This window comes from Amia ocellicauda, chromosome 17 (genome assembly GCF_036373705.1).
Source record: "Amia ocellicauda isolate fAmiCal2 chromosome 17, fAmiCal2.hap1, whole genome shotgun sequence".
Classification (NCBI taxonomy): Eukaryota; Metazoa; Chordata; class Actinopteri; order Amiiformes; family Amiidae; genus Amia; species Amia ocellicauda.
Genome location: NC_089866.1, coordinates 18,994,784 through 19,065,404, shown reverse-complemented (window position 1 = coordinate 19,065,404; position 70,621 = coordinate 18,994,784). Strand labels below are relative to the sequence as shown.

The 70,621-nt window shown below is 40.9% G+C and overlaps 5 protein-coding genes and 1 long non-coding RNA gene across 11 annotated transcripts in view; 2 read left to right on the top strand and 4 right to left on the bottom strand.

Annotated features, from left to right (window-relative positions):
- Positions 1-9,149, bottom strand: part of trpv4 (transient receptor potential cation channel, subfamily V, member 4) — a 19,984-nt gene extending 10,835 nt beyond the window's left edge. The window contains exons 1-4 of the mRNA XM_066689409.1: positions 9,077-9,149; positions 3,397-3,789; positions 1,404-1,564; positions 413-565 (exon numbers count right to left, since the gene is read on the bottom strand). Coding sequence (XP_066545506.1) covers positions 413-565; positions 1,404-1,564; positions 3,397-3,758 — 676 coding nt within the window. The 5' untranslated portion in view covers positions 3,759-3,789; positions 9,077-9,149. The remainder of the gene's footprint in view (positions 1-412; positions 566-1,403; positions 1,565-3,396; positions 3,790-9,076) is intronic.
- Positions 9,150-12,144: 2,995 nt separating this feature from the next.
- Positions 12,145-21,345, bottom strand: gltpa (glycolipid transfer protein a). Its single transcript, XM_066689321.1, has 5 exons — positions 21,158-21,345; positions 15,970-16,028; positions 15,674-15,807; positions 15,429-15,579; positions 12,145-15,067 (listed from the first exon to the last, which is right to left on the bottom strand). Exons 1-5 carry the CDS (start codon positions 21,258-21,260, stop codon positions 14,885-14,887), a joined length of 630 nt encoding a protein of 209 aa, XP_066545418.1. The 5' UTR covers positions 21,261-21,345; the 3' UTR covers positions 12,145-14,884.
- Positions 21,346-22,333: 988 nt separating this feature from the next.
- On the top strand, positions 22,334-28,172 carry tchp (trichoplein, keratin filament binding). The gene is made up of 13 exons (XM_066689301.1): positions 22,334-22,636; positions 22,991-23,189; positions 23,421-23,631; positions 24,162-24,218; positions 24,765-24,833; positions 25,603-25,776; positions 25,873-25,985; positions 26,106-26,172; positions 26,393-26,565; positions 26,722-26,803; positions 27,043-27,228; positions 27,339-27,482; positions 27,619-28,172. Exons 2-13 carry the CDS (start codon positions 22,999-23,001, stop codon positions 27,649-27,651), a joined length of 1,500 nt encoding a protein of 499 aa, XP_066545398.1. The 5' UTR covers positions 22,334-22,636; positions 22,991-22,998; the 3' UTR covers positions 27,652-28,172.
- A 63-nt stretch (positions 28,173-28,235) lies between these two features.
- git2a (G protein-coupled receptor kinase interacting ArfGAP 2a) lies at positions 28,236-51,522 on the bottom strand. 6 transcript variants are annotated; one of them, XR_010804862.1, is made up of 21 exons: positions 51,286-51,522; positions 45,598-45,731; positions 44,729-44,841; positions 44,456-44,561; positions 44,223-44,309; positions 43,568-43,698; positions 43,209-43,303; positions 43,067-43,112; positions 42,197-42,248; positions 42,010-42,082; positions 41,522-41,619; positions 41,126-41,237; positions 40,819-40,961; positions 40,055-40,204; positions 37,193-37,441; positions 35,791-35,880; positions 32,881-32,963; positions 32,456-32,644; positions 30,724-31,940; positions 30,571-30,634; positions 30,221-30,238 (listed from the first exon to the last, which is right to left on the bottom strand). XR_010804862.1 is itself a non-coding variant. In XM_066689296.1 (20 exons), the coding sequence occupies exons 1-20, from the start codon at positions 51,335-51,337 to the stop codon at positions 30,026-30,028; spliced, it is 2,280 nt and encodes a 759-aa protein (XP_066545393.1). In that variant the 5' UTR covers positions 51,338-51,520; the 3' UTR covers positions 28,236-30,025. The 6 variants fall into 6 exon arrangements, 4 of the variants coding, with proteins under 4 accessions (XP_066545393.1, XP_066545394.1, XP_066545395.1 ...); XM_066689296.1 differs by lacking the exon at positions 30,724-31,940 and having other exon boundaries at positions 28,236-30,238; positions 51,286-51,520; XR_010804863.1 differs by lacking the exon at positions 35,791-35,880 and having other exon boundaries at positions 51,286-51,521.
- A 196-nt stretch (positions 51,523-51,718) lies between these two features.
- ankrd13a (ankyrin repeat domain 13A) lies at positions 51,719-60,351 on the top strand. The gene is made up of 16 exons (XM_066689300.1): positions 51,719-51,837; positions 52,403-52,559; positions 53,394-53,529; positions 53,710-53,834; positions 54,310-54,355; positions 54,530-54,673; positions 54,859-55,048; positions 55,499-55,565; positions 55,792-55,873; positions 56,504-56,565; positions 56,771-56,901; positions 57,246-57,403; positions 57,619-57,753; positions 57,950-58,119; positions 58,327-58,391; positions 58,484-60,351. The coding sequence occupies exons 2-16, from the start codon at positions 52,464-52,466 to the stop codon at positions 58,680-58,682; spliced, it is 1,806 nt and encodes a 601-aa protein (XP_066545397.1). The 5' UTR covers positions 51,719-51,837; positions 52,403-52,463; the 3' UTR covers positions 58,683-60,351.
- Positions 60,352-65,866: 5,515 nt separating this feature from the next.
- On the bottom strand, positions 65,867-69,587 carry LOC136712626 (uncharacterized). The gene is made up of 2 exons (XR_010804864.1): positions 69,411-69,587; positions 65,867-67,072 (listed from the first exon to the last, which is right to left on the bottom strand). It is a non-coding gene; the product is annotated as an uncharacterized LOC136712626 (long non-coding RNA).
- Positions 69,588-70,621: the final 1,034 nt, after the last annotated feature.

Here is a 70,621-nt window from a genome sequence, read left to right as displayed (position 1 = left end):
GATGTTTAAAGTCCTATACAATAAGTGCAGGCAGACCCTCTCCGACGTAGCTGTGGCCGACGCAAGACTTCCTTGTTTGAACTGTTCAGATGAGAAGTCCCCTTTCCCTCGAAGTGTAGAATCTCACAGACAGGTGAGAGAGTGCACTTTACTATGTGGATTTTAAAATCGATGGCACAGAGGAGAAAAGCATTGCCCCACCTCTTGTATCAAAGCCATTCGGCACTTCAAATGCTTGCTCTTTCCCTTTAACATACTGAACCAGTATTTCAAACAGACAGAAACCGTGCATCCCCACCCTCCTTTGTTCACCAGTGATATCCACCTGCTGGCTGGCGATTGGAATACCCTGTCCTGCAGTGGCAAAGTACGCATCTCTACAGAGCTGTGCCAACAGAGCCCAGAGCCTCACCCCGGTAGTAGACGTCTCTGAAGGGCGTGTTGATAAACTCCCGCAGGTTGCCCGTCCTCTCAGCGATATCCACCAGCAGCGGGATGCAGTCATTGCAGCCATTGTAGAGGTTGAGCAGAGCTTTGGGGAGGCATGTTTTCCCTGTCGAAGGCTCTGGAGAGGGAGAGAGAGGGGGGGGATGGAGTCAGAACCTGCCAGCAAATAAAACAGCATTCTAGAAAAACATGTTTTATTTAAGTTTGACACTTCAAGGGCATCACATTATTTTATAGCCAAGGCTTCACCACATTAAAAACAGTAAAAGACTCTTGGTTGTCACCTCAGGAGATTCTGCGATGCCTCTCTTCTGGAATGCACTATGTACTGTCCATGACACAGCTTTAAGTTCATTACTTTTGCGCTTCACATCAAGAGATCTTTCCTAAGAAACAGTTTGCTGTGATTTCTCTCTAACACACACTATCAGCCCTCAGCACACAGAGCCACATTCTCTCATCAACCCAGTAATACTCTCACATTCCCGAAACGTAACTCACTGGTCACAGTGGCCTCTTGATGTGAACGTAAGCCCTGAGCTTCAAGGCATTATTAAAAATAAATCACTAACAATGAGTTTTCCTTGACCTCAGTTTCAGGTGAAAGTATTAGCCTACTGTTCTATAAAAAATAAATCTGATGTCAATGTGGGGGACTATTCTGAAATAAGCTTAGATTACTCAATGACATTTGTAACGTACTCAAAAACGATCAAATTCACATGCCTTATACGGATCCATAAACACTGAACAAGTTAGCACAACTCCTATTTCAAGGTTAGGCTTTCATTCAAATGGGACCAAATCTACTAGTTCTGTACAGACTGAGTGAGCAAGGGTTTGGATAAGCTAGGAATGTAAAACCCTTTCCACTCATACCTATCTTGCACCTTATTCCCCTGTGCTCCCTCCCTGCCTCCCTCCATGTCTGTCTATCTGTCTGCCCACAGCCTGACCTCTGAACTCCTCGTCCGTCAGCCTCTTCTTCTGTCCCAGCAGGAAGGGTAGCAGCCCTTGTAAAGCCTCGCTGTCGGCCCGGGAGACGGCGTCGAAGAGCATCGCGCGGTTGAACACCTTGAGCACAGGCGGGGGGGCGGGGGCAGGGCCCTTCACACTACTGCGCAAACACAGGGATGGGGACGGGGACAGGTAAGGACACTGGAGTAAACGCCTGGACTGGGTTTGACTGTGGTGGGGGACAACATCTAAACTCATGTCGAGGAAGAAAGACTGCGGTTGAAAGTTAGGTTCAGAAATACAGGGAGAGAAATCAGAAGGCAGTGTGACAGAGCTTCTGCTGGCAGTTCAAGATCTCAAGCAGTTTATATAGACAGTAACTCACAAAAGCATGAATCAAAGACATTCCTTATCCCTGCGTGAACAGGGACCTACAGCTGCAAGCCGAAGGACACATTTACTGCAATTAGGCAGATATATTTCCCCAAACTGTCTCACTCCCTTATCCATTCCTCCCCTGTCTGTCTGTACACTCTTATCTTGACTAGAAACATCTGAGGCCTGCTCACTTTGCTTCAACACTCGTATTTCACCAATATGCACATTTGCTATGCTGGGCACCTCAGCCTTTCATACCATTGATCCCCAAATAGAGTACCTTTCAATCCCATCCATTGACTAAAGTATATGTACAAAGGCATCTGCTTCCCAAGCACAGTTGTGTGCGAACGATAAGGATGCGAGAACGAACAATGACCATATGGGGTATGCAATACTGATTTTATTTAAAAAAAAAAAAAAAAAAAAAAAAAAAAAAAGGATAAATGGGTGTAAGGTTTTTCGATGGAGGAAATGTGCCAGGATTGTAAAGCTGTCTGACACACCTGATTAAGGAGTTGTTCATAGCAGAATTCTAGATTTATGACCCTAGATTTCATTTTTTTCCCTAGAAATGAGGAGTCAATAGATTAATATAGACTCCTGCAGAAGAATAGAAAACCATTCTTCAAGTAAAAAGATCGAGCTGCCTAAAGGAAATCGGTGAACATGCATTTCAAATACTACTTTCTCCCTACTGTAGAACTGGAGAGTCGATATAGGTTTTACTGCAGCTGAGCATTGAATACTCTGAAGTGATGCTGCTATTTCAGAGAAAGAAATGCATTTTGAAACCGCTATAATTATTTAAAATTGCCCATTTTATCAAACGCCAAGACATTAGATGACCGTTTGGTTTAAAATAGCTCCATTATACTGTCGAAATTGACTGCAACCAATTAGGCCCATGCTCACATCCACACAAGGATGGATGAAGCGTTTGAAAGCCTCCACTATGCCCACACCCCTCCTTTCTCTAAACGTCTGGCAATCGAGAAGTCACCGTCTGGGCTCTCTTAAGAAGTACTGTTTAAAGGCAACACACCCCAGGCCACAGTCCCAAACTGAGTTCCCCCAACCCCCAGCCCACCAATAAAGAGCCCTCACATAACACAAGCTCCCTCCATCCGCAAACCCAGCTATTTGCAAACCACAACCAAAACATTACCTCACACTGCAACAACACGCACTCTGTGCTTTTCAGAACCCACCAAAAACATTACCATAGCCCTCAGTGGCCCCTCTCTCTCTCACAGTGGATGTGGTACATGTTCAAAGGTCTGAATAGTGCATTATGGGTAGGAAATGCCCAACGTTATTAAAATCCATCATCTTCTCAGAGTCAAAATGAAAAGGAACTCAGTATCATGAACAGACATCCAACAGTGCACAAAACCTGTAACTTTTTACGTAAAATAGATGCTGAAGAATAATACTAGTGATTTGATTACCTTTCATTGTCCTCTTTCTATGACATTTTCTAAGCAATACACTAAAAGAGGGACATCCTTCTGCTTTAAGAAAGGCTTTTAGAATTAATTAATGCACATGTTGTCTAAAGCTCTTATCACAGAAAAGGGAGAAGAGAAGTGTGGAGTGAGAGGGCTCATTCACCCGGTGTTAATCTTTTTCCTACGGCGTTTCTGGTTGCTGGGTTGATGGTAGGTGCCGTAGTCGAACAGGGAGTCCATGGGCGCTTTCTTGGGTGCTGGAACCACCGTTGACTCGTAGATGGTAGACTCCAGCAGGTCCATGGGGTTGGAGATGCCCTTCTTGAAGGCGCCCTGGAACTTCATACGCAGGTTTGGGCGGCTCTCGCCAGACCGGGGGGGCGCTGGCTCCGGCGCTGGGGAGCTCTCCTCGCCCTCAAACAGGTTGGCCAGTGAGGACAAAGGGAAAGACTCATCCTGTTGGCTGTCTCCACTGTCCCCTGAGCCACCGCTGGACACGGAGGGGGGCTCTTCTGGCTCAGCCATGCGATAGAAGCCCAAAATCGTGGAGGTGGACCTGCAGAGATCAAGACAGATGCTACTGGTGTGAACTCAGACAGCAGCCGGAACAATGAACAGACCTGTTCACACAGCGCCAGTAAGACTCTTAATTGACTGCAAATCATTCTAGCTATTGGTAATTATTCCTGCTCCAAAAACTAGTACAAGCTCCCAAACCCATGAACCTACTCTCAGGTGTTTGGGGCCAATTGACACCTCTCGTGGGCAGACTTGTGGTCTGGCAGGCCATCCATTTGTACAGTACAGGGAGGTCAGACAGCCTGTAATTTGCCCAGCAAACACTCTGGCGGCAATAAACTATCATTTTCTACAGCACACTCTTAGCAATGGGCTTGTGCAGAGGAAATTGTTTGGCCACAGACTCTGTGTGCTCATCACAGAGAGACACATCTGTACTTCCTAATTGTGTGTTGATGACCTCAAGACTGCAAACCATTTACATAATATTTTTAACCTCCTCTTGCAGCTAAATTATGGGTTAAGAACTTACAATATTACATTCTCTCTTTTTCACCATCATTGTTTTACATGAATATCATGCACCCTGTAATTTATAATGATTTTTGCATTAAAAAAAAATATTTAATATTGATACACCTTCCCAACTTTCAAATATAACAAGTTGGTAAAAGAAACAAATAAAACATTTGTCTTCTGTCTTGGTCATAAAGCTGACAACATAGCATTTCCTACATTCATTTATGGTTTAAAGACAACGTATTCAGATAGATTTCATTGACACTGAAAAACCACACAGACTTTGTATGTGTCAGACAAAAGACCTCCCATTCCCTTTGTGTAGCATTCTTAAAGTTTCCTTTAGATTATCTACTCAGTTTCCGAGCAAAAACTACTCTCAAGGGGCCTTCAAAAGCATGGAAAAAACACCAATTAATAAAGAAAGAAGCCTCTAGCGACACTGTCCAAGACCAGCCAGTCATGGCCAAACTCTCTCTCAGATACTGCCTCATGTATCGGTCATATCTGGTAAAAAAAATTATTGATATTTGCAAAACAATATCAATTTAAACAATCTAGCTAGCTGTACAGTACATTCCCTATGTAAATTTAGCCTCTGAATGGATAGACAATGGCAAAGATGATGAACAATAGAAAGAAAAATACATTTTTCAGGGTTATTTTCTCATTAATTGTTCTTTTAATTAAGTACAACTTGCACAAATAGAAAAGATCCTGCCCGTTTCCTTCAGGGCTGCTTTTCTGTCTCTCTCGTCTCCATAAGAACCAGATTCTCCAGTGCATTGGCATGGCACGCCACGCCACCGGGTTTCCCAGGGATGTGTAATTAGTGTTTGCATTGGGTTTCAGTGCTTCATGTTCTGTGGTTTGAGCACAGCGTTCAGAGCATGTGAATGACTGGGTAACCAGAGCTCCAACTGCAGCCATCTGTCCCCATGACAACTCATCCTGGACCACACCCTCACAAAGGAGCAGGTCATTTGTTTTTACATCAAACACAATTAACCCGTAATAGAGACCACTAATGAAGTCTCATAAAAGATCCTGTTAAAATTAAATTCAGCGAAATCAAAACAGAACAGAATTTTACATTCCTAATCCATATATTCACAGTGTATCCAAAAACTACAAATATATAATTTTAGACGGGGGGGCAAAAAGTGAGTTTAAGATCTGCTTTGCAAGTATACGGGGTGTTTTTTTTTTTTAAAACACTGAAAAAACTGCTGTGCCTATTGTCCCAGATCCTGGGGAAGCAAGGCAAATCCCTGCCGTTTCTGACGTCACTACCAGCTTTTCAACAATGGGAATGTGGAAAGGAATGGCATTGCCTCATCCACATCCATGAAACACAAGTCAGCGCATGTCACAACTCAAACATTCCCACAGTACCTGGATTCATCTGCCTCTACATGTAGCTGGAAACAGTATTAGTAAAGGGGGGAAATTGACTTGGCGTTGCTATCGTGTACATGGCGGTCTGTATACGTGATCGATGTGGTTTGCCCACGCTAGCTCCTTTTCCATGTTTTCTTAATTGAAGACAGGTCTACAGGAGAGTCAGATGGGAGCTTTGAGAAATAATTTCAATGCAATGTCATAAAACCCACAATATCCTGCATATCTATTGTTGTTGTTTTTTTTTAATCGCGTCTTAATCAGATCACCTTCTAACATGTTGAGTCACGCTGACACACCAGCAATATGCTCACTTGTTGGGTTTGTTTGTAATTTGTAAATGTTTGTTATTGTGTGAAAAAATTACATATATCCATATGCTGTAAGTGGGTTGATCTCAAGAGTGCACCATGTATTCATAAATTATAAGTGGAAAAAGTTTTAAAATATTAACTTTGTGTTCATGTTTACATAATGTACAAGACTAAAATCCTTACATCAATGTACAAACTGAGTAATACAGCAACAGAAGTGGACGTCTATTCTTTGAGGAAGTTACAAAAAATAAATAAGCAAACCACATGCCGATAGTGATTTCTCCTTTGCACATTTGGAAGTCTATTGATTTTCAAAGGAACTGCCTCACACAACCTTTAACCTTTTGGAAGTGGAGTGGTTGGAGTGCTGTGGTTCAGCTCATTGGGACCATCTAGTATGGAAAGATGCCAAACAGTTAAGAAGAAGCTGTTGGTTTATGAAACCTATCTGCAGTACAAGCTTTACAGATTACAGTACTATAGCCCAGACCACTGGGGAGAGGGAGGTGTGCTGCCTAAAACAAATGCTGAGAACAAAGGAAGTTCAGGCTGAAATTGCAGAACAATCTCCGCTGTGCGCTCTGCACCAGATTTGTATCTCAATTTACAACAGAAGTCCAATTTCAGGAAGCACTTTTTCTTCCATTATAAATTGACTACATGTATTTATTATAAAGCTACCAACATTACCACAAACAAAATCAACTTAGGTTGATTACAAACTCAGTAGTTTACTTTTTGGTTTGTCTGTTTTGTATTGGCAAATGGTAACACTGCACCATTTTGTTACATTCTGATGGCAAATTATTTGTTGTAGGTGGTAGAGGAGGGTGGTGTCTATGGATTTAACAGAGCTTTATTTATCCTGAAAGAAGTGAAGTGGAATACAAATATTGTCACTGGTGAACAGCCAGGGAAAACAGAAGAGCTCATCTGCAAGCAGCATCTATGGATTCTACATATGCCGCTAGACATTTGACAAAGGATGGGGGCAAAAGACAAACAAAGGAGGTTCAATTTGCCAAGCCATCAAAACAGCAGTGTGAGTCATCCCCCAAGGTATCCAAAAGTCGGGCCACAAAAGCATCCATTTCTATTGATATAGGAACACAAGGTGACCCCTCATAAAGATCTGCTGTTTCACATCAACTTTGACACGATAGAAGAGAAACATTAAAAGATTTGGGTAGATTAATTCACTGCAGCCACAGGTTGGAAACCGACCCTGCTTAACTCCCCTCCAGAGCAGCTACACACCCTCACACCTTTCAGTCGGTTGAAGGAATCCCATTGACTAGATCTCCCCAGGAGCAGAGGTCTGGGGGAAATGTGCGCCAAGCAGATTAGAGCACCATTGCCATCATTCAGCCCTGCGCTGTTGTCTCAACAAGACTTTCAACAATGACTGCTGTAAATCCCCTTGACTCTGATTCACAGAGCGTCCTTGGAAGCCTGCTATTTCTGAGGCTGTGTGAATGCAGATATACAGTAATAGCCATCTTTGTCATCCACAGAATAACCCTTGGTGACTTTTACAGTGCAATCTGAAAAGGAGCGCAGTTCTCGTGATTGCATGCAATCTGCAAGAAAGTAGGCTACAGCTGATAGCATGAATGCTCCTGGGTATAGTTTAATTAGAGTACTCCTCTATGCTGAAATCCAGAGGGAAGTGGACTTCATATCTGATTCTGTGGATCATGGCGTGCATTGGAGTGGTTTACAATAATGTAGCTTTGTGACGGTTTGCATCTTCATATCGTTATTCATGGCTCTGGGGCTGGAGAAGGGGGCAGTAGTAATAATGTGACATTTATTAGACACACAGTAGTGCAGGGTGCTGATGATAAGGATATTCAATTAGCATGGTTTCAGGATAGTAGTAGGACTTGGAGATACCAACAAATAGGGCTGAGGTACAGCATCTCATTAAATTCATTAACTTATGAAGAATATCTTGGCAACAAATAGCTCTTCCAATTTAGTTTGAGAAGCAAACAGGGCCAACTTGGGTGTAACGCCATCTGTCGAGCTGAAAAGCATCCATCGCCACATTCCCACAGCGGGGTCTAAGAGTGCCGAGCCCCGTTTTGCTTTGCTTTCTGTTCAACCTTATTTTGTCATCTGCCTTGCATCATTCTGTTCAGCATCTATTCTAGTCACATCGTTCCACGTGGAGATGAACTCAAGGGGATCTTTCCTCCTAGTGGGCAAGCGGATTTCACTGACCTCTCTCTCACTTGCCTCTCTTCCAACAAACTTGGGGGGCGTCTGGCTGGAGACCGCCAGGCGACTGCAGTTATTGATTTATAACAAGACAAATTGTAGGCAATCATCTTTTTTCATTTTCCATTATGTATGAACCTGTTGCTTTTATGTTGGTGTAGCAAAAGGACTGAACTTAAGAACACATACAGTAGCCACTCTTCAGTTGGTCAATTAAACCAATTAAATTCTCCATATGTGGAAGAAAAATTTATTTCTTGTTCATTTAAGCAGCATTGACCCTAACCAAAAAAAAAGTTAGTATAGACTGTAGCACTTTCAAAGCACTGGAGTACGAGTCCTTATTATTATGATTACTTCGGCGGTTTAGTTTTTTTAAGAGAGAGAGAGAGAAAGGTTCAAAATCTAAAGTAAATGTCGCCTGTCGGTGGGTCATAACAGATCAATTGAAAGGAAAATAAGTATAAAATAACAAGCCATTGAACGAAAATGTTTACAATGATAGGAGGTATTAGGAGGAATTTATACATTCACGGGAAAAAAATAAAATAAAAACGATTTTCCAAAGTCCATAAAACAAAACAAAGTAAAAAAAATAAAATATCGAAACTGTGTATTATCAATACGATTTCTTCATGCAAGGCACGTACACCACGGATCTCACCTTATGCCGTCAATGGCTCCTTTCTAACGAGCGCTCCTGCAGGATATTCAAATATCAAATATCCAAATATTCGCCTATTCCCTTCATTTAAAGACAGCTTTTGAAAGAAAACGATTTCAATTCGACACGGGTTCTAATTGGCGGCGTTCTGGAACGGCTGCGTTCTCTTCAATGAATGACAGACAAACACACGTTTTCACCTCTTTTCAATGTCCCACTCCAGCGCTTGATGCTCCCCTCCTGTGATACACGTACCTCGGCTTCCTGGCTCGGCTCGCTTATTCCCAGTGAACAGCAGACGCCTGTTTTCTGCCTATTCGTGCTCACACACGCCCCCTAACCATGCACATAAACTGGGGGGGGGGGGGGAAGAAAGGACCAGGATTGAAGACAGACCAGTTCATGTAACAGGAAGGTGGCAGCAGACGTTTTTAATTATGAGTTGCCATTCAGGGGGCGGCAATCATGGCCTTCATATTGGCTTAATGGCATATGTATTGGATTGGTGACATGCATATTGGGTTGCTGGCGCATGTATTGGGTTTATTGACACATTTGTATTGGTTCATTTTAGGCATCTGTTGGTGTTGATATGTGTATTGGTTTGCCGGCTTATATGGTGCGCCTGGTCGTACACAATTTAGTAGCACAATGTCTGCATGACTTTATTTAAATGTGTCAAGTAAGATAAGAACAAGTTACAATTAGTTAAACTTGATTATTGGTTTGTTTTCTCAGGCAAATATAATGGATACCTACGCCTCCTGATGTTTTGCTTACTTATGTAATGCCCCCAGGACCTCTGTCCTCCAGTGTGGGGGGAATGGCAGCAGTTAGGCCTGGGGAGGAAAACCACAATGCACTGTGTGTTATTATTCAAGATCAAAGTGTGTTACGGGCTTTACGGGCAAATGCAGTCAGTCGAAGTCAAAGGAGGATCACGGAAGAACAGTTTCGGGAACCGATTCTGTTGGCTGTCATTGATCATACTGGCTCTGTGTGGTTGAATCATGTGGGAAACATCGCAATCATCACGCTTTTCAGTCTGACTTGTTATTGAATAATAGCAGAAATGAAACAGGGCCGCAAGCCAGGAGGCCGAAATCATTGCACTGAAGTAGGGGCATTGTGCGAAAGACTGCACACACATTTGATTGGTAACAATGGTTTATTGGTGCCTAATTGTGTATTTTCATTCATTCTTTGTGGTTTGTTTATGTGTGTATTGTTGTTATGTTTACCAACATGTAAAGCGAGAAGGGTGCTATATAAAATACAAATTGATTGACTGATTGATTTTGCTCATTAGTAACCGCTGTACAAGCGCGCAATTTTGCTGTTACAGATTTCATGACGTCATTGGCTACTTCTGCCTGTGCCTAACTAAGTATGTGAAATACAGCTTTCCCACTTTGGAAGAACATCAGACAAATCTTCACACGCTTAACTTTTAAGAGGTAAGTACCTAGCTATCTAAAATATTTATTTATAATTTAAACTGCAAATCATTCTTCCAAATGGCGGGCTGGGGACATGCGTGGGCGCGGGAAAAAGGAGAATGACTGAGGATAAGAGCAGCAGTTGCCCATCACATCATGACTTTGAACAATTCCTTGTACTGGCTGGGAATACACACTTTTTCACAGGTTTTATTTAATGTACCAATTTTTTTACAAGCATACACATTTTCTGTAAATACATGCATACATATCATGGAAAATATAACTAATGGTATTTAGAAAAAAAAAAACTGCAGAAGTTCTCATTAAGATTCTCGTTTCAGAAACCAAAAATATGCAACAACAGACCCTCGTCTCTCCACACATCCTGTCCAGACCACGCCAGAAGACTGACCCTGCCTCCTCTCCACTCCCCTTCCTCCAGAGCCGATCCTTCTCATCCCTGGCCCGAGTGGTGGAACGACCTTCCCACCGAAGTCAAAACAGCGGAGTCCTTGACCTCCTTCCGCCGCTTACTCAAGACACATATTTTCAAACAGTACTTGTAATTTAGTCATTTATTCTCCTGTAAGATTGCACTTTACGTTTTATCATACTACTTGCCTTGTGTTACTAGTACTCGTATTATTTTGATTTCCCCTATGCTCCCTGTGACCTAAAATCTTGTCTGCACTCAGCTTTTACAATCCAGGATGCAAGACCTCATATATTGTATACACTGTAAATTGGAATTTGTAAAATGTATTCTGCTTTGAATTGCACTGTAATATGTAAATTGGAATTTGTAATGTTTTATGCCTTGAACTGCACTGTATTTTTGCACTTTGTATTGCACTTATATTTTGGCTAAGGCCATCTGCTAAGAAATAAATAATAATTATAATATTCCTAAATTGAATGAGACTGACTGAAGTGTGCAATATGAGATAGAGGTAACATAGCACCACATCCCCTGTGATCTAAGCAACCAGTAGTGGACAGTGTGCACTATTATAATTTCCTTGCAGGATTAACTGCAAATCCAATCGAGTCCTCGTATCATGCGTGCTTCCCCATTCAAACAAGTCGCCTGAATACCAATTGGACAGCTCTCTCTTCCTCTGAGCTGCTGGCTCCCTCCAGTGGGTGCATGAAGCCATGATTTTGAGGCAGATGTATGGCAGTGAATAATCCCAAAGGCGTTCAGTACACAAATCTCAAAGTACCCACTGGAGGGCACTCCAAAATGGTCAATAGCATCTTGAAAACACTATATATAAAAGATTATATGTTGCATATCATATAGAAAATAAATCTTCTAGCAAAGCAGACCTCTAGAAAAGAATGGAGCAGACCAAATCAAAGCTTCGATCCACTCACCCTCCACAGGTAATGAGGCATAGACTGAGGTGGGCCAGGTGTTCCATTACTTGGGTAAATGTGCTTGCGATTCCCTGACCGGTGAATGGTCTCACTTACATTGCAAAGACCTACTTTGTCTGTGCTTCTTGCCGCCAATGGGAGAGCAAAGCTACTGGAAACACTGCACTCATGTTCACCTGTTAGACTGTGGTCAATCCAAGTAAGAGCATACTTCTTATAGTCAATGCTTGTGTACATCAAAAAGGAACAGTGTCAGAGAAGACGGACCATTAGGCCAAAACAAAGAGCTCTCATTCACAGCTGTACTGTGCTGTCAGCCTGTACACCCAAGAAGAGGAACACACACCCGCTCTCTACAGGATGAGAGATTAAAATCCAAAGTATAAATACACCACTTTGATCTTTAAAAGATATGTAAAAAAGTTGAGACATTCACAAAAACATGATCACAATGTAACAGCTCAGTTTATTTCCATAAATATTAGAATACATCAGTGTAGAATGATATACTTGTGCTTGTTCTGTACAATAAATAGTCACATTTCTAAATTTCAAACACTTGTACAATTGTAACTAAAGCAGGAACATCAACCAATTATTTAGTCTTCACTGTTACAAGGTTAAGCCAATTCATGTTTCAGTTTTGGAATTAGATAATCTACAAGTCAAGTAAAAACACATACAGTACTTAAGACAACCCTGGCCTCTTTAGTGCAGTGAGTGGTAAATAGCAAAGTGCAGTATAAAACCATACAGCCGGTCAGTTAATATTGCACTAAGTAGAGGCATGCCGGTGACTAACAGATTAATTGTAGCTAGCTCACTAAGAGAGAAGGCAGAGCAAGGTCTCAGTTTGGTCCAGCAAGAAAATTAATAGAAAGAAAAACATATTAATGGGTATGATTTTGTTGCATTTTCAATACGCACATTTTCAAATCACTATCGGATATATGTAGCAGGAAGACAACATGGTAAAAGCAATATTATCCCCAAACCCCTATGTATTTCCAGTATCATCCAAGTAAAGTGAATATATATCAATATGTACTTAATAATACACCTTCTAATTTCTATGTTAAGGAGTAGCTGATATAATTGTTGATTTCCTGCCATTTTTCATACATTGTTTCCTGTCATGTGATCTGTACCAGCCTGTTATAATAAACCTATGCTAATTTACCATCCAGTTGTAAAGCACAGAAAATGTAACAAAGTAAAAATAAAAGGTATAGCAAAAGTTGAATAGACTATGCAGCATGCACTATGACAATGCACATGGCACCACCTCCTCATTTAAATGCAATGGACATTAGCTTACAGAGCATCTAAATAAATTACTTTGAAGGCCTAGGTACGCTTATGAAATGGACACTTTGACTTTAATAATTAAAATCAAAAACGACAACCACTGCTCTCATGACTTCCACATTTGAGGTGGGTGGATACAAGGTTGATCTTTGCTACATATTTCTCGTCATTAGACCTTTAGTTGTTAACTTCCCCTCCCCATCTTGGATTCATTATCTTTAAACAAGCATTTGTTTTTTATGAAGAGCATTTGGACAGATGTGCTAATTAATACTCCTATATTATTTTTGGTGTACTTTTTTGGACTCTTTTTTTGTATCACCAAATAGGAACAGGAATGAACAAGCAAACATGCAGAGATCGTAATGCGACAGTTTATTAAAGCTCTGATCAGGATTGTCCTGTCTAACTGTACAGTAAAATGCATCTTTCCTCTCATGGCGAGACAAAGACAAAATTATACTTTGTTGTTGTCCCTTTAAGACGACACTGTAAAACCTTCACATCTTATGAAAAAGCTGTAAAATATTGACAAGCTCCTTAGAACTCAGAAGTTAATGAAGCCTTTGGGAACTGCCATTTTCAAAATATTCATTTTCAAAATACTTTAGTGAGAGCTGCACAGTCCCAAGAGAAAGGGGATGGAGGATTTCTGATTCTGTGAAGATGCCTCTTTACAAACATTTCACATTAGAGTTCTTTATCATCAGAAATGTTCACATTAAGAACAATAATTTACAAGTTAATATCAAACAAATGCATGACAAGCCCCCAGAATGAATGTTAAAAAAGCAAGCTTGCAGTTTTTTGTGATCTTGTCTACATTTTACCATTTACATGTTATGACCTAAGAAATGGAGCTCAAAGAATCCTAAAGCATGGAAGAACAGAAAATATTTGTCTGGTACGGTGTCTGCCTGGCTCATTTCATGCCAATTTCCCCCCACATTCAAAACCTAATCTTATGGAGCAGAGCTGTACAGCGCATTCTTGTCATAGTTACATTTGTGAGAAAAGAAGGGCTAAGGTCCATGAACATTTCCCACAAGTAGAGACTGAGGGGAATAAAGTAACAGCCCCACAAAATCATCAGCAGGGATGTATGTGGAAGTGAAAGGAATGTGGTTAAAAATATAACCAAAACTTCCAGCATTTCAACTATTAGTATGTAATAAAGGAAAATCCTCAACAACAACTTCAAAACACATACGAGTAAATCTGGGTTTCACTCCTTTAACAGCCAAACAAACATCCATTCATGACTATCATTCTCCAAATCACTGAGACACCAAATCCCTGGAAAATCCGGATTAACCTTAGGCCACACACTGTAATATTCCTAATACAGTATGTTGGACTCAATTTTGTGTGAGAAAATGAACAAAAAGTGTCCCTGCTTAAAAACTACAGTAGACCGTATTACTGTAGATGAACGGCGATGACATTTTCAAGTTGCCGGTGACTGACTGAGTTAAGGTAGACTTGAATGACAATAAATTCAGATAAAAATGAAATTCTTTCCATGTTTTTGGAAATGGGCTTCTGAAGGACGACCCGCTTTTTCAAAGGCAAGGCAAATGATTAAAAAGTGCACTTACTACATTCAGTTGACAGTATTATTCCCTGGTGTGTCAGTTATAAAAGTAAGGCACACTATATTGCATACATTTAAAACACCCTCCTCTATCCCAGGTTAACAAGCCATGTGAGCTGAGAAAGCACCACTTATGTCCCCAGAGTGGTGATCAAGAAGTAGAACAGGGTCTCCATATTGCTCTTGAAAATGGCATCCTTGGCAGGATGGAAAGTAAAAAATAGTAATAAAAAGATAGTGACTGCATTGTGTAAGTCTGGCAAGGAGGGTGGGGTGGGTAGGGGTCAGACAGTGTAGTCCAGTTCGGCGTTCATTTTGGTATACATCTCATAGAGGACGTCCACAGTGGCAGTGTAATTGACCAGGAACTGGCGGATCTTCTCCACACAGTCTTCCTCCTTCACCTCACGACCTTTGGACAGGGCCTTCAGGAAGTCCGACTTGTACGGAGCCGCATACATGGCGCCCTGCAGCGAGAGCCATGGGGAGCCTGGTTAGAGTCCTTGTACTCAATGGATAATTTCACTCCTACTATTGTAGTTTCTTGCTCAGCGAAAAAGACCCAATAACATTTTCCATACATGTATACATGTAAAGGCTTTATTGTCTTTATTGATTTGTTTAGTTTAGTTTTTGTTGTTGGTTTGGATTAGTTTTTTTAATTCCAGAGCCAGTCTACAGTCTAAAATCATGAATTATTCATTTGTAAGCTTGACTTAAAACTAAACCAACAGCTTTTGTGAATCCATTAGTTTTGATGTTACCACAAATAACTAAAAAGAAAAACCTATGCACAGTCACTCTCCCCTTCATGATTGCGGTGCCTACCGTGAAAAGTTTCTGGACCAGCCAGCCATGGTATTTCTTCAACGCCAGCTCGTAGGCCTTCGTGGCGTTGACCCGGATGAGGTTGGGATTGGCGTCATCCTTCTCTCCATCTGCAATGCTCTGAAGCAGGACCTGAATGAACTTCAGACCCCTGCAGGGGATCGGACATCAGTAAGTCCACTGCTTCTGTATATACGTGTGAGATTATTGTAAAATCAAACCCAGAACTTAACTTGAAGTCTCACCTTTTCAGCCACATCAGTGCTAAGGTAGCTCCCACTTTAGGCCACTCTGCTCCGTACATCTCCTTCTCAGCCTCCAGGATCTGCTGAAGAGTCTTAAACCTGATGGGGTTCGTGTCATAAACAGCCTTGATTTTCTGCAAAATACAATACAAGGAAATAGTGAGAGAGAGAGAGAGAGAGAGAGAGAGAGAGAGAGAGAGAGAGATGGTGATAGAGACACAGAAACCCTCAAATACAATCTTTCATTCAACTTCTGAAATTCTAATGACATTACAAAACGCTAACTACATACTCACTGTTATGTTTCCGCTAACGTCCGCTTTGATAGGAGAAAACACTTTGGAGCCCAGGCAGTCTGAAGAGAGAAGAACACAGCACACACACAAAATGTAAGGTATTAACTAAGTACAAAAATGAGGGGGATATATTAAAGTAAAAATAATTTTACAAATATTAAACCTTTGATCTTTTAAAACCTGAATTCTATAAATACACTGGATTAGAAAATATAATTTGCAAAGAAAGATGTATGAAAGAACCTCCACTCAATACTTCTGCCAGTGGAAATGTCTTCACCTTTTCACCCTTTTGAATCAACTCCCTTTCCACCCATACATAATTCAGGCTGCAGAAAAGCAAAACAGATTTGTCAAGGTAACGGCGTCTCATGCATCTTTCAGCACCATTTCTGGGCTCATTGCTTGGCAAAGGTCCGGCCCTTTCAAACATCTATCGCGCTGCATGGACAAACACAGGCATGGTGCCACAAACACGGCTCTCTACAATTACCTCCTGCCACCAGGGGAGCACCCAGCGTGTTTATTTATTTAACTAATCTGTGGTTAATATACTGCAGTGACCTTTCCCCTTCTGCAAGGTCAAAATAAAGGTATTGCAGTAACCATCAGGCTTTATCAGTAGGTGAGGTTAACACAGAAAACCAGCTAATCATAAAAATGTCACTACCTCCTAAAATAGATTTTCGGAATGCTACTAATATAATGTATACTATCTATTAATCTACCTACCTACCCACCCACTTTGCTTTAATTATTTTTGCATTTATTTCATAGTTGCACTCTCAGATATTTTGGCCACTCACTGTACAGTACCCTCAGTACAAACAGTACAGTTTGGGAAGCAAGATTCCCAGCTGGTCTCGGAGGCACTGAGGGGTATGGATCTTGCCAGGCCTCAGCTCCTGTATTGTATAGCTGTTCCCCAATTCCAGCCTGCTGTGTATTGTATTCTGAACACAGCACAGCTCTCGTTACAGAACGATCCACCCACCCGCCCCCTGGATCGTAAGTGAGTTTTTCTGAATGCTCTTATTATTCCTGACCTCATTTTTTCCACTCTTGCTTCCATACATAATAAGGCTTCCTCCCCCCTGTGTTTTGTATTTATTTTACAGTGAGCTTTTGTAACTGGATTGTTGCCTAGAGGCATTGATACCTCCACAGCAAAGGCAAAAGACACCCACTCTGTGACTAGGAGCTTCCATCTAAAGAAAAAAAGATACCACACAGACAAACAATCAAAAAAGTATTAGATGTTTATGCATCAGGCGCTTTAAGTATCAGGTATAATTGTGGAGGCTCAGTGAATGCATTTCAATATAGCAGTAAGAAATTAAAGACCTGAAAGCAGGATAATTGAAACTACTATAGGTGTTTCAGATGGCAAATTCAATTCAAAGCTTTAATAGTGGTATATTAAAGCACAAAAAACACAGTACAAAGAACATACTGGTGTTCTGGGCTGCCAGTGAATGGGTACAGCAACCCAACACCACACTAATCAATTTTCTAAAAGTAAATCCAGAGCAGGAAATTAAATTATGTATGCAATCGGTTTGTTTCTGCTTGGCACAGAAATCTGATACAAAAAGATTATCCTTCATGAAACATAATTGCTTCTGCTAAATGGAAGGGTGATAATAGATCACATATCAGATGTTATGTTTTCATACTACATTTAATCAGGAATGGAAAATCCCAAACACCAGAGCTCAAAGCACATCAGACGAGATTAGAGAGCTATGACCCCCAACGGCTTCCTTTACGGATGGAATTGGAAAATGGCTTGATTTTTATGAACGGTTGAGTCTAATGCAAACCAGTGTGGAGTGAATATTGAGACATGTTGGCAAATTTCAGGAATGACAGATTTGGTTGGTGACTGCAGTTGGGGTATTTTAGAACCGAATGAAGAAGCGGCAATCACTGCATCTCTTGGTCTTTTCAGCAGCCTGACCCATAACTGTTTGTTTAGCAACCAAGGCTCTGCTTTGCCATGTTAGAGTCTTCATTTGAACCTCAACATAGCTCTGACAAGAGACATAGGCCTGACTGCTAGGATATGCCATGATGCAATGAACTGGCAGACTGGTCTCCAGGGTAGTCAATTAGAAACAAGATGTTAGTCACACTGCAGACCTAAGATGGTGTCCCCATGCTGAGCTTGCGATATACATGTAAATCACTTGATTCCTACAAATTTAGACTGCCTCCATCAGCCCCCATTGCCAGACAAACACACAGTGCACACAGCCAATCTGTCCCCAAAACTAATTCTAAGCTGACCTACCTATACGGGGGGGAAATAATTAATAGCCATTTGACTAGGTATGAAACTTTCATGATTTGATTCCCCAGATAAAGAGAATGCAATTAGTGTTCAATAAACACACTGATATGATTTAAAACACTTTCGATAATGGGAGTAGTAAGTGGCACTTGGTATGCTCGGGATTGTCAAATCAAATGTTATAGGATACTTATTTGTAACAACAGTAAGAATAAGACAAATTTTCTGAGCAATGATTGTGCTGCAAACTACAAATAAATATACACACCGTTTCATCAAGGCACACGATACCACTTCCATCTATCATCAGGATCTAAAACTGCAGCCCTCGTTGATTTATCCGAGTAAAGACAACAAAAAAAGCCTGGAAATCTAAACCACGGTGGGGGAATTCAATCCTCACATAGGTTGGACATTCTACAGCACCTTCTTAAAGCCTGCACAAATGCGCCTCTGTTACCATCATAAAAGATAACAGAAAACAAGATCTGCAACACCCTTTGATTAGGAATTACCCTTCATTATACCTTGTGCAGGGTGAAAAACTTATATGGAAGTTTCACTTAACATTAGGGGGAATCGAGGCAGGGAAAAGTGGATTTTTTTATTTATTTTTTATTGTATTGGGCCACCATGTCTCACAACTATTTCTTAAATGTGAACACTGAAGGAATCCAGCGACATTTGAGGGGGCAAAAATTAGCAACATAATTTTTGCCCCTCAGGTGTTCTAGCTATATCCTACCACCTCAAACTTTCGTCAAACTAAATGTATAAATATGAATGTGCCACACACCACAAGAAAAACACTTCCTTCGAGAACCAGCCAAGCTAATTTGAAGCTTATTCCTTTACACACCTAAAACTAGCCTGTACTCTCCAACTGCAAATATGGACATTTCAAACAAAGAAACAGTCCATTCATTGTTAGATCTTCTACCCTGGTGGAAAGGGTATTGTAGAAGTATGCTCTTCCTGGGCTGTTCACTGTCACTGTATTTGAACCATCGCCAGAACAGAGGCTGAATCTACCCCTATTGGTTTCAAATGTACATGTAAACTCAGCATGAGAGATAAGGCGCTGAGTAGCTGTTGTGGAAAAGAACCTGTCTGAAATGCAGCCTGTGGCATTGATGATATTCTGCATACAGTAGTATGCAATACAGCATCAATGCTTAATAGGGGCTTTTGCCAATCTCACATTTCAATTCCAGTATGCGGCATCTGCAAAGAGTAAGGGGATTTCACGATGATTTCCTTTTCTGGCAAATTCACACACACAGAAGGGCAGGGGGACAATTTAAAAGAGACAAACTGTAAGGAAGCCTGAAAAACTGGTCTTGAGTAGAGAAACTTAAGAAACAAAACACAGGAGTTAGCACAATCAATGCTTTCATCACCTGGTTGCCTTAGTTTATAATAACAGGTATGGCAATTGTTCTAAAAACTGTCATGTAAGGAACACAGGCAAGGCTGCTAGAGATGTCAGTGCTGTAAATTACAGTGTACAAAACCTCTTTGTATGCCAAAACCTCCTTTCCCCTCTCATCAACAAGCATCACAATGCTATTGTAAGTCTGACTGAAAGGATTTGTTTGTTAAGAATGTGGTCATTACATGTTTGTTAAGAAGAGTTGCTTCTTTTGATAGGCTCTCTTACCAGTGCTGGGATTGCCCATACACATTCACATAAACAGGACAAGAATTGTAATTTAGCATTACTTCAGAATAACATAGGCTAAAAGTCAAAGCAGTTCAGGCCAGAGATAAAAATCAGAGAAAGTGGAGAAAAATATGCTTGGTATATGCTATACTGGGTGAAGTGGTTATTGAATATGGAAGGATAGATGGATGGATGCACATTGTAGATAATAACATTAACACCAAAATGAAGTTTGAGGGTAGTCAATAAAAACTAGCCCAAGGGATTCAACAGCCCGCTCGCAGGAGGACTTCAGTAATTACAGCACTCAACTCACTGGGGAAGAAAGAGGTTGGCATTACTAATGAGTTGTAAATATTATCCAGTAAAAGCAGTCGGCTTCTCTTGTTTGGAGGCAAGGAGAAACTCTTATCTTAAATGCACCGCCATTGTCTCCACACACCACAAGACTCGGCTATCAGGTTTTGCAATTGGATGTCAAAGCTGGCGAAAGTAAAGAAGATTAATCCAAGATAAGAAGCAATACATTTGGAATAGGATGTAACTGGTCAACTTCTCTTAAATAAACATATAGGTTTCAGTTTCCACTCTGGTTCTTGGTAATAAAACCCTTTCTAAGTGCAATTCAGCAAGTCTTAGCCAAGTGTTGACCAGGCAATGGATGACATATTTCAGTATGAAGACTCACTGTGGCTTCAGATGCCCTACGTTTTGGATATATTTGTATATAATGGTCATGCAAGAATAGAAGAAAATATATATTCTACAATTAAATCAAATGTGTGGATGCACTCCTAATATCCTACGTGGCACATCTCGACAATGTAATTTACTGGGAGAAAAATAAGCCATTTCCCAGCACCACAGGCAGAATAAAACATAGATGTGTTAACTTTATCTACCGCCCTCTGTGTTATCACAGTTATTCCGATTTCTCTCGGTTTGATTATTGCCAGTAACTAATAAAAAAGGGAAAAAGACTTTCTTAAAGAAACATGCTCGAGTCGCAACCATTGCGCTTATTTAATTTAGTTTCTTAGAGGGGGGGGGGGGGGGGGTTAAAGTTAAGAAAGCGTATTAGACAAATTATTTGAAAACAAGTGGAAACTTTAACGACAACTCTGGATGAACACACAGCAAGCCGTCGCGAACACGGAGGTGTCATCTCCACCAAACGCCTCGTCTCCACTCCTCCCTGCTCTACAGTACTCGGGTACATCTCTGAAACTTACCAAAGAACGGCGGAAGATAGGACACCGACTCCAAAAACGACCTGGTATCCACTTGCTTGTCGGCTGGCAGCTGTTTGAACTGGTGCTCCGCTAGCAGAGCCATGTTTGCGGGCGGTGCGGGCGGTGCGGGCGGTGCGTGTGTCGGCGCGGCAGACCCGGAAGCCTGGCAGCGGCTCGAGCGGCGGAGGACGGGACTGGCAGCGCGCGGGCCGGACGGCGCGCTCAGACGCACAGGTGAATTCCCCCAGCAGCCAATCAGCGCCGAGTGGGCGGGACAAAGCCAGCCAATAGGAAAAAGCTTTACACAGCGATCATATCCTGCAATCGACTGAAATACAGTCTTTACAGCTGCGTTTCTCCGTTCAGATTATAACAAAATATAACGGCCTTGTATTCTGTATTATGCATAGTGTATGTACAGATTATTTTATACTGTTTGTTTGTTTTTTAAAGAAGGAGGAGTCATGCAGTCTTATTAACTGCAACAGGGCAACAGAATTGTCAAATGTTATTTTGCTTTAATGATTGAAAATGTATCATGCACATGTTTTGTATTATGCTGTTTGCTAAGAAAATTCAATAGTTTATTTCTACACAGCAGCCGCCAATCTGCATTGAAAGTGTATTACCGATTTAAATGGTAATGTACGTTTTTGTTACTCTTCAGAGGTTTCGCCTATATTGATTTGTTACGGGTGATATGATAGCTTCGACTTCTAATACAACATATACGTTTTTTGTATTAGTTTAGATCAGGTGGTTGTTTTTTTCCCTTTCGTTCAAGCCATATATGACACTTAAACAGGTACTAAAGCAGAACTCTGCAAATGATCAATAATTCAGAACATGCAATATGCCTCACATTATAAACTTGTGAAAGGGGTAGCTTTTCATTTATTTATACCCTCTTTACCCTTTAACTGACATTTTCGATATATAACAAGACTTCTTGGGCACAATTAGCAATGATTATCTGGTCGTCATTAAACATTTATACCTATAATCTATTATGGATGTAGCTCAGACAATGAAATTGGATGTAGCCGTTTTAATACTTATCTCATACGATCACATGACCAAGGTGCATCCCGTATTATTCTGATCTACTTTATATTTATATATATAAATGTAGCTTTATATAAATATATAAAAAAAAAAAAAATAATTTGTAAATTCGTGTATTTCGTTTAGACTATTCAATGAGTAACATATACCCAATGTTAGCTGAATGCATGCAGATCACAAATGCACAATTCATCTCCTCAACGGAGTTTCAGCAAAGCAATGAAAACGAACACGAACGAACGAAGTATTTTGACCATTGGGGGAATCCGTAGAGTAACCAGGAAGTTAAAGCAGTTGTCAGGTGAAACAGGAAGTTCCTGCAAGAAACTGTCGTCAACAGAAATTTGAAGTTTGACAACGCGTCAAAACAGCCATTAAAGCACTACGGTTCTTTTCAGTCACCACCACATTACTGTGAGTAATTTCTTAATAATATTGACAAAAAACATTTGTTGATTGTTGCACAAAAACTGTATTAAATCGTGGGCGTAACTGAAATCAGTCATTTTATTGTTTGCTCCAACTGCACAGTACTGCACAGTAATGCAAGTATGTCCTTCATAATATTTAAAAAAGATAAAAGAAAAAAATGCAAATCAAGCATGTGGGGGTGTAAACAACGTCAACATATTAAATGCACATTGATTTCTTAAATATTGTATAAACTGTTAACGCTCGATCTCAGTTGGTACGGGTAGTGTTCTGATTAATGTAGGCAAGGGCTTTTGCTTTACGTTACAGTCGCATTTGTTTTTGTTGAACGGGCAGGGACACCCATGGCTCTCCCCACGCTGTCTACGCACATGTCCAGCCGCAGTCGCTCCCTGGAGCAGCAGATAGTGCGGCAGCGGGAACAGGAGGCTCGCTGGCGGCAGCAGTGGGAGCAGCACTCGCAGTACTTCCGACAGCACAACGTCCGCAGCAGCAAGCAGGCGCAGTGGAGCTCCCGGCAGTCCTACCAGCAGAGGTTGCACCTGGCCTATCACTATTAAACTGTATAGCATGTCTTGATCAGGTGTTAAACATAAAAAGACACAGTATACTATATATCTGCAGTAGATATGACACTCCTGTTCTCCCTCAGATTTGTTGGCATGCCTGAATCATGTTTTGTATTAAGAAGTCTTTGCCTTAATTGTGTTTGTAAATTGGTGATCATCTCCAGCTAACCATCTCACGCCTCTCCTGCTCTCATCAGCATGGCCGCCTACCACCGGGAGAGGCTGAAGGAGGAGAAGCAGCGCAGTCTGGAGCAGCGCAGGGCCCGTCTCCAAGCCCTGCTGCAGAAGGAGCGGGACGGGCTCGAGGCTGAGCTCCAAGCGCTCGCCCCCGACAGAGAGACGCAGGCCAGGGAGATGACGGAGAGAACCGAGGGGCTCAAGTCAGCCAGGGAGGAACGCAGGAAGAAGGTAACGGTGCAACTGGAATTACACCAGTACCACTTGAGGTGGCATTTCAGTCTTGCCATATTTACTTGTGCAATTGTATATCTACATACGTATAAGTACACTACATGGGCAAAAGTATGTGAACACCTACTCGTTGAACATCTCATTGCAAAATCATGGGCATTAATAAGGAGTTGGTCCCCCTTTGCTGTTATAACAGCCTCCACTCTTCTGGGAAGGCTTTCCCACTAGATGTTGGCAGCTCTAGCAGGGCAGAATTTTGACAAACGGGCTTGTTGGAAAGGTGGCACGTTGAAGTCATGGAGCTCTTCAGCACGGCCCATTCTACTGCCAGTGTTGGTCTACAGAGATGTCATGGCTGTGTGCTTCATTTTATACACCTGTCGGCAATGGGTGTGGCTGAAATATTCATATCCAGTAACTAGAAGGGGTGTCCACATACTTTTGGCCATAGAGTGTACGCTAATTGTGACAGGTGCTGGTTGCATTCTGTTGGGGTCTGTGATGTGAACAGTTGTTTCCATTCCCAGGTGGCAGAAGAGCTGTTGCAGGAGCACTGGAAAACAAATAACCCCGAACTGCGTCAGGTACAGTTTGCTTTTCATCTGATGGAAGAACAGTTATGGGCAGGTGTCGTCATACAGTGTTAAAGATATAAAGATATAAAGATAGTACTCGATCTGTATGAAACATTCACCTCTAGTATATACTTCATGCTGATTCTAGATGGAGGTGATTATTTTTCTGAGACTACAGGGAGGATGCTAAGAACTTTTGGTTGTGGATTCTACAAAAAAAGTAGAATGAATATTAATCACAGGGTATGAAATTGTGAGCAGTATTGCGTCAAGGGGGGACTTGATCCCGACACCAATAGGCTGTTGATGTCATCTTTCCATGACAGAATGTAACGCCGACCCCAGGATTGAGTTCCTGTCGCTGCATGCTCCCTGCAGAGAACTGCTTCCTGTGGAGGGAGACTTTATGAAATCCACTTAACTGCAGAAGTACATAGTCAACAAAAGCTGACTAAACAAGCTACCAATAAAAAAACTATAATAATATAAATATTTGTTTAACTGACCAGTAACCAGTCACATTTAAAAACCCTGAACCCATCCGTGTGTCATCAGGTGGAATCAACTCTGCTCAAGAACCACGTAGTGGATAAGTGGCAGACGCAGATCGCCGAGAAGAAACAGGTACCTACATGATCGCCATTAATGTTCCTGTCTCTGTGTAAGATGGTCTTTCAAAACCATTACCATGCAGTATGTATAGCTGAAAGAAACCAAATATATTGACGGTATGAATTTCAGATGATAATTCTTTCAGTCAGTATCATATCATCCCTAAACTATATGCTCAGTAAAGTGTGAGCTGACCTGTGTACTATGTGTCTAAGAGAAAGCTGTGGGGCCCTTAGACTGGTGACGGTGAGGTAGTGTGACTTGGGCTCGATAACCTGTGCCAGTTGCAAGATGACGTCTCTTGAAATGTAATCTGTGAAACCCAGGATGGGTTAGAGAAGCTAAAGTCTTTTGGCCTTTTGTTCTTGCCTAAATGAAGCTTGATGCCTGGCTAATGCAGACTAGCAAAGGTATCCTCTCTCAGACAGTGTCTTCAGTCATTTTTTTTTTTTTTTCTTGCTAGTTTCATATTCTTGCATATTCCTCTTTTGTGAGGTTCCCTTATTATTTCTAGGAAAGAGTTTTTTAAATAGGAAATAAAACATTTGCCTTTATATATCAAATGGTTCTAGTGCTTTAGTACTTAAAGATATGGCAATAGTCTGTAGCACAACGTATGAAGTATTAACCCCAAAACAAATGAAGCAGGGAACACCGTTACGGGGCGTTCTACAGGTTCCGTGTCCTCTCCATTCCATTCCATTCCATTCCATGGTGTCGACTTGGTGAACTCCGTTCTTGTTCAATCTGTATTGACGCTAATGCTGCTTTTACTCTGTAGCAAGAGGAGGAGCTGCAGGAGGAGAAGCAGCGGTTTGAGAATGAGTACGAGCGCAGCCGCCGGGAGGCGCTGGAGAGAATGAAGCAGGCAGAGGAGAGGAGGAGGGCGCAGGAGAAACAGAGGGCAGAGGAACTCCGCCAACAGATGGAAGAGTTGAAGCTGCGAGAAGAGGAGGTAGGCCTTGAAAGAGAACCATTTGCAAAATCAATCCTTAAATAAGTGTGGGAAGGAAGCATCACTGTGTGCTGATGCTGCTGCTGTCCATTTCAGGCCAGCCGGCTGAAAAAGGAGCAGGAGGCCCTTCTGACAGAGCGTTGGGAGGTGGAGCAGCTGGAGGAGGAGAGGAGAAAGCTAGAGCAGCACAGGAAGAAATCGGAGCATGGGTAGGATGAACTGGCCGTGGGGAAACACGGCCTCCTTAATCCCTATATCGTGAGGAAAGGCGGGGGGGATGGTACTGAATCCGGTAATTTAAACCGCTCTTCTGTCACTCAATCTTGCAGGCGGTTTTTGACGCGGCAGTATCGTGCTCAGCTGAAGAGACGAGCCCAGCAAGTGCAGGAAGAACTGGTGAGTGGGAAGGCAGCCGCTATATCAGTCCACTGCTGGATGAAGGCCTCCACGAGATGTTTCCACTTGCTTCGATCTACAGCTTCTCCATTTTGAATGTCACACCTGTAAATCTTATCATCAGTTAATTAATCTTGTTATTCCAACCATATATATATTAAATTAAATCGATTCAATGAGACCTCTTGGTGCGACCTCCCCGTCTCTCCACTCACCTCAGGAGGCTGACCGCAGGATCCTGGCCGCTCTCCTAGAGGGGGAGAAGGAGGAGCAGCAGCTGGCCAGCGCTCGGAGGGAGCGTGCGGTGGCCGACGCCGCCTGGATGAAGCGAGTCCTGGAGGATCAGCTCCGGCTCGAGAAGCAGAGGGAGGCTGAGTTCGACATCCTCTACAGGTCAGGGCGTCTTCCCTTTCGGCCCAATCATGATTCCAGTAGTTGTAAAGTTGCATTTGGTGGTAGTTTTAGTTGATAAGGGAGGGTTTGTGTTTTGGAACATCGTCATAGATTAGTTTTAAGTTTGTGAAATGTGCCTGTGTGTGTCTCCTGTAGGGAGGAGGCCCAGCGTGTGTGGGAGAAGAGAGAGGCGGAGTGGGAGAAAGAGAGGAAGGCCAGGGAGCGGCTCATGCAGGAGGTATGTGCTGGGCCACTGGGCCACATTTCCATAGGTTTCAAAAGGGTTCTTCTTTTTACAATCAAGGTTGTATCCTAACATGTGACCCAGTTCACTCAATTGCAGTACGAGGAACTGATAAAAGGGTAATTCAAATGAAAGCGAGGGTGAAAGGTTATCGTAACTGGCCATGACAGTGGTAGAGGAAAACCAAATATTAAATCGGAGAAGGAGAATGAGCTGGCAGTCTCTGTGTGCAGGTGCTGACAGGGAGGCAGCAACAGCTGGAGGAGAAGATGCAGGAGAACCGTCTGGCGCAGGAGGAGTCTCTGCAGCGCCGCGAGGAGCTGATCCGCGAGCTGGAGCTGGAGAGAATGCGCCGGCGGCAGGAGAGAGGGGAGGAGGAGGAGCTGAGGACGGCACGCCAGCAGGAGATCTCCGCACAGGTACGCACCTTGAATAATATATACCTGCGTGTGTGTGTGTATGAGGATTACAAATGCAATGCCACTGGCTCTAGATATACATACAAGTTTTTTTCCATCGGGTGCTGCAGGTGGAGGAGCGGCGCAGGCAGCAGTGGGAGGCCCTGCGCAAGAGGAGCCAGGAGGAGGAAGAGGAGCAGGAGGCCGAGCAGCGGTACGAGCAGGAACTGCAGCTGGAGAAGGACAGGATGACCCGGCGGGGATACCAGGAGCACGTGAGTCACCATGCAGACCGTTTTGTGCTTCAGAAATAGTTTTCATATTCGGGTTTATTAGTTTAAGGCAAGAACCTACATGAATACAAGTTCCCTTGCCAGGTTTGGTGAATGCCTGATGTCTGATGTCTTTCAGGTTCGAAGTCGTCCAAGATCAGCATGGACATGAGGGGGAGGAGGCCAATATAGTCTAGAGCTAAAACCTTCATATTCTGTGTACAAGTATGCAGGATGGGTCCTTTCACTACACGCGCAGCACTGACCACCACCAGACGTTCTCTCATAGAGCAGCTGGGTTTCTTTCTTTTGTTGTTCCGGATATTCTTTAATGTGGAAGTCAGGGGAGAGAGAGAGTGATTATGAACATCTGTGTGCTGTTCTGTGCCGTGAAGACAAAAAATAATCTGAACAAACCTCTGCAGTTCTAAATCAAGCTGTGACTGATGAGTTATAATCTGTAGTACACAGGTGCGGAGTCCCTGCATACCAACTGAAACTCCCTCTAGTCTCACATTAAATGTTAAACTTGGATATGCTATTGGACCCAAAACATGTTTACTCTGCAACAGTATAACTGGCGCAAAAAAGTTATTTAAAAACTTTTTTATAAAAAAATGTATGATAGGTGTTGAATATGTAGTTTGTGTTTTTTTTTTAATCTCTTTATAAACATGTCAGGTTTGGTCTGCACTGCATTCTCTGTGTTTTCTTTGTTTTTTTTTTTTAACTTCAAATGAGTTTTACCCAATGCAGTTTATTTTGAAGCCTGATTTATTGCATAATTGGCAGGCAAAAAAATATATATAACACAAAAGGCAGATACAGTAATTTTACAATAAATTTATACATTAAACAGTCAAAAACAAATGTGTATTTAAGGTTACAGTTATAAATAAGTTTATTAAAAAATAAAAGGCAAGTTTTCCTATGCAGCGATTACTGCATCACTGACATCACCATGAAGACCTGCCAAGTTTGCATTATAGACTGACATGTAACTGACATTTTCACTTGCTGAGTTTCAAGTATAACACTGACAAAGTGAGTTAGGTTGTGAATCTGAACTGTAAAAGACCCTTCGTTTAGCAGAGTTATGAAAGGGAAGTGGCTCTACAACCTTATCCTCCATTCCATTAGTTTAACATTAATTAATATCCTAGCAGCATTAAATTAAAAAAAAAAACATTTTGAGGGGTAAACCAAAAAATCTAAAAACAAACAATCTGGCTGCACTTGATCCTAGGACACAAATAAAAATCAACGAATATATGGCACAGAGTAAAGAAAAGTCGCAGTTTCTGCAAAAGGCAACACTACAACACAAAAGTAAATAAATGTACAATAGATTGCTGGTGTGGTGAGGTTCTGTTCCGCAAATTGCTTTTGAATGCACTGCCTGGAAGAAACGTCTCCACACATCATACAGAAACCAGGGGAGGAAGCATACAGGTAAGTGCATTTGAAACCAAAAGTACAACATATGTAGCAAGGGAAGCAATAAAATGGACAAACAAAAATTACAATGTCTCAGAAAAAGGTGCAAAAGAGATGTTTTCATTAAAACCACCCATCCTATTATTCACCACTTCGATTAGTCTGTCTTTATGATTACATGTAACATAGGACTTTAAGCAATGACAGAAAGCGAGTCAGTTTCTTTTTGATTACAAACAAAAAACAAGTATCGCCAAACTTCTATCCATAGACTAGCAGACACTACTACGGTTTAAGTTTCTAGTTCTTGTTTATTTTGTTGTTGGGAAATGAGGGCGATTCATTCCTGTGACAATGTGTTGTACATGAGGTATATTAGTCTCGTAATAAAACTAAGGTATGGCTTTTAGTTTCACAAATTACGACAGTGAGCAAAACACGTGGGATTGGCATGTTGTAAGTGTCGTCAGCAAACCGTGCCGATGGATTAAAATACTGAGTCAGTATGCAGGAAAGCAGCTCGTAATCTAGCACCAGGGCTTTTCTATGGACTCTCCTATGAATTAATGAGGCCCACACTCCAGCTACCATAGCTTTTGGACCGGGAGTCTTCAGGATTGTCTAAATGGTGACGCTTGCTGTACAGTACCGTGTCCACTGATCAAAGCACTCGGAAATCCGCAATCTTCCCGTTTACAGCATTCACATTATTCCACCGCTTTCAAATGGGCTCATATTCAGTTCTTTAAACCAAGTGCATGTGTTCCCTCTGCAGCACAAGGCAGGGGGCTGGGAGGTTTGTAAGAGTGCTATAGCATATCGGTCTGAATGAACACGTTAGTTACTGAGTAATGCTTTGATGGAAGTATACTGCAGGCTTTGCCATAAGGCATTTGGCTAAATTGGCTGTGGTTTTTTTTGTATTTATTTTTTTAAATAAAAAAAAAATTACATGCAAATATTAATACTGATATAAAATAGGAAAAAAAAACAACTAAAATGTCTCCAATTCTTAATTTTCTTGTAAATATAAAATTTGAGAATAAAACAGCACTAAAGGAAACTGAGCGGACGTCTCCCACCCTTGCTGAGCGGCGCAGGTGCGGGGGTCAGTTGCTGTTCTCTTTGGTGGTGATGGTGACCAGCTGCTTGGCGGCCTTGGCGATGTCGTAGGCGCACTGGATGACCTGCTGCGTGACCAGCTGCATGTCAGGTGCCACGCTGCTCTCCCCCGGCGCCGCTTTCTTGCACTCGCACTGCAGGCGGTAGGCGCTGGATGTGAGCAGCCTGAGGGAGCCCCGCACCAGCTCCGATCGCGGTTTCTGGGGACACAAAGAGGACTCTCAGCCAAGGTGGACACCATCACAGCCATGCAATCTAATTCAGCACCCCTGCAAAAATCATTAATTCATTTAATACGCACTGGGGCAGGATCCCAAATGGACTTTCCTGGTAATGTTGCGTAAAAACAAAAAAAGCCCAAAATCCATGACTGCAGCCAGTGCATAAAGAACAGTTTTCCTGAGAATTTACCCCCAAGACATCGGTTGTAATCCCCCCTGCAGAGCTTTCACCACCCAGCTGCTTTCCTACTTACCAGCTCAGGAGCAGAGTGGATGAAATCTAAATACTGATCTCAACACCACGTTCTCACCTTGGGAAAGAGGGCAGCCATTTCAGTCACAGCAACATGTATTCTTTCTGAGCATGGTATAAAGCTATAGGGAGACAGGAACATAAAGGCATAATGAGACAATGTTATGGAAAATAAAATACAATATCAAATTGAAGGTGGAAATGGAAATACCTGAAGCGTGATCTCTGCTCAGACTAGTTTCAAACATCCAAAAAAGCACAGTGTAGCATAGTCAGTAAAAACTGTGAACCAGAACTCAATTGGTTAATTTGTACAATTTTTAGGACTATGGGAAACACTCAATCATTGCAGGACAGAGTTTGAACCCTTAGGAGAAAATAAATAAAAAGCTACATTCTCAATTAAACATTGTGCAGAATAACTGTATTCACTACCTTAATGTATTTTATTTGGGAGCCACACAATCTATCCCCTTACCCCATTTTGCAAAGCACACAACACAGCCAGGATACCATTTATTTTCTCGGTACCAAACTCGTTTGTAACATTACCTTGAAGAAAACGTGGAAGAAAAGGTTAGAAACTCTTGAATGATTATAAATGGCTTGATGTTGCCGTACTTCGAAACGAGGAGAGAGTTACTACAGTCTGGTCGTCTTGTTAGATCTCACTAAAAAATACTTCTAAACACTCACAACAAAATAAAAAGACTCTTACTTGAAATGTTAAAACCTGTGGGTTGTACTTGGTAGTTTTGAGGTGTTCAGTTTTGGACTGATTTTGTTTGAGTGAAAAGAAACAAAGACAAGAACATGTGCAGGTGCATTATGGTCTAATGTGTGATCTATGGGTGATTTGGGAATGGAAACGAAGATTGGGGTAAAGAGTTGGTAGCTCAAGAAATCAAAAAGGAGTCAAAAGGCTATACACGAACGGCAGCTGTTGTCACGCTGTGCGGTTGCATTACATTTTTATGAAAACAATATTTTACAATGAAATGACATACTGTCTGTGTTTGAATTTTTCCAGATTGGTAACATACTTGGAAAAGGCAGGCTTCAGGCCACCACACTCAAACTATCAATCATTACCCAAGTCTGAGCTTCAACAGACCATCATCATTTCAATCAATGAAGAGTGTTACAGGTTTGTAGTTTAATAATGATGGCTGCCTCCACAAAGCTCAAATCTCTGAATGGAGTGAAATCAACTGCCTTTCGTGTACAGGTCCTGCAGGGCAATGAAGTGAGAGAGGAGACACTGTGCCTGGGAGGCAGGGACAGAGGCCAGAGTACCAGGAGTCAGGGTCGGGCTGGTGAAGGCTGAGAGGCTGCAGAGAGGGAGTTTTTTCGGCCCAGGGAACCAAGGTACTGAAACAGCCCAGGCTGTGCCTGAGCCGTCGCAGGCTCTCGCGCTCAAAGGGTCTGCTAAGAATGAAGAACAGGAACCAGAAAACAACATGGGGGGGGGAAAGGGAAGCAAAGAGGGAGACAGAAAGTAGAACGAATGAAATCATAGAGATGAAGAACCAAAATTAAAACTATTCCCAATGCAAATTGTTAACTGGATTAAAAGAAAGTTAAACACAAATAAAACAAACATGCAGACGAAGTGATTAAACCAATGCATGCAGAGATGAAAATGAAGCAGCAGGGGAAATGAGAAATTAAAGGATGTGAACAGTGGTTAGCTGTTAGAAAGAGGTTGTGACGACTGTGCAAATGGGCCGGTAAAGAGGCAAATCGCTTAGCTCTGTTTGATGGTCTTCTGCAACCTTAGGTGGTTTCCCAGTTTGTCCTGAGCTCAACACACGCGAACACCATGCAATATGTAGATCGCTGAATCATTTTCGTGGGGCGGAGTGGATCAGTGAGTCTACCTATCCTGCAGGAAGATGGTTACCCTGTTCACACACCCTCCAGCCCCTCTTATCTGGGCTCACCTGTCGTGTTTGTTCTCCTGTGCGGCTCGCAGAAGCTCCTGGATGTTCTTGGTGATCTGCTCGGTCTTGCGGATGACGTCCTCGGTGCTGGGCAGGGTGGCGTCCGGCTCGGCCTCCAGGTCGTCCAGCTCCGGGATGGACCCCTCCCCCAGCCAACCACTGCTTCTCAGCTTGCCCTTGCGAGACAGGCTGTAAGGAGGGGAACTTTAGACACTGTGGCACTGCGACCGAGGGCTACAGACACTCGCAGCAGGTGCAATGCCACTGCATACCTAGTAAACAGTCTTCATATAAGACTCCTGAACATGAGAAATGGAACTACTAGAAAGATTTTCTGATAATGACTAGCTCATAAACGAATAACTCGCTGGCTGTCCTCAAACAATAACATGAAAAGGGAGAGAGAAATACAAATGGGACCCTACCCTGTATCTTCCAGTTCAGAGTCATTGGGTGTGTTGTCATAGTCACTGTCAGGCATGCTGGTCTGCTTTTCCAGCTTGGAGGCCTAAAATAACAAAACACAGTAACAGAGAGTGCCTGGCTCTGACTGCAAATATAGCAATTAGATACTAGAGATGCTGCAGACAAGGGCAAGTTTCCCTGTTTCAATGCAAAGTGTCGTGCTTCAACATATCATATCAGGTGGAGCCCTGAGCATTTTGAAACAAAAACTAGAAAAAAAGCTACACAAAACTGGTGGGTTTAGGTGTTTGGTTGTTTGGAAATCCAGATTATTTCCTCTCATTGCTGCTAATGCGCAATGCTTTTTCTGTGATCCAGGTAAGTGATCTGAGATATCTCATAATATTCATACCTTGTATACATCCACAAAAAATACCCCCTTGCTAAAACTCTCTACAAGATAAAATAGATAAATTAAGATCCTAAACCAGAGATCTAAGACAAACCCAGAAAGAAATAATCAGGTAACAATTTGATTTGATTTGATTTGTATTTCAGCATTTCCTTCAGTCATTGAACTAAAATTAAATATCCACACCCCACAGACCTCATATTCATGAATAAAAACATGAATCCTACTACTTTGCATGAAACAAGCAAACAAAACCTCCCAAGCAAGAAATATGGTTGATTATAATTAAAATGAAGCTGTTAATTTTAATTGCCTGTGTTAGTCAAAAGAGGTCATCCCAGGGTTCAAATAGTTTTTTATTTTCCATCTGAAAGGAAAGTCCTTAGTTTCTATTGTGTTCCTTACTTCACCATGAAAGACAACTAAGAATGATGTGAAACTGCATTCAAAATAAATAAAACTTGCATACAGCTTCCAAACACACACATACTTCATATTTTAAATGGACCACAACACGAACTCCTGCTGTGGAGTTATGGCTGCAGAAAGTGAATTCAAACATTTGAACTCCTGATTATAACAGATGGAATAACACAGTGCACACAGCAGGCTTAAGTGCAGAATAGCAGGAACAAAACAGGTAAAACATTAGCCCCCAAAAGCTACAAACAGTACATAAAAGGTTTGACTTTTCCTGTAAAAACATGCTTTTTAAAGAGTATTTCAGAGGAGATGAAATACTTTTGAGGTGGCTTCAACTCTGGGCTGGTTTTGCAGAACACGATTAGCATTAACCTAGGATTGCCGGAGGTTATGATAGAAAAGGCAGTCAACAATTAGTGCTAAATGGGGTCTGTAAAACCAGCTGGGAATGAAACAGCACGGGCTGGGCATTCTTCATGCTAATTGGTTTTAATTGAGTCTATTTTGACCACGTCTCAATAAATCAGCAAAATGTACATAGAACATTAACCTTCAATGAAAATGTTGGGTTTAATAAACAAATATGTTTATAAAGCTCCAGTGCTCAACATTTACACAGAAACAGATGTTCATTTTTAATTTGCCATAATTCCTGGATGTTTTATCATGGTCTTAACCAGAACACTAAAAGCCACAAGCATTTGATCTTGTAAGCCCCCAGATGTTATTGAAACTATCAAGAGAAGAGAGATTTCACACTGCACTGTGTAAACCTGTTCTGGACAGGCAACTTTTGTGCTTTTCAGTAATGCCAATCCCTTCCCCAGAGACACAGACTGCGAACTGCATTGAAAGAAGCGCAACAAGCAGTCAGAAAACCACATACGTACCCTTTCATCCTACACAAGTGCATAAAAAAAAAATCCTCTTCATATCTGATGGGCAAGTATTTTGAGTGGTCACACTACACATAGCCATTACAATTAAAAAATAAGAAAAATACGTGCTTTGTTTACTGGCAAAATGTGAATGTCCTCACTGTTTCTATGACCACTGAAAATTCCGCTTCCAAGCAGAGGAACAGAAAGCCATTCCTGGACAACCTGACTGAGACTTTGGATACCCATCACAGCGGGATCACTGGAATAGCAGCAGTGAACATGCTTGGTGAAGCTGTCAGGTTAGATCTGTGCTCTTTGGAAGCCATTGAGTTAATGATGAACAGAAAAAACATAACCCATAGCTGGTGCTGGCTTTGGAAAAAATAAACCTGATCAACATTAAAAAGTATAGCAGAAACTATTGAAAATAGTATTAATTTCCATCACAAGCTAACAGACACAGCATTTTATTAATTAATTAAAAGGAAAGGGATCCTGGATACTTAAAAAAAAAAAAAAAAAAAAAAACCTTTCTAAACCAGCAGCCAGCTCATATTTCCTATGAATGGGTTACCAGTGCTTTTAGTATAGTGGTGCGCTGTTACTGCAAGTGTTCTATCAAAATCTCATGGCTATTACACATTTTACATGTTGGTGTGTTGACATTTTTAAACATACTTACTAGTGCATCAATTATTAAAGAATAGCAGATGTTCCTGGAATGCTTGGATAAACTCTATAAAATAAGTCGCTATCTTCCCCAAGCCTAGATCAAAGTACATTTTTAATCTTTCTTGACAAAAGGCAAAAAGACTGTATATTATGTACATATGCATTTGCCATGGATAAACCAAGATTTCCAAGACGTTTTGGAGATTTTGATAGCACACCAACATGTAATTAAACCTGTGCTCTTAATTGCAGCATTCTGCAGATGTGAGGTTAAACAGACGAAATACAAAAATCTGACGGAAAAAAACAAAACAAAACTGAAGGACACGTGGGGGAAAAAAAGAATACAAAAAAAAAAAATGGATGGAGATACATATCATGTGATGAAGAGAGTTGAAGTGATGGAGAGATGGGTCATGCAGCAGGACAGGAAGAGAGGAGGTGATGGAGGAGAGAGGGAGGGGTGTGAAGGAGGAGGGGTGGGGCTTTCGCAGAGATCGCCGCTTCCTCCGTGGAACAGACCAAGTGAGAAGGTACTTAACCCTTCGCGCATTCTCGTCCCGCGACCAGGAGAGCGTGGAAGGGAAGGAAGGGAGAGATGAAGAGGAGGTCACGAAAGCACTCCTCCCGATCTGGAAGGGCAAAACAAAACAAAAAAAGAAAAAAAAAAAAATACTCGGGCAAAAATAAAAATAAAAAATAAAAAATAATGAAAAATGTAAAACCACCACAGTCAATACATATAGATATGAATTCTGAATTAATTCCTGAATTTATTAGAAAATCAAGTAGGTAATGAAAGAAAAAGAAGGAAAGAAAGGCCACCTGACCATAGTTAATAATCAGAGAATTTCACCCAGCCAGGTCAGTTCAGGTCAGCTGTAACTATGTGCTTTTACTCCAGGACCCAAGCTACTTATGCCAAAGCTGGGCAGCAACTAGAGAGGGAGTTCAACTAGAGAAGTAAGCTATGGAAGGGGTTAATCTTCTTGCATTTTTTATTTGCATTATATGTTAAAATAAAAATGTACTTGGGGAGAAAAGTGTTTAACTATTTCACAATGTAAAATCTGTCATAAAAAGAAAAGAGCTGAAAATCAAAATGCATAGAAATGGTCTTGGTTTTTGATAATGGGAAAAACAAAACAAAAAAGGACAAAAGCAATGAAATACTTGAAAGGCATTTTTAATACTATGTTCAAATGCTGTAGTACACACCTTCACAATGTTTATATATTTATATCTCAAAATGTAAGAATATTTCTCAGTTATACCATATCCCATTATATACCTATTTGCACCTAGAATTGGACGTATTGTATAATATTTAGTAACAAACACAATGAAAATGTTAAATATACAATAAACCTGAATTCCCTTATTTACACTGTACTATGGAAAAGAACAGAAAATCTAAAAAAAAAATCTGTCCAACGCTGCTGGTTCAAAATTACTGTCGAACTCAATTAGATTTTCTATGAAACAGGCATTAAAGTGTCAGATTTTCAGTCTCTTAAAATACTGTGAATATTTGGAAAATGTAAACCTTGTGAGGGTACAGGGTCCATCAGACTGATAGCATTGGACCATTCAGACATGCTGGTTTGGTTACTTTGGTTTACGTTATGACACATTCATACACATTAATTAAATCAAACCAATAATAAAAAAAAATAACTGAATTAATTTAACTGAAACATAATCCCTTACTCCCATTAGTAAAAGAAATACATGCATCTTTTAAGGAGCTGCAAGTTGGGACTAATTGTGTGACCTTAACAGCTTGGCATTGTTTTAGCTGAAATTGGCCGTGTCTACAGTCCTGCTAGAGGACTGTATTGGGAAGACTCAATTTTAGGAGTAACAGAATAATTAGAAAAGCTGCAAGGAGGAAAACAAAACCAGTTGAGAAGAATAGCAAAAGCTCATTGCAATTCTACTTACATGAGGAGGGAAGGGCTGCAGGGTGGGAATACCCTCTTCTGTGTAGGTGGCCTCTCCCTTGGGGAGATAGGGCTTCAGACCCGAGCCAGTCTCATACATAGACATGGGCCGGCTGCCTCGCGCAGACGGCCGCCGCTTCAGGGCTGAAGGGCTGGAGGGGTCAGGGTATTCTGAACCAGTCGGGACCTGATAGATATTGGTTGTAACCTGCCGCCTGAGAGTGGTGTTCTCGCTTTGCAGTGATTGCAGCTGGAAGAGACGTTTAGCAATATGCTAAAAGGTGCTTTTGCAGCAAGCTTGTCTTTCTTTTCTCTTTCTTTCTATCTGAAGAGCAGTTTCAACAGATTGCTTATATGCATGCTGTATTTGTATGTCTTTTGAACCATGTATAGGATGTAAATATGCCCATGGATTCCTACATTTGTTTCACTCAACTTATATGGTAAGGTTAACTGGTAAGTCACTGGTATCAAACCTCACGGTGTATATACTAAACTGGAATGCTCTCGCTATGGCTTCAGTAGAAACTGGCTCTTTTGAACTTATATTTAGTCTTTAAAAAAAAAAAAAAATCTGCTCTGGTGTGTTAAAACTAAACACGCTGAGCAAAAAATAAAGCACAGCAAAATTTAAAGCAAGCAGAGAGTGCAGCAGAGACAAATTTCCCCCCACTTGATGATTGAGCAGCCCCAGGAAGAGTATCTGTACAATCCTTGCAAATGGAAAGAAGCTCAGGGGAAAATAAAAACTTTTGAAAGCCATAGGGGAAAAAGCCTTGTAGCAGTGAATATTCAGAGAAGTGGAAAATGTAAGCAAAAGTTAAATACTTTTACAACTGATGCTTAGATGACAATCAGTTTTATTATTGTGGTCGCAACAGAAGACACATGTACATGTGGTAGCTGAAGGAAAAGTCGAATTCTAGAATTGGCCAATTCAGACTTTCTATCGATCAGCTGTAAGTTCACACAATGCCAGCCCACACAGCGTCACTTCACACAGCAAGATTCACATTACTGGGCTATTTGGAGTTGCTGTTGTTGTAGTTTGTGTATAACTATTTTTTTTTTTAGCCAACATTTTGTTAAAACATGATGTTTGTTTGTCGTTTACTTGACTTATTTTAGGTAGATTTGAATATCCATGAGACTTGCAGACTTTTCAAAGGGCACACATTTTCAGATCCCAGAATAGTTTGTGGCTTCAGGATAAACAACTTGCTGAAGTGTTGACTCTATAAATGTCTCCAATTTGGCAGGACTTTCATGGGTGGATTGACAAAAGGCTTCAGAAAAAGTGAAAGTATTAAAATAAACACTGTCAGCAGTACGATCACTTAAAAATTATAGTGACCAGGTCATCCTGGTTTTAACTTCTTCCCATTACATAAAAAAAAACTAAAGATTCATAAATTTATCTTGGGTGTTCACAATATAAAAAATAAACCAGTTGCCCAAATTGAATAAAAAAATCCCATAAAAATAAAACAAACCAAAAATCCCAACATGATGAAGCCCAAAAGCCTCTATCGTACCTTTAATACTAACAGTCACCACCTCCGAGCTGTGGTATCATCTCCCACTTCTGTCTGAAGGCTATTTATAATGGCTGATCGAGTTTCCCACTGCTGGCTACCTCTGAGCCATCCAGATCACAATACATGCATCAGATCCCCATGAACCTTTTCAACAGCTCTCCATTTTGTTCTTGTGCTTTGTTTTTACTAATAGAGAGCCTGTAACAATACTGTATATAAACCAATGACAGAGTAGTGGAGGAAGATGGAGTAGGTCTTTTTTTTTTTTTTTTTTTTTTTAACCCTTCACCTGGGAATGATTGAAGATGCAGAAATGATTTAGTATAAATACAACTGTGACTCAATGTCACATTCTGTGGCCCCTGACAGCAGTATGTGTGCATCTATAAATCTCTACCACCAGTCAAACCACAACCTAGAAATGAAATACTTTAGATTAATTAAAGGTCTATATTTAATGGTTCATAGGCAAGGAATAGGATGATGTTTAAAGAGTCATGCACATGACAGCTGTTTATTGGCTGCATTTTTAGGTTTTCATTTTTCTTTGATTTTGTATTAATCTTATTAATTACACAACATGGCAGATGACTCTCTTGTTTAAATAAGGTAAAGGCTCCAATCAAAGCTACAACAGGGCATTAGACAGTCTTCTGTTTCTTCCCTAACCATATTCACAGGAGAAAAGATATTGTGAGTTAAAACCTCAATATATAATTGACCCAGTTTAATGACTGTATACAGGACCACATGGCAGCTCTCAGCCTTCCTCTGTTAAAGGGTTAACCATCGTTTGGGATTTTCCTTAGTAAACTCTTTGATTTTCTATTTATGCTATATTATCACAGATCAAATTGAACAGGCTTGTTTTCTCAAGCTAAAATAATGCAACAAAGAAACAATGTCATGTGAACAACACTGGAAAATGCATTTTCAAATTATTTTTAACTGGGAAAGTACTGTTGCTTTGATATATCTGTTGGCCAGCTGTTGCCCTTGTTATGAGCAATTGATTCTACACTTTATAGTTTTAGAAAAGAGAGTGCTCTGTCCATATTATCGAGGAAAATTACATCATGTTTGTTTTTACAATGTCAGGGGCTGGAAGGTTAGGGATTTGCTTGCCTTACTAAAACTGAACAGAATATATGAATGCAATTCTTCCTCACTCCAAAGGTGGCTGAAATGTAACTGGACAACAGAGCTGTGAGGCGCTAACTCTCGTCTGGCCCCTGTGATGGAGTCTCTCGTGCCCTCGGGAATCCCCAGCCGTCCCATAGCTAAGTGTCTATGTTTGTGCTCTGGTGGCATTGTTCTGTATGTACCTTTTTCTGCATCAGCCTGAGTTCATCGCTGAGGTTGCTGTTCACTTTCATGAGCTGCTGAATCTTTGCCTCAGATGCACTCAGGGCATTTTTAACCTCCATGAATTCTTGCACCGTGATTGGTCCGTCTGACAAGTCCGAGTCCACACTCTACAAACAAAAAAAAACAAAAAAACAAAGTGAAACAAAGTGAAAACTTTAATCCTGTATGTTAATAACGAATATGACTTCTGTTTTTGATAACTTTAGAATTCAAACAAGCCTCAGTAGGGTCCTTTAATTTAAAAGGTTTATATTAAAAAACACAAAGATTGTTGTAACACGTTAACCCCTATAACACTAGACCAGTGCTTCCCAATCTATGAAGTCTAAGGTTGCTTTTCTAATTCACCTCCACTGAGTGTACACTTGTAGGGGCCAAGCTTGAAATGTTGTTGTTGGCTAGGGTTGGTGTTCAGGCTGTTGTTAGGGCTTTAAATGGGGCAGGTAAAGTACTAATATAGTACAATGGGGATTAGTATGAAAGGCCTTTTGAATTTGCAATGCCGTATCACAGTTCAGAATAAAACAGAATATTCTAATTATTTTCCATATCTATATTAACTGAAGCTTAGGAGTCACCCTGTGCTTCATTGCCTCTATAACACATTTGAGAAGAACAGTTTTGCTGTGCTCAGTGAAGTCCTCAAAAGTGAATTACATTTTTTTTTTTTTTTTTTTTTTTAGATCTCTTCCCACACTTCATGGATGAAAAATACCATTACCTTGGTCCTATCTCCTTTACCAGAAGGTGGTTCCTGGTCTGTGTCCTCATCTGAAGCCACACTGTCATAGTCGGGCTGGTCGTTGTCCTGGCTTTCACTGCCATGCCGACTGCCTATGTTCTTTAGGAACAGCTCAATGTTTTCTATAAAAGAAACTTCAGTTACTTTCAAATCACGTGAAGTTTTCAAACTCAACCAATTTCAAATTGAATCTATATATTGTATTCCAATATATACAAAAATCAATCTAATAACACTCCAAGTGTTGCTTAAACCTTGTATACAGTAGAAGTAAAGAATACTGTACCTTTTGGACTTCCGACAGAATTTCCTTGCTGTCGACGCTTTGCATCACTTAAAATATCAATAACAAGGGTTGCAAATTCATGAGCATTAAATCTCGCAAGCTTCTGTCTACCCTGTAAAATAAAAAGGTAACACACCAAGGTTAAAAATTCAACCCTTAATTACAGTACATGTACACAAAAAATATGCATATATTAATGTGTCTATTAACTTAAAATACATTTCAAAGAGTAATTAAAAATGTAGAAAAAGCTTACAAATGACCTGCGTTTGCTTCTTCTTAGTTTTATAAATACATCAGCCAGAGTCCACAGAGACAGCTAGAGCTTGCTCACTCTCTGTTATTAGTGCATTTGAATATGCATAGCAAGAATATAAATGGACTTCAAAGACTTGCCTGGTTTCTCGTCGATGAATATTCAGGGTTCACAGGAAGGAAAGGCACAACAGTTGTTTCAGTTACCAGGGTGCTATGATTCTGAGTTGTTAGCCACACTGTGAATATTTGAGAAGTGATATTATGTTACTACAAACGCTTCTTATGGTCTCATGTCTCATTTCTGGTTCTAGATGCCTGTTATTAATAGATATTCTATTGCTGCAAGTGACATTTGTGCCACATTCTTCTCCACTGTAAGTTATTGCATTCGTTTGCATTAGACTCAACTTTCTAGCTAAACCACTTTACAAGACCTCAACCTTTGCATCCACTTTTTGTAAAGTATTGAAGTTTGTGCAGTCATCTTTTAAAATCCGAGTTATATTTGACACAGGCATCAGCCTGATAAATTAATCATAAATAAATTAAATGCATATCACCATGCTTTACTAAATTGGCATAAATCATTCAGTTTCTGAAAACTACTCAATTTACTAAAATCTCACCTGCATCAGTTTCTCTTCTGTCCACTTCATCATATACATCCATTGCCAGTTCTTCAAATAAATGATTACTGAGCTGCAATTAGATAAATTGAAGAAAAATGACAATCCATTTTGAATAAGGAATGTATTTCTACCTCTGGACCTTCTTACAAAATACTCTGCGTGTGTGAAATGGAAAAACACTTACAGACTGAAGTTTTTTCTTTGCAGCTTTCGCTAATTCTGATAAATCCAGACTACTGCAAATAGAAGTGAAAAATTGTTTAATATAGTCCATTAAAAAGTGAAAAGGAATCTAAAATGCACAACTTAAATACTCACATGTGTCTAATCCATTCATACAAAGCAGCATAAAGGAAAAGATCAGATTTTAAATATGTTGAAGCCCAAACACATACCATTAAAACAAAAAAAGTATGCATGTAAATGTGATCTCCTTGTTTATAGTGACGTTTTCTGTAAAAAACATAATGGGTACTGTTCCTGGATATGTCAAGGACTTCTAGAGTCAATTAGGGTCTAACCTGAGTACACCTGCAGTAATTTTATATAGTCTTTTATTATTAGTTATTTTACTAAATGCAATATACATTTGCTAAATGTGTCTTAGATTTCTGTTCCAAGAATGGTCTCCACAAGAGACAGCTACAGGCCAACCTGGCATTTAAAAACCTGAAATGAGAGTGAGCCATTTGCACTACAGTATGTGAAGTGGCTTATCTTTCAGGCAACTTCTCAAACAGACCCAGAATGTTTCCGCACTTAAAAGGTAAAGCCCCGTCAGTCCCGGCACTTACAATGTTTATTTAGGAATGTTTCTTTCAAGGAGAAGGTAGGACAAGCAGCTGACCCGGGGGCGAGTACCGACAGGTAGCTTTGTCTACGGGGGAGCCCTGTAGCTCATCTCAAGGCCTCCCCAGCTCGTCAGGCTACCAGAAGTAAAGTTTATCCAAAGAACTTGCAAATAGATTTAGATCACTTACATTATTCTTAAACCCTAGTTGTTTATTATGTCAGATAATGTCTTTATTGTATGCATTTAAGTAAGATAGATTACCTGTCTGCCATTTGAGGGATAATAAAGTGTTGTCCACTTTTGTGATCTGAAAGACAAAGAAAGGAGAAATAAAGTGAATGCCTAGTAAAATGCAAGACTTGTTGAGGCATTATTAATGTAATTCCAGTTCTTTTCCACTAACCTGGCTTTCTCCCACACAGATAGAATGCCAACCGGTCAGTAAGTTCATACTGAATTTCCACCAACCTATCTGCTAGGTCGTGGTGTCCTGCTTGCCTAAAAAAACATTAAAACATTTTGTAGATGAGAAAACAAATAGCCCTTAGTTACTAATGCATCAGTATTGTACAGTAAAAATGTATAATTGTCACCACTTTTGTATTTGACTTAATCCAATAAGAAAGTCTGCTATAATGTCACACTATTCTCACTCAAAGAAGGCATCTTGATGCTTCACTCTCTCGGATCACGTAATGTTCGGCGTGCGTTATTTTCAACACAATCTTGATGAAAGGAGACTTTTAAGGCAGACTGCTTTACCTTGCATAGTCGATTGGCGTTTTCCCATTGGCATCAGGTGCCCCAGGATCAGCCCCGTACACTGTGAGTAACTCTGCCTGAGAAACCTGCCCTGCTTTTGCTGCCACATGAAGAGGCGTGTTCCCTTTCTCCTGCACGAGAACCAAGCAGCACACGCATGAAGAATGAAGATTGGTGTGCTCACAAAAAACTCATCATAATTTCCCAAAGCAAGATTAATAGTTACCGTCACCCGTGGGCAAAAAGAAAAATAAATACACAGAAAAATATATATTTTTAGGGGGTGGGGATTAAACCGTTTCATTTAAAAATGTATTCCAAAATTTCCAAGCGATTGATCAAAGGAAAGGGTTTGATTTGGCGGGAGCTACATAATCACGATCTCATCAGCTTTCCAAAACACTAATCCGAATTTCAACACGAATGCCAGCAGCAAATACCAAAGGCATCACTTCATGATGGCTCTCTGTTCGCCAGAGGCTTCTCACGTCGCCCAATGAAAAGCAATCATCAAGTATTCATTTCAGGATTTTCACAGACAGGCTGGCCAAAGGTTTGATTTAATCCCAGGCCTAGTTCTGAATATCAATATTAAATCACTGAACAACACATGTTGAAGTACAGTACTGCTTGTGTAAGACATTAATTAACTTACCGGGTGGAAGAAGTTAGCTTGAGCTCCTAGGGACAGCAACCTTAAACAGGTTTCCAGATTCCCAGTTCGGACACTTGAATGTAGTTGCTATAAAAAAATAAAGCAATTAATGAAAGCGGTGCATAAATTATTAAACTATTGCCCGTTAATTCAAAAACACATAGAACGTGCACAGAATATTTCCTCTGTTCTGCAAGAGGACTTCTGCTTTCAGATTCTTTCCAGTGTCTCACCTTACTAAGATCCTTGGCCGTAACACTGTCATCTTCTCGACACGGCATCCGATGGACAAACGCCAGCATCTGGTATTTGGCCTTTATAAACTCTGTCTTGTTTGGGCTATGAAAACACAAAGGTACGAAACGGAAAAGAAAGGAGAAGACATTCAGAGTTTGCAGCCTGTGTACACTTAAATATATGAACCCAAACCCAAATCCACTTGAGCTGCCTTTTAGATATATAAATATACCTAGGGCAGCAATATAATTAAAAACAGAATAACTCACTGCAGTTTATCCTGTGGGTTGGCTTTGCGCTTTCCACTCATTACAGATGCAGGATCCAACAAACAATGCTCCCATATTGAATTTGCACCATTATTGTACAATGTCTGGACCATCTGGAAACAAAACAAAGGCTTATAAGATTAATTCACTGGTACATTTATAGTCTATTCATATATAGCTAATCAATATATTCCATATCAATAAACTTAGAAAAAGAAAGTCAGGTAAATTGAGAAATCAGCCTCCAAAGGATAAGAAAAATACATCTGATGAAATCCACCCAAATAACAGGTAGCCATCAAACATCACTCTTCTTTAAAATGTTCTCCTACAACAACCATTTGAAGTTCAGCTCTTACAAGCTTAAAATCTAACATCCTTCATGACAACTTTATATATAGAGTAGCTTTAATTGGAAAGAAAGAATACCTATCACTGGCCAGGTATTTAAGTCAGGACCTCATGCAGTAAGGGGAATTATTTCCGCACTATCAGATCTGGTCACTCTGCACGTTTACCGGTGAGGGTTTCTTGTGTGACACAGTACAGAGCTAATCTGATGGATTACCTGATAATGCACCAGAGAAAAAACTGAACCGAAACCACCTACATTACAAACATTACAACACAATAAAAAGGTTAGATCATTTTACCGTATTAAAGGGCTCATTTCAGTTTATCCTGCCCTTGTCCCTTAATACAGGAAACTGGATTTTAGCCATGAACTGCATCAGAGCAATGATGGAATTATTAGAAATGAAACCACAAGAAACGTGACACAGTTGAGCTGTGAACTATTTGGCTCAAAGGGCTTGTGTGAGACAAGTCTATGGAGAAACAGAAGGACTGCTGGCTCTGAGAGACCTCACCTGTAGTTGGGTTGGAGGCCACGGTGTGTGTGTTAAATGTCGCACTTGTGAGCTGTGCCGGCCCAGACTTCTGTGTACGCTGCAGCACTCATCGCAAATCAGTACTCCTCGATTCACAGAGGCCCAGCGAGGGTCTGAAAACACAAAGGAAAAAACATAAATACAATGTTAGGAACATTATCCTCCCCCCCACCCTACTTTAATTACAGTTTCTAAATATAGCATTCTGCAGACTGATGAACAACTTTCCACCTACGTATGAGTGACTGAAACACAAAGAGCCTGTAGAGGTACCCCCCCAGACATGCCAGTTTCTACAGACGTCTTCTGGGGGGCAAAGATCAGCTATAATATGCACCCTGGACATAAGCCCCTACCTTTTCAACTAAGCTGCACACAATAGGACCAAAACTCAGATGCTGTAAATATGCATTATATTGCATAAAATAGCATGAATTAAATTATAGCTTATGCACATCCTTTAAAAGCTGGTCTCTGCCCCCACCTGCTTTACAGACACCTTGATGACTCCTATTCAGAAATGTCATTCCAAATGCCCAACCTCTTCATCTTCCTATATATAAACTGTACACCTGTTTATCTAAATAGAGCAGAGGCTTGAGAAACAGTTCAATCCATTTGCACCAGACCGTGAGATATTTTTGCCCCACGTGGGGTTCCGCTTCTCCAGTGAGGAATATCCCATTGTGATCACAACCCAAATATAGAGTACAGACATACATTTAGCCCGTAGCATAAAACGCTTTTAAAAAATTTGCTTCAGCAAGAACCTACAGACTACACCAAGATGTAAAGGAGCTACTTCTATTGTTCCGAGGTGCTCAAAACCCTTTGCGGTTCACATTTACCCATTTTGAAAGTATCCCTTTTGAACTGCCTCCGTGCAAGCTGCAGTCAAAATACCAATCTGCATCAAGGTACAAATACTGATGGTTTAACACTGTTTAAGTTGATGTTTTTGTTCACACTTTCCCCTCAACGCACACAGCTGCAAGACTTACATTCTTAAAATGTTTTTATTACAAAAAAAAAAAAAAAAAATGGCCAGGTTTTTAAAAAAATATTTATAATTTCTTGTACCCTTAAATACACTGGGAATGTGAGCCCTGACCTCAAATTGTCCAAAATGGTCCATGTTCATCCAATCCAAGACTACCTTCTGTGCCTTTATTATGCTGGTCACATGAATACTGCTTCATTACCACCATCTCTGAGAAGGTTGCAATTCTCTGTAATAGTAAATGCACTGTACAATTGGAAAACAATAAAAACAGACATTTCTAAACAGAAAAAACCCTCTCAGTAATATGAACTAACAGGGAAGTTGGACTACACATTTCCATATATGGGCACCATCACGGCTGTCTGACGGAACAGAATCTCATCCTTTTAAACACAATAATAGGCCACGCAATGGCTTCCTCTTTCTCAATCCCTGCGATTACCATCAAAGCATTGTGTTGGAATCTTCCTCCAAAGATCCCCCCCCAAAGACACACTCCCAAAAAGACAGCATGCATTGTAAATAAAACTAGAGCAACTGAAATGTATTTAGTCTTCAACAGTGTGATCTTATTAAATTAACCCCTTAGAAATAAAGTTGCAAAAGCTTGCAGTAAAATATGGGTACAAAAGTAGCAAAGCCTCTTCAAAAGAAAATCAAAAGTAGAGAGAGATTATATAATGGACTGGCACATTTTACGTTAATGAGTTCCTTTGGGATCGAGAGACATTTGTTTTCTTCTGGCGGTTCACCGGTAAAGAGTTTATATAAAATCCTTTAAAAAGGTAAAACCTACAAGCAGATCCAAATGCAATAAAATCAAAAATTCAACCAATCAAAAGCCATTTTAAAATTAGTGAAGAGTATCCCACTTAGGGAGAACATACATTCATAACAAAATGTATTACCCATGGTCAAAGGTCTCCTTATAAAATGCTGCTGGAGCAAATAACTGCAGGTTACAACAAGCACAGAACTTACAGGTTTAAACAAAATGTTAACATTGAGCACCACTGAAAGGATATGGAAAGATAGAGGGGGTCAAAAAGACTGTCAGTGTATCAAACAAATGAAGAGAGAACTGTGCTAGTAGGAGTGTGCAAATATCTGCTTCTGCTAGGTTTTGTAATACAGCACCACATGACAGAAGCGACGCCAGGAAAGTATGATACATATTTTTCTGATCAGTATCACAGCATTGAAACCTAAAGCAAGATCATCACTGGTCCTGAACTAGCCAATGTTATCTTTGGTAGGGTAATCCCAAACTAGCGGTAATCAGGGTCTGTGAAAAGAGTGTTACTCAAAATGGGCAAAATGGCACTTATTTTCATGACTTCCTCTATTTTGTCTTCTGAACACTGCAGTGTGAACAATTAGAAAGGAAAATGTGTGAATCAAAAGTCATTTTGCAGAAGAATGTCTCATGCCGAAAGTGAAATTCCCTCTCAAATGCAGGAAATGTATTTCTCTTGGTTTGAAACATTTCCATTTAGTTGACCAAAGCACAGCCATGGAAACCCTGACCAATGAGACTCTGGCCCCGGGAGTGAGTTATTAAGCATTACATTTTGTGTGCTGGTTGTTGAGAGTTGATGCTTGGCTCGACATCTTCCAATTCTGGGCAAGGTCACTTTCAGTTCCTCATTTTAATGACGAGGAGGTTCGCAACTGGGCATGTGACAATGTAAAATGAGCACCAGTGACTAGGCTAGCATAATGGTGATGAACATAATTATTAATGAGCCACAATTATTATTATTATTATTATTATTATTATTATTATTATTATTATATAATCAACGTGACAACAATCTGGTTTACAGGCTACATATCCCACTGTACTTTTTTTGTTGCCTAACTATATATTTTTAGACCACCATTTTGTACTCATAACGGTTTATAATAGACTGCTTAAAAAAGTAAATCTTGTCAGCCTAGAATGAAAGAAAACATAAATACATGCATTCTATAAAATACCTTCACCCCTTGAAGAAAATCCTTCTTAGCTTTAAGTAGAACATCTGTGCACATAAATGAAGACAAGTGAGCAAACAAACTCAAATTTCAACACAAATTTGACTGACTGCATCAGGCACCCCTCAGAGCACCAGCTCATTTCCTTAAGTTTCACATTTCCTAACAGCTGCAGTGGAAGTGCTGGTTGGTGGTGTCTGGCCCAGTGATCGGTTTCTCTATCTTCCGGCCTCTGCCCGATCCCCCTCGGCTGAAGAGTGTGCAGTGCTATAATCAACACACCCTATTGCAGCTCTGCACACAGCAACTCCTCTGTAAGGCTAGACCTCAAAAAAAAAAAAAAGCCCACGTACAAAGACATTAACTCCACCTGAGAAGCCGACCACAACTGTGATTTCTATGTAACGGACACCATACGTATTTTATGTAAATGTAAATATTAGCCTGAAAATAAGTACACTACACAATGCATTTCAGTTCTGGGCTCATAATAGAAGAGTTAAATACAGTGATCATCCTCAAACCATTTAGTTGTATTTAGTCTCTGCATTAAGGAAGATTGAAAATGGTCTATCCTAACCTTCTGGAACCCCTTACAGAATCTACATTAACCGATTAAGCCGGAGGCCGCATAATCTACACTATTTATCTTTTAATCTCAACCCAATATAGTACACAGGAGCATACCATGACCAAACAATATCAGGAAGAGGTACCGACTCAAATAAAGTAGGCCTACTACAGGATATTGAAGTAGTTAAGCCAAAACTAGTGCAGATTACCAGTCCTTAATTAGGATATTTTACTACAGTCATTTACAATCTTGAGATCAGTTTATACACAGAAGGAAGGAGAGGCGTCAAGATTAGAAACACTTCCAGAAATAAAGTAGTGCTTACAAAAACCTAAGGAATCCTGCCAACTCCGTTTTCAGTTTTGTCACACTGGCCGCTTCCTTTTGAGTGTCACGAAAAAGCTGGGCAACAAGTGTTTCTTTTTTTTTTTTTCTACAGAAGGCAATTCATTTAAAAACACGAGCCACAATAGGAGCCTTGCTCATTCACTCGGCATCCTGTTTGTGCCGCTTTTCCTGTGCTATTTAAGATGTTTGACAACAGTACAGTTACACACCATTTGCAGCTTGAATAAACACTGCAGGCTTGCGTTGATCACAATACTAACCTTTTATTGCACAGCATGTCATTAGTTGCTTCTATGACATGATAAAATACATTAAGAAGGGAAACTAGCCTATAGTGTGCCTTGGGGAAAGTTAGCTACAGTATAGCAGTAAAGACAGTCTCCCACAGTGCCTGCAGCTTAGGAACTGGAGTTCCCCATTACCTTCATTCACTTCTCTAATAAGACATCAAAATGCACATTAAAATCAACCCACTGACCACCTGCCAGCAACTTCTTCCTCTCTCACACCACTGACTTTCACATTACATAAACTAATGTAAAAGCAGAAAGCTCTCTTTCCATGGTTGCAAGTCTTATTTGCTTCAAATAAACTCCAAAAGACATTTCTGTCACATAAAAAAACAGGAAAACAGCGCGAAACAGACAAATTCTGTGCACTGTTGTCCTCCCAGAATCATACCAACACTTAAATTTGAAACCTGGTAGTTATAACTCACACATTCTTGTCACCGAGCCGCTGTAAAAGAAAGTCCTGTCAGAGCTGTCTCTTAAATCAATTAAGAGGTCACCAAGAGGACAGCCGCTCTCCAGGCCAGCCTTCCTTGTACTAATCACAGGACAGATTTGAGCCAATTCCCACTGTAAATCTGTGCGTGTCTACGTCCACACACACTCATCGTCCAGAGAAATGCAAAACCTCAAGTTGTACTAAGAAAAGGCCACATGGACATCTCAGCCAGAGACGCAAAGTGATTTGTGTGACTTACTGTAAGCCTCAGTCAACACAGAGATTACCAAATCAAACTTTGCACTGGGGATTTCATATTATTTTTCACCAGGTGTCCTACGCATCAGTGTTGTGCAATCTGTTATTTTACATTTTCAGAGATTAAAACAAAAGATGAACTATATGAGCAGAATTTAACAAACACCAACAATAATAATACAAAGGTTAATGCAATCGCAGCAGCGTTATTCATTTCCCAAAAAGTCAGCCATTTGATGTCAAAAGAGTTTGTGGGCCTGTCTTTGACAGCAACTTGTTTAAAGTGCACCTAACTCAAAATTCAAGCAAAGCAAAGTAAAACCAACAAGCATTACTCACTGCATCTTTCATTTTGTATCATAACACCCTATGTCTCTCAAGGATCGATATATTTCAGCAGTGACAATGTCTACTACATTTAGCATTACACACACACACACAATCACACACATATTTGCATGCTCGTCTGTCAAAGAACTCACATGTATTTATTTTTTTCCTACCAGTCATTTCTCCATTCATTTTTAAAATACAAAACATGAAACATTTACAAAAAGTATAAGGCGTGTATTTTAGGATTAAACACAATAACAAAAAGGATGCACCTCCCAGCTCAACAGATGCCATAGCTAACGGGATACCCTTACTTTTACGTGTTTTGCTACTACGATGGTACGCATATGGTGAAGTCAAGGCAGAGAGGCTGAAACTGGCGCTGTTCGTGCAACAAGGATGCCTGTAAGGTTTTGTATTTTGTATTAGTATTTTTGTCACTCACCCGGAACGCTGCAATCAGCGCAAACCTCACTGTTCCGCAGCCGCTTCGACATCCTTCCTTTTTTTCCAAATAAAAAGGCCTTTTAAAGGTCAATAAAAAAAACCGCTTCGATTAATTTAGACAGGCATATGATCCCGGGTGTGTGCAAGTGGGTCGCTATCAGTCCCAACGCGCACGAAAGAAAGGAAAAACCACAAAAACGGCTCGTCTTGTTTTGCGCCTGGGCTGAGTGAGCACAACAGAGACGGGAAGCCTGCAGCTGCTGCTCAGGACGGAAACGCCAAAGCAACGTGAGCGGGCGCCGGAGCGGAGGCCGATCGCATTCACGGAAGGAAAGTGCGGAACATTCGTAGCGCGGAGCCCAGCGCGGAGCCTGGCCGCTGCGCAATAGTACTATCGGGCGCTCGCCTTCAGCAGACAGGACGGGGGAAAAAACCTCCGTCTGTCAGAGTTCTGGGTCACGAACGTACAGAGCGGTATTCTTGAACCGCAGATGCGCAATCCCGTCGAGTGGCCTGCGTAACAACGGCTAGCAAAAGAAAACCCGTTTAGGTAAGTTGCGTAGTTGATAGGCTATCACAAAACGGGGAGCACTCGCATCTAAAGTGGGACGCAAACACAAGTTGAATAAAACACAAGTCCGAATGTGAAATCGCGTATAAATGCAGATCATTTGCTTTGATTACATTGACGTTAGTGGTTTAGACATCTGTAACTTGTTTTAAGTTATAGCAACTCCCCTAAGTAATACCGGAATGGTTACGTCTTTGTTTTGGAGCTAATCATTTTTATACGCACGGGCGTTTTTTTTTTTTTTTAATCTAATTTAAAAGTGTAGGTAATAATACAACTTTGGCATGAGCCGACTTTGCCAAAAATATATGAAAACATAACTTTAGAAGAAAAAAAAGACAAGACTGGTGAGGTGTAAGGAGGCGCTCATTTTGATATGAACCCCCCTACGTAAAGAATGGTCCTGAGCTGTCACTTCCTTGTTTCTCAAAAGTTTTATTTTGAAAAGTTAGCGCCGCTAGATAGATATATGTTGTATATTTAGTTGGTACGTGTAGCTTGGCTCGCCACACGTTTATTGTCGTCTCCTTCGGCATTTCTCCAGGCAGGGCATCATTACTATAGTGTTTCATGCCATTTCTGGGGGAAAGAAGTTCTTCGAGAGAATGTGTTCCGCCGCCGAAGATTTCAGGGTTAAGTTTCCACTCCATTCTCTAGTCTGGGAAAACAACTACAGGGATTTGGAGAAAGACATCCGCAAGGTATGTGATTTAGCTGTGATTTTTATGTCTCTCTCTCTATATATATATATATATATATATATACAGGTCTACATGCATTTTGATTTACAGCTTATTCTCCACAAATGAACGCAATGGCATACGTCGCCTCACAAGCGGCGTGGATGGATTGCCTAGCCCTAGCTGTGCCTGGTCTGTGAAATCAGACATGCATGTTATATGTGTATTTGTTTTTAATTTCCAGTTTAAGTGTTGAAGTTATTTTTCTTCTTCTAGCAGGCGAGAGTAGCCATGTGCAGCTTTTTTTTTTTTTTTTCCCCTGTGTGGATTAAGTGTTGAAATCATGAATCTATGGATACAGCACAGATCGAGATATGGTTACAAACATGACGTGATCAATTGTAAACGGGACTTTGTAGCATTATGACGTGTGAGATCACGGTGGAGTCATCTAAGCTACTGAGTGTTTGTTCAGGGTTGCATGTTTCGTCGCTTTTACAACTCAGTTCTTCTAAAATGCGATTTTAATATAGAGACACAGGTCAAAGTGAAAGCATGGGGGACCTGTGTTATTGTTTGCATTTCTTTAATTGTGTACACAAGTGGCCTTTCAAAGCCACCTTTGCATTTATACATTTTACTGTTTTGTATACTGTTGTTAATCAGACGGTTTACATTATCCATCTGTTTGTATGACTGTCTTCACACGTCTCCCTCAGACCTGTCCCTTAAATGCAGAAGTGAGTTCACCCTGATCATTTTTGCCAAATACATTAGTAGTTTATTGATGTGGGGTTTTCTTCCATAGTGTAGATAACTTGTTTCAATTCATGATTGTCTTTCTACTTCTCACAGCACAATATAGAGGAGGTTGACCCCCGTGGGCGCACCCCACTACACCTGGCCGTGTCTTTAGGCCATTTGGAGTCTGTGAGGGTTCTGCTGAGACACAACGCCGAAGTAACCAAAGAAAACGCCAAGGGATGGACAGGTGAGGGATTGTCTTATTGTTGCAGGTCAAAGACATCCTCTCGTTGTCATTCCAGATGTTAGTGCCGGGACATTCACCCCGACATGGGAACATACCACTCAGAAGGTATATCTGTAGGTTGATGAAGGGTGCCTAAGAGCAGCTTGTCACGGTCTTGTCCTGTGTGTGTCATGTATGCAGCACTGCAGGAAGCAGTCAGCACCGGGGATCCAGAGATGGTGCAGCTGGTTCTGCAGAGACGGGACTACCTCAAAGCCTCCACAGCCCTGGCAGGAGTGCCTGAACTACTCTGCAAGATCCGCGAGGTGCCACTCTCTCGCCGCTTCTTCCCACAGTGCGCCACTCCTACAAAAATCACCTGATTTCTTCCTTGTATAGTACACACTGAAGTCCTAATGAGAGGCATGCAAAGTCCAACTTGCCTGCAAATATGGCTTTAGCATTTTCTGTTGCAACACTTCCTCATGCTTCCACAGTATTAGTCAACACATAGTTATGGTAGTAAGTTGTCAGTTTGTTCTGTGGAAATGTTTTACATATTTATTGTAACTGCTATGATAACACCTATAAAAAATAAACCTACAGCTATAGAGGCATGTGTTCTTGTATGTTTTAATGACTATGCCTGGTATGTAATGTTTTGCAAGTATGAATGTATTTTATAAAACTAATGAAAGTTAATTGGTTAGCTCTTATTAAAGCCACACCTGTCCTCCTCCTCTGAGAACTGATATAATCCTAAACAAAGAGTGACCTTTCATTGTTTGTTTTCTTCTATAGTCTCCAGATTTCTACATGGAAATGAAGTGGGAGTTTACAAGTTGGAGTAAGTCCATTACACTGTCGTTGCTGCATTGACATTGATATTGATTTTGGGAAGGCTAATTGGTGTCTAATAGTTTGTGAGTTTGTTGACCAATCAAATCCTCCAAAAATGAAAGTTTTCTTTTCTTACTGATTTTGTTCTATCAATAACTGTGCGTTGCTCCCTGTCCCTCAGTCCCTCTGGTGTCTCGGATGTGCCCCAGCGACGTGTGTCGGATCTGGAAAAGCGGTGCTAACCTGCGTGTGGACGCCACCCTGCTGGGCTTTGAGAACATGACCTGGATCAGGGGGCGGAGGAGCTACATTTTCAAAGGAGATGGTGAGTGCCAGCGTCATCTCGCCAGTGCCAGAGTTCGCTGGATAACAAGGCGGCCTGGTGACTGTACAAAAGGAATTAAACAAAAGCTATCAAAACCAGAGAATTATATTTGTCTGCTAATTTGATAAAATAAAATATGAAATGTTCCCTGCATCCTTTTCCCCGTCTCGGTGTGTGCTGTGCAGATAGCTGTGCAGAGCTGATGGAGGTGAACCACGACGAAGAGGTTGTGGACACGGAGCGCTTCGATATCTCCCGGGAGATAGAGGATGTCACTCTGCACTCCATGCAGCCTGCAGTGCAGGAAGTGGCAAAGCGCCTGACCTCACCGATTGTCAACACCTACCTGGACACGCACAACATCGCCTTCGAGAGGCAAGGCTTCTCTGGGGGGGTGGGGGCTTCATGGATCAATTTGAGTGGCCTTTGTTGCTTCCTGGAAGTGGGCAGCAGTGCGATTTCACACTTCAAAGACAAGAAAGCAGACTTTTGCATTAGTTAGAACTGAAACTAGATTACTGCATTTTTGGAGTGGTGTATAAAACTGAGCAACTGGGAGACGGTGTGGGTTTGAGGTTTGCATTGACAAAAGTGAGTAATTTGGGTCTAGTTCAAGAACGTTTATTAGAAACTAAACCTGCTCTATTAGATGTAGCAAAGTAACAATAGAAGGTTTAGTAGATTGTGTAACAAAACTGAAATACTGTGATAAGGATCTTGTTGAAGGCAGACCGAGAGACTGTGTGGTCATGTACTTAGAGAAAAGCAACTTAGAATCCTCATTAACAAATAATAATAATAATATAAATGTTGTGTTTCCCATAGAAATAAGTCTGGAATCTGGGGTTGGAGATCTGAAAAAACAGAGGTTGTCAATGGATTTGAAGCTAAGGTGAGCGACAAAGTAACTATACAGTTATTTTAAGATAAAGGAATAACATGCATTGTCCCTTGAGTTTGCCCGAGTATTTTTAGTTATTATAGCTCTGAGCCTGGGTGGCATCTGTCACTGCCTCACTGGGTGTCGCTTCCTGCATCACACGGTTGACAAGTTTGCCTGAATTTGTTTTTCAAGATAAGGCCTCTGGTCTCTATTGGGACTGTTTTTTATGTTGCAGGTGTTCACGGTTAATAATGTCAATGTGGTGATTCGAACAAGGACAGAGCACCTTACAGATGAGGAGAAGGCCAGGAAAAAAGGTAAAACATACTGCATTGTAGGAGCTTCACCAAATAGAGTGCATTGCCTTCTACACATCCTAAATGTGACTTGAGAAGATTTGTCTGATATGTCAATACATGGCATGGCATTCCTGTTAAGACCAGCTCTCCTGCTGAAATGTGCATAAGTGCAGTACATTATGAATCCTGCTGCCTAACAAGAAGCAGCATGCCCAGTGTGACTGCTGTGCCACATATGTTGAGGTCCTGCTTCCATAGAGAACCCAGAGAACTTTCATTCCCAAGAACTCCAGAATGCTGTGAGGCTTTTGCTCGCACAGTACCAGTCAAAAGTCTTAACACACCTCCATTTTCCAGTTTTTATTTAAATTTACGCAGTTTAATGTCTCAGTGTACTAAACTTTTTTTTTTTTTACCTCTGTCAGTTTTCTGCTTACCTTGGTACCATTTCAGGTTATTCACTGGACTTGAACTGCTTATATTTCACTAAAAACTGGAAAAATGGGCGTGTTCTAAAACTTTTGACTGGTAGTATAGATGTCAACTAATGCTGCAATAAGTTTTCCTATGGGAAATAAAACAATTAAAAAAACAGTGCTCTTTAGAAAATGTTAAATTCTACATTTTATTTTTCTCCTCGTTCTGTAGATGAGAGGAACATCTTGGAGTCTCTTTTAGGAACTGTGGAGCAGCATTTCAGTGCGCAAGGGGTAAGGAATTGTATTGCTCTGAAGTACATTGAACTCAATTTTTTAGACTTGAAGGACAACTGAATTTATTTGATGACTTGATATAAATGAAGTACCTACAAATACAATATACACCCCAATCTTTAACCAGTGTCTTATACAGGCAGGCTGGCATTAGAATGCTAAACATCTCTGATTTTTTGTTTTTGTTTGTTGTTGTCTGAAGGACCTCACTTTAGAGTACGCAACCGCAACCAACCCAACTGCCATCACCCCAGAGGAGTACTTCAACCCCGACTTCGACCTCCAGGACAGAGATATAGGACGGCCCATTGAACTCACCATCCGGACCCAAAAGTAGGACTCTGTCATAATGGTCAAAGTATTGCAGTAGCACTTGTGCAACTGCCTGTTTCCTGTGCAATCTTTACAGCTCTGTGGTTATTCTGAAAACTACAGAGCACAGCTTCTGTCACCGGCACAGCAGTAAACACGTTTCTATGATGTCTTTATTTTTAGAACTTCCGAAATAATGTATGTATTTATGTATTTATTCTAACAAACAGGACTGCTAAGAGAGTGCGTACTTCCTGCGTTTTCATGTTTTGTGTTTCCAAGTCTCTAAAGTCTCATGATGACTAATAATGCTAAGGGACCTAATTCTGCTTTTTATTTCTTGTTCTCTTGCTGTGTGGCACCAGGTTTAAAGCCACCTTGTGGATGAGTGAGGAGCACCCTCTGTCACTAGTGAACGAAGTCACCCCTATCATTGACCTGATGGCCCGGACCAGCACACACTTTGCCAGGCTCAAGGACTTTGTCACGTTGAAATTCCCGCCCGGATTTCCAATCAAGATAGGTACCGGCCTCTGACCTACTGCTCCTTGGTTCATTTCTCTGTCTCGTAACTCTTCTAAAGATGCCAAACAAATCTACAGGACACCACGAAACTCTTAAATTGCAGTTATACGCTGAATCAACCCGAAACGATCTTGAGTGTGAGCTGGGTTTCTAACAAGCGAGACCGAGTTCAATTGCATCAGTTTTCTCATCTCCACGTATCCCCTCTTTCAGAGATCCCTCTGTTTCACGTGCTGAACGCTCGCATTACATTTGGCAATGTGAACAAGTGTGCTACAGGGGAGCCAATAGACTCCTCAACCTCCACAGCAGCCACGACACCCACTCAGGGAGAGGCCGCGTCCACAGGTATGAGCACAGCAACCATCAGAGCTCCGGCTTACTGACTTTCTGAAGGTGTTGGCCTGTAACCGAGAGCCTCAGCTAGACTAAGTGATATAGAAATGTTGTTACTTGTAGTTGGGTCACAAGGCTTGCTTATATTCTGGTCCAGCGAGCAGTGTCTGGTCTCAGTTTGTCTCAGTTGTGAGCTTGTGTCTCCCAGCCCCTGCCGATGCCCCATTCCAGGTGTGCCCGTCAGTGTTTGAGGTGCCCCCACAGTACCATCACCGGGGCAGCACCAGAGCAACCCCTGTCCCGAACCACGACGAAGATCTGTTGCAGTACGCCATCCACCAGAGCCTGCTGGAGTCCAGTAGCGGAGGATCAGGCCAGGTCAGGGTCTGCCCGCTGCGTATACAAAACACACAACTGGGTATTCCATAAAAAAGTCGATTCAACACTGTGTTCTTTCCTCTTACGTTGCAGTTACAAGCAAAATAGATTTATTAAATAACTTCAGAATAAAAATTATGTAAAACCTTCATAATTATACATTTGTGTGTGCCATTGCAAATTGTGCCATTGGTTTGATTTGTCCAGCATCCATCTTGGGGAGATGCCAATGGAGTGCTTCCTGAGTCCATGTTTGACAGCCAGAGTGAGAGGTAAGTGAGAGAATCCAAATCTGATGACACACACATACTGTCCTCCTCGGGGGAATCCCCATTCCCGTCACACACTGTTGCTGTGATTCTAGGGCCGTGCCAGAAGGCCTCCTCGTAGACCTGGGTGCCACAGTGGGTCCCGCCAGCTCGGCCTCCGCAGCCAGCCCAGACTCGGACCTCAAGCTGGCCATGCAGCTGTCGGCCCGGCAGCAGGAGGAAGAGCAGAGACGAAGAAAAGAGGAGGAGGAGGAGCTGGAGCGAATATTGCAGCTTTCACTCACTGAAAAATAAAAAGGGAGACCTTTTGCCATAGCTGCACCACTTTCCAAACCCAGGAACAGCAATCTTGCCCGCCACAGAGAACACCTGCACTCCACCACGCGGCAGCCAAACGAAGACAAAAGAAAAATGTAAGATGTAGCAGTGGAACCCCCCACTAAAGCACTTTTGGTTAACATGTGAAACTTTTTTTTTTTTTTTTTTTTTTTTTTACTGTTTTTATCTTTTTTTTATCCCTATCTAAGTTTGTAGAGACACATGTTTCTAAGCAGACTTTATTTGTTGCTGCTGAGCTGCTGCCATGCGTTATGTGCACATGTTGCTGGTTTTATCCACAGCTTGGGGCCAGTGATGTTCAGATTATGGAGCTGTGAACTGGGAAATTTGTGACCTCCAGAATGTCAAGGGCAGCCGAGTCTGTGTTCGTGTCCATGGCGGATGGGATGGAAGGGTGAATGTTGCTGGGCAGGGGGGGAGACTGAGAGACGGACTGTTCTGTTAGTCAGAGAGGCAGTGTGGGATTGGGGTGAGACCTAAGGATCAGGCATTACATAGTCTAAGATCATGAATACCTCGAGGGTACGTCTTGTCATTACTACGTCTGTCCTGTAAAAAAAGGAAGTTTCTTGAAAATCAGATCATATTCTCACTAATGGAATTCTCACCAGGCAACATTAAGACATCAACTGGGTGTCAAAAAGCACGGCCAGTGTTTATAGGATCAGTCATTGATGCAGTGTAGTCCGGATGTTATTCACACACCCTATCAGGATATAAACCGCACATATTATCAGTATGGGTTCAGTGTTTTTAAGTTCACCATATTGACAAAGCGTTAATGTGCCAGAACATTAATTTCAGTACTATTTAGGTTTTATTCATGATGCTCATAACCAAGATGAGACAGCAGTCAGCCTTTAATAAATCTCACTAGTGTCAACATTAACATCACATGAGAATTGACAATTTTAATATACCATTCGCCAGTGTTGTGCAATTTGTACTTACACCAAACTTTTTTTCAGACTGGTATGACAATGAAACCATTTTTGTAGTTGTTTTATCTCATGCATTTTCATGTCACAAAAAATGGATGCAATATATATTACAATACACTTTTGTCCCAAAATACAAAGATGCATAATGTGGAATATTAAAGTTGCTGGAGTATTAGGATGAAAAGTAAAGGATCTACATACAGAAATCTAATTTAATGGGGCTGGTACTCTATACTGCAGAGGTTCCTAATGCTTTGGGTTTGCGTGCATCTTTTGTAGCACAGTGGGTTTGATAAATAAAAATCAGTTTTAACAGAGTCTCTCACAAACACTTCAGGGGTTGGAATCGACGACTTATTTATCTTTTCTACACAGTATAAATGATAACCTTGTTTTTGCTTTGACGAAAGAAAATCTTGTGCGAAACTAGTGTTGTGCTAATGTTTATGAGTACAGACCCTAATTCATGATTATTTGTTGTCTTGAAAGCTTAAGTTTGCTAAGAAGATCAATTTATTATTAGTAATATCTGGTGGATATTTTATGATGCATTAAATTAGCCACAGAGTACACTTTTTTAAAATATTCTAATTTGTATAAGGATGCTCTTCAATAAAATGTTAACTGATGCCAGTTTAACCTTGAAAATGTCGTCTTGCATAAATAAAAGCACTTTATTACCATTTTCATCTTCTGCTTCAAATGTATTACAGGCAAAATGTATTGCATTGTCTAACTAAAAGAAAATGATGTATTATTATTAAGATTTGTACCACACTCTGTTTTCCTATTGTAAATCCATTCAGTTACCGGTTTCATGCTGCTGGGATTGGTATTGAACTCTCCAGATGGTGGCAGTGTGTTCTTGCGTTCCTGTTTGTCAGGTACAGTATATACTGACAGGACCATTACAGTGCATCCTTTTATAAGCTATATGCCAGTTATCTCAGGGTCCAAATTTCCAAATGCAGTAGATTGTAAATTAAATTAAAGTTGCAGTTCAGTATATTGTATCTGTATTTGACTGGAAGATAACGGACACATTCAGAGTATTGAGTAATTATCAGAAATGTGTTTGCTGCAGCAGGAAAGTATGAACACAGACCAATGAACGGACAGATGTAATTTGATTATATAATTGTAACAAATATATATATATATATTCCAAATATAACCTAATGATTGCAAAGTTTAATTTAAAAGGGGTTTGCCATTCTGAAAATGCTTCTCTTGGCTGTCTGTAATCCATGTTTTTGCGACTGTGCTCATGTTTGTTCTTGGTGCGAGTGATCCGATTGTCTTGTGCACCGCTCTGGGGTGGTACATGCATATGAAGTGTTACTTTGTATCTAGTTTTGGTTACTAAACATAGCTACCACCTACTTGTTATTTAATACATTCCAACATCTGGGACATTTAGACTGAACTGTCATTACGAGTTTCTTAACAGGTTCCGTTGATTCAATTTGTTGCCATAAGAGTATTACTGTGGATGTACACACAGGCATCTCCATGTTATGTAGGAGGAACCTTCACTGTAAATGGCATTGTAATTCAATTCCAAAAGATTACCAGCCCATGCACCATGCACAACAGATCTGAATAGGATTATTCATAGATTGTATTTGTGTATCCTGAATGAGAAATTTGTTACAATGGATAACCAATCCTGTTCCCTTCTCTTCAGTCTTACAATCTTGTGTAACTTCAAATACCCACTCATTAATAAAAAACATAAGGGAACTAAAAAAAAAATCCTGTAAGTGGTTTCAGTACAATGTTCCCTCTTACACCAAATGCCCTTAAATACCATTTTTAAGATTCAGCTAAAAACTATCCTTCATTGTGATTGTAACCAACAACAAATTCATGCATTTTGTATGCAAATCAATGATTTTAAAGAAATACTATTAGTCACCAGTAAAGGTGTTTGTGTGTTTTTTTTTTTTTATATATATATATCTCAATTTCTTAGCAGACAACATGTTATTTTTTACATTTTACCCATTTATACAGCTGAGCATTTGCTGGAGCAATCTAGGTAAAGTACACTACTATGCAAAAGTTTTATGCAGGTGTGAAAAAATGCTGTAAAGTAAGAATGCTTTCAAAAATAGACATGTTAATAGATTTATATGTATCAATTAACTAAATGCAAAATGAGTGAACAGAAGAAAAATCTACATCTAATTAATATTTGGTGTGATCACCTTTTGCCTTCAAAACATCCTCAATTCTTCTAGGTACACTTGCACACAGTTTTTGAAGGAACTCGGCTGGTAGGTTGGCCCAAACATCTTGGAGAACTAACTACAGCTCTTCTGTGGATTAAGGCAGCTTCAGTTGCTTCTCTCTCTTCATGTAATCCCAGACAGACTCGATGATGTTGAGATCAGGGCTCTGTGGGGGCCATACCATCACTTCCAGGACTCCTTGTTCTTCTTTATGCTGAAGATAGGTCTTAATGACTGTCGCTGTATGTTTGGGGTTGTTGTCATGCTGCAGAATAAATTTGGGGCCAATCAGATGCCTCCCTGATGGTATTGTATGATGGATAATTATCTGCCTGTACTTCTCAGCATTGAGGAGACCATTAATTCTGACCAAATCCCCAACTCCATTTGCAGAAATGCAGCTCCAAACTTGCAAGGAACCTCCACCATGCTTCTCTGTTGCCTGCAGACACTCATTCGTGTACTGCTCTCCCTTCGGCAAACAAACTGCCTTCTGCTACGGCCAAATATTTCAGAGCACCTGCTGCCATTTTTCTGCACCCCTGTGTTTTCATGCATAATTGGCCTTGTTACCACGTCAGAGGTATGGCTTTTTGGCCGCAAGTCTTCCTTGAAGGTCACTTCTGACCAGACTTCTCCAGACAGCAGATGGGTGTACCAGGGTCCCACTGTTTTCTACCAATTCTGAGCTGATGGCACTGCTGAACATCTTCTGATTACGAAGGGAAGTAAGCATGATGTGTCTTTCATCTGCTGCAGTAAGTTTCCTTGGCCAACCACTGAGTCTACAGTCCTCAACGTTGCCCTTAAGAGCTTGGACAGCACATCTGGAAACCCCTGTCTGCCTCGAAATGTCTGCCTGGGAGAGATCTTGCTGATGCAGTAGAACTACCTTGTGTCTTGTTGCTGTGCTCAGTCTTGCCATGGTGTATGACTTTTGACAGTAAACGGTCTTCAGCAGCCTCACCTTGTTAGCTGAGTTTGGCTGTTCCTCACCCAGGTTTATTCCTCCTACTCAGCTGTTTCTGTTTTTGTTAATGATTGTGTTTCAACCTACATATTGAATTGATGATCATTAGCACCTGTCTGGTATAATTGTTTAATCATACACCTGACTATGTGCCTACAAAATCCCTGACTGTGTGCAAGTGAACCTAGAAGAATTGATGCTGTTTTGAAGGCAAAGGGTGGTCACACCAAATATGGATTTGATGTAATTTTTCTTCTGTTCACTCACTTTGCATTTAGTTAATTGATAAATATAATCTATTAACATGTCTATTTTTGAAAGCATTCTTACTTTACAGAATTTTTTCACACCTGCCTAAAACTTTTGCACAGTACTGAACCTTGCTCAAGGGTACAACAGCAGGGCTCCCACCTAGGATTAAACCCATGACCCATTCACTACATATCTATCTCCAGATGGGTGACAAATTAAAGGAAAAACCAACATAAAGTGTCTCAGTAAGGAGCCGCCAGAACCGCTTCAATGCTCTTGGCACAGATTCTACGAGTCTCTGGACTCTACTGGAGGGATGAACACCATTCTTCCAAAAGATATTCCCTCATTTGGGGTTTTGATGATGGTGGTGGAGAGTGCTGTCTAACACGTCGGTCCAAAATCTCCCATAGGTGTTCAATTGGGTTGAAATCTGGTGACTGAAGGCCATAGCATATGATTCACATCATTTTCATTCTCATCACGCTATTCAGTGAGCCCTCGTGCCCTGTGGATGGGGGCATTGTCATCCTGGAAGAGACCACTCCCATCAGGATAGAAATGTTTCACTATAGGATAAAGGTGATCACTCAGAATAATGGGAAGATCAAATTATAAACTTTGTAGGTGTGACATGGAAAAGAAAAGCTATGGATTGAACTATGTGGAAACATTGTGGAGGCCTACATCCAGAGCAGATGGATAGGCTGATGGTAGTGATGAGATGTGTGTGTGTGTGTGTGTATATATATATATATATATATATATATATATATACACACACACACACACACACAAACATACAGTATGTAGATAAATATGTAATGTCTATTTAGATATGCGTGTGTGTTAAATTTGACATTTAAATATGTATGTAATACAATTTATACAGGGATTTCTTTGCATTTGTACTTGCAATGGTCGCGTTGGTACCGCAGGTAGGCTAATGAGTTATTGACAGGCTCTAATCTCAGCAGACATTTGAATGACATTTGGTGGCATGTTTGAAGTCCAAAGCTGCGATTCTTAATTTCTGAAGTGCGTTTCAGAAGAGCCATAACCCCGTCCAACCGATTGCCTTTATACTTTAATCAGTCTTCTGAGGTGGATACTTCAGGCTTTAGCAGACATCAGTGAGAGCTCTGTGCATTATCAGCTTATTCAAATTGGGCAGTGTGCTTGAATTAGAGGAGTCAAACTGCAAAAGTCAACATACTGAATGCATGCAAGGTGCAAACTGAATAAAAAAAATAAACAAATAGGCCTAAATAAAGAATGGCTTTCAGATTTTAAATTGTTCCTTTCAAGTACACAATTTAACTTACACAAATATGTTTGGCCAAGAATGTTAACTTTAAGTAATTAACATTACACTGTTGTGCCAACTGGCTCCTCTATACATACAAACTATACATAATGCTCCAATTAAACCACTACAAACTATACTCCTTAGCAAAATTCAGAATGGATGTTTATTTGACTATCTAGTTTTTTCTTTCCCTAAAAACTGAACAGTTATCAACAGGTCAGGAAGAGAATGATCTTCTTGTGCCAATAACCAACCTATGGTGAAAGGTCTTTTCAGTTTAAAAGCACATAGAGAAAAAAAGACATTCATTTCCAGAAAAGCCAGACAGACATTGTAAAGAAAAATAATGTGTGTGTGTTTTTTTTAAGGAGTAATCTCTATGTAATAAATAAAAACATGAATAAAACCTTTAAAGGTACTTGAGATCGCTCAGTTGAACAGCATGAGGGAAGTACAGCAGCCAGGCACTCTGTTTCCATGGCTCTGGTCTAGAGGACTTGTTTTCTCTGCTTTGTTTTTCTTTAATGAATGTGGTGCTGGTGCGAGGTTGCCCACAGACGAGGAGTGCACCACAGAATACAGTCAATTCTCAAGTGAAGGTACAACACAGGCGGCAGTGGTACCCAACTGACACTTGCTCCACAGTTTGACGGACACAGAGAAAAGGACTGGACTAACCTGAAAGGATCAGTGTGCTAAACTGCCATCTGTCCGTAAGCGTAGCGTTTACGATCAGGTCTTCTTTCCAGATCTTCGCTCCTCTTAGCTGGATTCCTCATGGACTCTCAGTATCGTCCACAACGGGAAAAATAATTCAGATTTCAGAGCGGGAAAGTTGTGAGGCTGTAACCGAGGGAGTGTGATGCTGCAGAACTACAGAAGAAAGGATTATCTGTAATGGGACGTCTGAATTTATTTAAAACAAAAACAAAAATAAATGCAATACCATCTAATCCTTTCTTTAAATGGAATTCAACTATGACAAATGTTGCGAGTCATCTGGATTTCTCCTACAGGAATGGTCATTTCTGAGAACCCACAGAACAGATCATCAGCACAACGGCTCTGACAGGTGGAATACAATTAGAAGGAAAACTATTCTTCATAAGGAGTCTGTGCTGGATTAAAGCCAACTGGAAAACAACAAAGCAACACTGACTAATTAGTTAGAGGCTTAACTGTATTTGATCCCTTGTTATACTGTTTTACAGATTTCATAAAAACTTCCAAAATACTTCTGTACATTACACCTTTACCCATTTTAGATCAATCTGTCCTTCGCTTTGATATACATAACAACCACATACATACAATCTGACATATCTGAAACTACACATTTAAATACACTTCTCATAGTAACATGTAAAAATCAGCAGTGGGAATTGTATTTACTGTTACCACACATAAAGAATAAGTTCCAAAACACAAGTGAATTCCAGCCAGCATTGAGAGGTTTTATTCCAGATTTCTACACAATGATGAAAGTGTGAAGAAACAAAAACATTAAATACTAATGATTGAAAAATCAACGTTACAATAAATAAGTATGATTAAACAAAAACCTTAAATGTTAATAAATAAGACATACAAAAATATAGAAATCATATTTTAACCAAAAACGAAAGTGCAGGTCAGTGTCATAAATAAAGCAGCAGCTGTTACATACAACTTAAGATGAAACCAACACGTCAACATTCTCTAGAACTGAAGGTCCCCATTAAATAATTATTACACAAGATTGTGCTATAAGTCAATTACAGTCCAGTGCATAACTAAACTATACAACAATGGGCAGGGGGAAAAGTAAAACAAAAACAAAATACTAGTAGTCAGAGGCCAGCTCTACACCCCCCCCGCCCCAAAACCTTTCCTTAAATACAGTCCAGTTGTCAGAAAATGGGCCTTTCCCCTGGATGACCAGCAATCCAATACTATCTCCATTACCCTCACTAATAACCGCGCAAGCATGAGTCACAGAGAGGAACGTGAGGCTCCAGTCCACTCTTTTCTGGAATGTTTATTACCCATCAGGATACTTACTTATGGTAGTGTGTGTAATTTGTTTCCAATAAGGAAGCTACTTGACTTAAGGTTATTTGGCGGTTTCTTTTTTTTACAAGATGCTTATAAGACAAAGAAATCAAAATTAAAAGAAAAAAACAAACATACAGGAACCACACAATCAGTGCAATGTCATATTCTGTAAGGAATGCATCCTCCAAGTGCATCACAAATATCGAGAGAGGTGCTTAAGAATGGCCGTTCTCTCACTCCAGGATTTGGCCGCAGTAGTTTAATACGTACAGGTACATGTTGACAGACTCGGGAGTATGGAACGAGGGTGGGGAGGGAGTGAATCTGTGACTCCTTTTGAGGGATGGGAGAGAAATGGGGCCTCAAAAGGCATAAGCAAGCAGGTGAACAGAGATTGCAGGTGTGGCACCATGACGTCGCCGGGAGAGGACACGCGGTCCTGAGGACGAGGAGGTTGGTCTGGAGATCCAGTGTCCCGGGCAGACGGCAGTGTGGCCTCAAGCCAGTCCCGGTGAGAGGCTAGCGGCGGCGTAGAGGCTTGTACACACACACCGCTATCACGATCATGACTACCAGGAGCACACTGAGCACGCTCACTAGCAGGGCTGCGGGACACAAAAAGGAACACACAATCTGTCTTAGGGAACTGATCCCAGCTTCCAACTAAATAATAACAAAAGACTAGATGAAGCTACTCTTAAGGCACTGATACACTAATACACTGCTCCAAAAAATTAAGGGAACACTAAAATCACACATCGGATCTCGATGAACAAAATATATTAAAGATCAAAATCTTTACTGTACATTGTGTAATTCGTTGAGAACAAAATGACGTAACAACGGTCAATGGAAACCAAAATCACCAACCGACTAAGAGCTGGATTCGAACTCACACCGAAAGTAAACAATTGAAATCACAGGCTGTTCCAACTTGCGTGAATTTCATCACGGCAACTCATAATGTGACTCAGTAGTGTGTATGGCCCCCACGTGCCTGTATGCACTCCCAACAACATCTGGGCATGCTCCTGATGAGACGGTGGATAGTGTCCTGGGGGATCTCCTCCCAGACCTGGATCATGGCATCAGTGAGCTCCTGGACAGTCTGTGGCGCTACTTGGCGGCGTCGCATGCACCGATACATAACGTCCCAAAGGTTCTCAATTGGATTCAGGTCTGGGGAATATGAGGGCCAGTCAATGGCATCAATGCCTTCATCATCCAGGAACTGCCTACACACTCTGGCCACATGAGGCCGGGCATTGTCCTGCACCAGGAGGAACCCAGGGCACACTGCACCAGCGTAAGGTCTGAAGATGGGTCTGAGGATTTCATCCCGGTACCTAACAGCAGTCAGGGTACCATTGGCTAGCACGTGGAGGTCTGTGCGACCCTCCAAGGATATGCCTCCTGACCCACCCCCAAACCAGTCATGTTGGATGATGGTGCAGGCAGCATAACATTCACCACGGCGTCTCCAGACTCTTTCACATCTGTCACATGTGCTCTCATCCTTGAAGAGAACGGGGCGCCAATGGCGGACCTACCAATTCTGGTGTTCTCTGGCGAATGCCAATTGAGCTGAGAGCACAGGTCCCACTAGAGGACGTCGGGCCCTCATGCCACCCTCATGGAGTCTGTTTCTGACAGTTTGGTCAGAAACATGCACACCAGTAGCCCGCTGGAGGTCATTTTGTAGGGCTCTGGCAGTGCTCCTCCTGTTCCTCCTCGCACAAAGGAGCAGATACATATGGATGTGCCATCCTGGAGGAGCTGGACTACCTGTACAACCTGAATGGGCTGCAGGTACCGCCTCATGCTACCAGTAGTGACAAGGACACTAGCAAAACGCAAAACTAGAGAAGAATCAGTCAGGAAGGATAAGGAGAGAGCAATTGCCTGCACAACGATTCCCTTTTTGGGGGTTGTCTTGCTGTTGCCTCTCCAGTGCACCTGTTGTCACTTTCATTTGCACCAAAACAGGTGACAACTAGGATTCAAGTTTAAACTAAATAAACTGCAGCATTGAATAAAGGCTTTCAAAATGTGGATGAGCGCAGCACAAACTTTGATGAAGTCACCCTACTCTTTCTTCACCTTGATAGCCACATCTCTCACCACACCACTTTTTATTTTATTTTTTTAACCGCTCTCATGAGATGTGGCCCCCTTTACTGCAGAAGGCAAAAATCTAATAACTTTCTTTCCCTTGTCTCTTTCTATTAACATTTTTCTTATATTTTCTCTCTCTACCAGATAAGCCTCCGCAAATTGACATTTTAATTCTGTCTGTCATTTCTCCTCCACCTGCGAAATATTTTGTTGGCCCTTATCTCTTAAAGTGTCACATCTTCTAGAGCTGCAAGTCTGAATGCTGAACCTGGAGGCAATCAAATCTGTTTCTTTGGGGGTTTTTTTCAGCCTTTATTTTCATAGCTCTTTGCTCTCACAGCTCAGGTAAACATGCAAAATTCATTATTAGTCAGCAATATATTTAAATAAAATGATGTGCCCTTAATTGATATCACATGAATCTCAAATCTAAAATACATCATGTTATTTTAATAATTAGTTTCACATTAGCCAACTATTCTTAGCAGGCAACTCTGCTAATTTTACTGGTACATTGTAGCAGCACACAGTCAAATGTAGCCACTATCAAAGGCAGACAAAAACATCCATTTAATAACATTAAAATAACACGCATTCGCCGTTTAAATCATGTTTTAATTGTAATTGCATAGCTCTGTTTTATGATGTGCTGAATACACAGAGACAGAAAGTGACAACATCGGTCCTTTGTTTTAATGGATTCAATGGCGCACCTCACTACTATTCGTGACCCGTAAATGCCGCACCATTTCTCGGGAGCGCTTTCACTCGACACGCCGGCTTCATAGGCCTTACGGTGGTGGGAGGATCCCCTCACTACTTTCTTACCCAAATTCTGGTGTTTCAATACCTCAAATGGACGGTCGTGTAGCCCGGGTTCTCCGTTCTGACCATTGGACAATGAGAAAAGAGAAATTAAAGATAAAAGAAAATAAGAGTGACCGAAACCCATGGCTGTAAACATCAGCTGTATCGCAGAGAGGAGGTAGAGGGGCTCCCTAATAAGTGTCGTCCCGGGTCCTAAAGCCCTCGATTTCGTGTGATTTGAATAGAGACCCTTCATCGGGCTTTGTCATTCTAATTAGATGTTGTATTTAAAAATCTGTTTGACACCTGCCTTTTAAAAAATGTGTATTATTTGCTAGTTGTGTTTTGGTTACCCAGTATATGATGTATTTTTACTAATAAACTCACACAAAACCTCAGTAAACAATTAGGGATTTTGTTTTTGTAACCTTCAATATCATTTGCAAAAGATTGTAAAAAAAAATAGTATGGCCAAATTGAAGACTGATCAAATGTAAGGGCTTTGTATTTGCCCTAGTCCAGTGTTTCCTTTGGATGGGATCCACACACAGGATTTAGCAAGAATGTGTTTTTAAATGAACTCTTTTCCTTCAGTTTGTTTCTTGACATTTCCACATTTTTGTTTCCAGGCTTACCAATTACCCCTCAGAGCACAAGAATAAAACCTAGATGTATAACAAAAATAAATATTGTTGGTGCCCAAATGTTTCTATTGGACTTCATACAAATACAGAATACATGTACAAAAAATGCATGTTTATAGAACCTTGAAGGCTATGCTTATGAGCCGAGATAAATGTTTTCTTTTTTTTTAATCGAGAAGGTCTTTGATTTCCTGTTAATCACTTTAAAAAACAAACACAAAGCCTCTGCCGGCAGGATATTGGTGGCTTTCTCATTAAGGCACTCAGCTTCTCTGTGATAATATCAGTGGTGCTGCAGATGTTGAGAAACGTGCTTTTTTATTGCGTGTGCCCATCACTGAGATAAAACAACAAAAATCATTATTTAAAATGAGGCGAGCAGGGAGCGCTTCAATAAACTGGTGATTTATTAGCAGGTGATTATGGTATCAAACTAAGGGAAAAGCAGCAAATTGAGGTCTGACTATTAAGCAGGTGAGCAAGAAGTGGCAGTGTCACGTTTGTGGGTAAAGTAGTGTTAATTGGCAGCTGTGATCTCCGACGGTACCAGTCTGGATTTCTGGCAAAGATGCTGTTGCACACGTTCTA

Bases quoted from the DNA above. Each gene is read 5' to 3' on its own strand.
- gltpa (XM_066689321.1), bottom strand. From the start codon at position 21,260: ATGGCTCTGCTAGCGGAGCACCAGTTCAAACAGCTGCCAGCCGACAAG. The intron at 15,580-15,673 runs GTGAGACTTCAA...GATCCCCTGCAG, and splicing joins GCACTGATGTGGCTGAAAAG to GGGTCTGAAGTTCATTCAGG. The intron at 15,068-15,428 runs GTAGGCACCGCA...CTCTCGCTGCAG, and splicing joins TGGTCCAGAAACTTTTCACG to GGCGCCATGTATGCGGCTCC.
- tchp (XM_066689301.1), top strand. From the start codon at position 22,999: ATGGCTCTCCCCACGCTGTCTACGCACATGTCCAGCCGCAGTCGCTCC. The intron at 23,190-23,420 runs GTTGCACCTGGC...TGCTCTCATCAG, and splicing joins CGGCAGTCCTACCAGCAGAG to CATGGCCGCCTACCACCGGG. The intron at 24,219-24,764 runs GTACAGTTTGCT...GTGTGTCATCAG, and splicing joins ATAACCCCGAACTGCGTCAG to GTGGAATCAACTCTGCTCAA.
- git2a (XM_066689296.1), bottom strand. From the start codon at position 51,337: ATGTCGAAGCGGCTGCGGAACAGTGAGGTTTGCGCTGATTGCAGCGTT. The intron at 43,699-44,222 runs GTAAGTTAATTA...GTTCTCGTGCAG, and splicing joins AAGCTAACTTCTTCCACCCG to GAGAAAGGGAACACGCCTCT. The intron at 40,962-41,125 runs GTACAGTATTCT...TTTCTTTTATAG, and splicing joins TTCTGTCGGAAGTCCAAAAG to AAAACATTGAGCTGTTCCTA.
- ankrd13a (XM_066689300.1), top strand. From the start codon at position 52,464: ATGTGTTCCGCCGCCGAAGATTTCAGGGTTAAGTTTCCACTCCATTCT. The intron at 54,674-54,858 runs GTGAGTGCCAGC...TGTGCTGTGCAG, and splicing joins CTACATTTTCAAAGGAGATG to ATAGCTGTGCAGAGCTGATG. The intron at 55,874-56,503 runs GTAAAACATACT...CTCGTTCTGTAG, and splicing joins GGAGAAGGCCAGGAAAAAAG to ATGAGAGGAACATCTTGGAG.